Source organism: Cydia pomonella, chromosome 15 (assembly GCF_033807575.1).
Source record: "Cydia pomonella isolate Wapato2018A chromosome 15, ilCydPomo1, whole genome shotgun sequence".
In the NCBI taxonomy this organism is placed as follows: domain Eukaryota; kingdom Metazoa; phylum Arthropoda; class Insecta; order Lepidoptera; family Tortricidae; genus Cydia; species Cydia pomonella.
The window spans coordinates 6335856-6407944 of record NC_084717.1 but is presented as its reverse complement, the minus strand read 5'-3'; the positions used below and the strand labels follow the sequence as shown (position 1 = coordinate 6407944).

Below are 72089 nucleotides of genomic sequence, written 5' to 3'. Positions count from 1 at the left end.
GTTATGCAAACGAAGAAACAATTTTACTCAAAAGTCTCTGTAATAAGGCCCCACTCTCTATTTTATACTGTAAATAAGACACAAAGTTGATCAAATATTGCTCGAATTGCTTGAAATACATCAATTTCGACTACATTTCGAAAAACGTTCAATACAATGGTAAGAAATAAAGTATATAACAATCAATGTGTTTATAACAAAATGAACAAAACAACAAATATAAACATATTAATCATCCAAATGAGACCACATGAATATTTACACAAAATAGTCAAAAATATACAACTAAAAAAGATCACTCAATGTTATCACTAACTAAACCCAAATAGGTGGAGTCAGGATAATTGCCCAGGGTCACATGTCAGTACCATTATCATCAATCAGAAGATAAGCCACTCGTCTCGGTCTTGAGGGCCCTACCGTGAAACATGAAAAAAAAACATTAAGTATGTAAGTACTTTATCTGTTTTATAAATAAAAATAAATAATAATGTTCTTATGCATTAAGTGCTCCCCAGGGTGTTTTTTCGCTCCCGCTAAACCTGCGTGTAATACCACCCTTTATGAGCAAGTGTGATAAAATAGTATATTACGATACAAGTGCGAGAAATAGGAAACGAGTGGCGATATATTAAAACACGACCTTAGAGTGTTTTAAATCGACACGAGTTGCGAATTACCTATTCGCACATATATTGTACAACGTTTTACAGTACATATGGCCCTCTAAATGTTCGACACAGTAACGTAATATGCTAATTTTCGCACTAGTGCGGTAAAGTAGCACCATATGTACTGTAAATAACCATACACATTTCTCAAAAAAGTAAATGTAGAAATAAGTCTGACTCTGGGCGAATCTTCTAGACTCATAAAAGTAAAATAAACTAGTATAATTAAATGTTAAAAGTATACAAATGCTTTGGGAATGGTATTGTACGAAATGAATACCTAAACACTTAGATTGGCATTTCTACCTAATATCAGAGACACGTAAAACAAAGACTGTCAATCTCCATAGTATTTTTTTACCCATGGTTACAAATGGCACCGCCACATATAGCTTCGCCAGATTTGAGACTAACATATTTTATATAACTATTTATCCCCCTTGAACATCATGGAATAGCTTTAATGTTTATCAAAGTGCCTATGTGGAAATCAGCGAGTAACATCATCACAATACATGTGGTATGCAGATTGACAGTGCTTATTGTTTTCTGATCTCATCTAATATCAAAGGACCCTAAGTTGTGCTCAATATTTTATAAGACAACACACAGTTGGCGATTTGCTTCTACTGATAATTCATCATATTCTAGCTACATTATACAGCCGTAACTAAGTTTTCAAAAATATATTTCCAACAATACAATTAGGAAAATATGCACAAAAGATACCCATTTTATATTTTAACATACAATTTCATTACAATACTTGTACATGTGTAGGCAGAGGCATGATACACTGTGTAAATGGAGAGCTAAATTTTTTATATACTTTTTTTTATTATCGATCGACGGCATTGGTTTGGACTGTTGATAAAGATATCCCTGAAAGACTAAATACCGGAACAAATATCAAATTAACAATAGGAACTCTATACGACGTTCACAAACTACTGTCTCTTTGGAAGAAATAATGCGGTGCCCTATATTACTAATATTAATAAATGTGCACAAATTTTACGCCTACAGCAACTAAGATAATTAATTTGATATTTGTTCCAATAAACGAAGACTAATTTCATTTTAAAGCTGAGACAAGTAAATAAAAAATATAATCCAAGTCCATACAAAGTCGTGTACATTATATCCACTCACATACTTTTGGTAGCTATAGTTACCCTTATTTTATTTTAATAATAGAAGTCACTGAAAAATATCAAGCACACGAGTGTATATCTATTGTAGATGGCGCCACTTACAAGTTAGGAATTAAAACACATCACCATTTATTATAACTCTATCACAGTGTTAACTAGATAGCATTGCGTTGTCATTCTAGAATAACGGTCACTATGAACGGCATCTTACACAACAATGATTGGTGGGCACGCGACTTTGACAGTCTATATTTATTTACTCGTCTCTGCCGTGCAACAAATACATCGATACAAGATTACAGATAATTTTGTGTCTACATTTGTACGTCATACATTTTTTACGTCAAAATTTAGTTGCATATATATCACATAATTCAAGCACAATAATATAAATCTGACTTTGTGATTATATCCTAGGCTAAATTTAGTCAACGGCAGCCTTGATTTATTATAAAATATCGATATAGCATCGTGGCTAACATCCAAATATCCTAGTTTACGATAATCAGCAGCATCACTATAAGTCCGTACTTTAAGGTACCAATTTGGACTCTGACCACGCTAATGGCGATTTCACACGGAGGCAGAACAGTGAGGCAGAATAGTAAGGCAGAGCCATTAGGAAGACAGTGGACGTTCAAACTCAGGTCAGTCAACTAGTACAAACTAACAGCCCCGATGCAGACGACGACAGCTAGTTAAATATCTAAATGTATTAGTGAATATTCATAATAATTTTCTTAGCACAAAAACTACCTTATACGGCACGTGCATAAACTGTAGGGGACAGCACAGAAACCCCTGTTTATTAGCGCGAAGTGTAAATGTCAAGTTTAAGATTCCAATGTAACCCACAAGATGGCAGAACCTACAATGCGCAAGAAAACGTTTGTTAACTGTAGAGGGCAGCACTGATTTTAAATTGTTTCCCAAAGTTTTAAGCAATAACGTATTGTTTGTTCGCATTTCGTCAGGTGACAAGCAAAATTCACTAATTACTAAAAAATAATCATACATTAATCAACCTTATTCCAGTAGTAATACGTTTCATTATGGCTAAGAACTTGTGGTGGTAAATAGTGTGTATTGCTTGTCCCTGACGATTTGGTTTCTCTCAAAAACGCGTAACTTTTCAGGATTGCCAACCTACTAAAGGATAACCTTGCGAACATCCTGAAAAGTTAACGGTTTCAGAATGATGACTAATGGTAATCTGACAATCATTACATTATGACTTTCAATAATTATGTCCAAGGGATCCGGGCAGCACTTGCTTGGGCGTGAAGTGTCAATGTACAGTTTAAAAGATAAAAACCGCCGCACTGCACTACCCTCGCGAAACACGAGGCCAGCCGCAGGGCAGTCGATTAAAAATGTGGTGGGGGAAAGCAACTGTCCCGAAAAAATAGACGGGCTGGCTGTTAACTGTTCTGCCTTCATTGCTGTCCCGACAGTACTGTTCTGCCTCTGCCAGGGCCTTTATTATTTATTTACTGCCTCACTCTCCTGTTCCGTGTGAAACCAGCCCAAGTTTGCACTTGTTCAATAATACAATGGTATTTATGGTATTATATTATGTATTAGCCGAATTACCGAATATTTCTGCTGACTTATAAATGAGTTCTTCACTTTTGGTTCAAAATTTGAATTCAACTGAGTCCTCGGCGTCCAAATAAATTGAAATTCAGTATAGATACTTTGGTTTGCTCACACCGGAAGATAGAAACTTCTCAAAGAAAATACGTAACCACACCGAGTTTTTGCTTATGAAAAACGCCTCCAGGCCATTCAAATCGTATAATGGTAGTAATGGTACCTAAAAGTACATTCTATAGAGGAGTAACTGCCATTTGATATCAATCTGATCTGATACACAACCACTTCTAAATTAAATACACTATGAAATGAAAGCGTATTAATGAAAATCTAATTTTACGGCTTAATTGACGTATTTTTAGATAATCGCGCAACATGTTTCGGAGAGCCTAGGTCTACTTTTTCAAGCACTAACAGTGCGGAGACCAGTGTTGTCACATACAAATTTGCCGAAATGGTAGAACAGGGTGCAAAAATAGGTAGAAATGGGTGGTTTTAAATTGAAAAACAGGTAGATGTACCACTCAATAGCAAGTACGTTTTTATGATTAAAAATGTGTATAGAAATTTTCAAATTATTAATGAGTATTTAATATTGTGATGTTAGTACACGTATTTATTAAAGAAATCGAAACAAAAATGACGATTTCCATTGCTTGTAGGTAATGAATCTGCTTGTATAATCTGTTTCTTTGGCAAGTTTCCATTACATCGAATCTAAATTCGGTAGAAATTAACTAATGTTCTGTCACATGTATTGAGAATTACTTACAATTGTATCATTTTGAAAATACGGAACCCTAAATAGGTAGATTTCAGGCCGAGGGAAGTAGATAATTAGAACGCTGGCAAAATAGGTAGATCTACCCAAAAGTTGGTAGATTTGGTAGATGTGACAACACTGGTGGAGACCTACGCTCTCCGAAACATGTCGCGCGAGTGGCTAAAAACACTTGAGTTAAGCCGTAAAATTTGATGAATGTTAGTATGTCTTACGACAGTTTAAATTCGAAAATCAAAAACTATTTAGAACTTTTAGAATAAAGAAATTTTCTCACTTTGTTCTGCAATTTTATCATCTAATGCTGTATTTCCAATTCGTCATATGTGCACAAGTAAGTGCCATAACGAATGTATTTAATAGTAAGAACAGGCAAATCATTAACAAGCATGACAAAGACGGAGCTACTAAAACGAACTACGTCATATTACTATGTGCAGAGGTGATCCTCAGATCTACGCATCAATAGGAGCCCTAAATAAATGGCAAAGTACGCCACAGACAGAGAAACATAGTAAGTCTTATTTCATTTTAAGAGTCACACGTAACTTGCCGCCGCCATATGAATCATATGATCAAAGTTTTGCTCTCATTTTAAAACGATATTCAGAAAAACCACGACATTTGGAATGATTTGGGAATGATGTCTGGGACTAGTTTTCGTTGCTAGAAATTGTAATGCGAAGAAATAAGCGCGAAAAAAGTTTTATAATTTACATACTAAATTGCTGCTCGCTCTATTTTCTTTGTACATATAACAATTTTTAGAGAAGCGCTGGTGGCCTAGCGGTAAGAGCGTGCAACTTTAAATCCCGAGATCGCGGGTTCAAACCCCGGCTCGTACCAATGAGTTTTTCGGAACTTACCTATTTACGAAATATCATTTGATAGTTACCAGATGTTTTTCGGTGAAGGAAAACATCGTGAGGAACCCGGACTAATCCCAATAAGGCCTAATTTAGCATCTGGGTTGAAAAGTCAGATAGCAGTCGCTTTTGTAAAAACTAGTGCCTACGCCAATTCTTGGGACTAGTTGCCAAGCGGACCCCAGGCTCCCATGACCCGTGGCAAAAATGCCTAGAAAACGCGATGAAGATCAATGATCATATAAAAATTTTAGAAACGAAAACTAGTACCAGAGTCCAGAACTACCAGACAAAGATGATGTAGGTTACGTAAATGTTCATGCCAAGTGTGGCGTGTTCATGTGACTCTTAAGACCTAAAATCATCTTATCCATTTCCAGTCTCTAAAATTAAATAGACTTAGAGTTTCCCTTCACAAACGTTTAACAGATTCCGGATGGTATGACAAAATATGGAATGTCCATCCAGCACACAAGTTGAACATGGAATGTATCAAACTATCTACATCGGAATTATACATCAGTCTCGGTTTTGCTGCTGGTGCGTCGGCTACGGCCTGTAGTTTCGTTCGTCCAGTGTGGGCCACTCAGTAAAAACTTCTTCACATTATACTCCATTCGCGCTAATTCTTCAGCCGTTATCTCTTTGTCATTAGACTTCAAGGCATTTCGCAATTCCTTACCAACATCGAAATCGCTAGCGTTACGTCTGGCCTTAGAATTATCATTTGTTTCTGTGATTGTAGCATCGCCACTTTCTACTGGGAAACTTGTTTCTTTACCAATATTAGCCTTTGGAATACGTGCATGCTTTTTTTCAACATTATCATTATGAGCTATAGAGTTGCGAACCCAGTTGTTGAGGCCATCTCTAGTAAATGACTTCGAATATTTGCTGACGGGGTGTGGCATATTGAGTGCCAATTCGTTCAGCGTCTCCGAGAGTCTGCTCAGCTTGCTATCCCTTCTCATCACGTTGTTACTATACGCGACATCATCTTCTAAAGGATCGTTTAGATTATTTTGCTGCTCTAAGTTCTTTTCAACCCACTCTGCTACTCTAAGCAACTGCTGCTTTTGCAATAAAGCGGCACTATCGTCACTAGAAAGCGAGCTTGTGCTTTGTTCGTTTGTGAACACTTTCGTAGTTTCATTCACTTTCAAATGAGTCTGGGTTAAATTGGGATAGACGTTAACTACTGCTGGTAGTACTGATTTAGGTGGAATGTGTTCCGTTTTTTTCTCGTATTGTGGTACTTGGTGTTGATGATTATCCAACGGCCGGAAGTCTTTAGATATTCTCGTGCTTTCAATGGAATGAAGTTGCGACAAATCGATCTTTCTTAAAGGCCTGGTATGTAAATTAGACAGTTTATTCTGCTCGTAACGATCGAAGTTAAATATTTTGACGTCCTGGCTCTCTGTTGGCAACAGAACGTCTAGTTTATTGCCGTTATCATTTGTGTTTATACCGTCAATATTATTGTTTTGCATATTTTTCATATCTGCATTAAACTCATTTAGAATGTTATCTGTTTCTGAAACGTTTTGCTGACTATCAACACTTTGAGATTTATTGTTATTGTTTTCGGAACTGTTGGAGAAAGTATGAGTTTTCAATGGTTGTAGAGGCGATGAAGAAACATTCAATAACACAGGATTAATAGTAGGACTCTTCACACTCGTATTGCATTCTTTGGCATTGTTATCGACGTGAACGTCTATGAGCGTGCTTTCTACTACTATATTATCATTTTTAGCATCCTCTTTTTCATCTGGGGTTCTATCTATATCCATAAAATTCTCCATACCATCATTCAGATCTTTAAAGATAGAGTTTTCATTGCATTTACTTTGCCTTCGGTATAAAACGGGAGGAACGTCAGGCTGCGCATTATCTAAGAGAATATTCTTGGAGCCAGCTTGCATTCGCAAGTGGCAAAAACGAGGGCCCGGACCTACTTGAGTATTAGACTTATGAGTGCTGACTGTAGACTTAGCTACAGAAGAAGTTCTACTAACAGCTCCCATTGAACCCAAGGAGTTTTTTCTCACATTATAATTCTCGAGCGAACTATTCTCATTAATCGGTTTAATATCTTTAGTAATGTCTTTAGAATTTGATAATTCCTTCATAAGTTCCTCGTTGCCGACACTGTGAACACTACTTTTCTTGCTAGAAATGGAAGTTCTCGTGCGATCACAGAGCTTATGATGAACTGCTGGTTCCATGTTCATGGTATTCTTTCTCAATTGCTTTAGATCACTAGCATCAATAGGTGGGATATTTTTCTCATCATTTGGCAAGAGTTGGACTTTATCCACTGGTTTAGATGTTTCGTTATTAATATAGCTTGTGTTAGATGCTTCATTGATAATGGGGGTGACTTTCAGCTGTTCTCCAACAGGTTGAGGTACGATATAAGGGCCCGGCGCGCTTGGGCATACTAATTTTTCATTCACTAATTTAATAGCATGTGGTGAAGCACTTCTCAAGCTTAAATTGGAATGAACAGATTTGATTTCCGAATTGCAATTCAAGCACAGGGAATTTTTCATATCTCCACTCAGAAATGTTTGCGTTGCCACAGAATAGTAGCTCTCGTTGTAGCAGAAAGGTTTGCTCTGTGATTTCATGCATATACATGTATCACAGTGTTTTGTTACAGTATCCTGAATACTATCTTCAAGAATTTTAGACATCAGTGATGCAGAAATATTAAATTCGTACTCACTTGCATCAAAAGTGTCTAGTTCATTACCATTTCTTGACTGTGTCGAGCTGGATGGCTTAGATGTTTTTGACATGACATATTGTGACACCCGGGTTTGTGTATCTACAGGAAGCTGTTAACAAAACAAATTGATCAAGAGCCATAGCTGATAAGAAAAACAGTATGTATTTTTCAACATTTGATGTCGAGTCAATATTTTACTTACGTTGTCCAGTTTTTGGGATACAAAGTTATCAGGCTTGCACTGTAGTAGTTGGATTGCTAGGTTCATATCGTTTTTGTATCTTTCCTGAAATGATCAAAAACAAATAATTAGACCTTTAATTTACACAAGTTGATACACATAAGCCTACCATATTGACAGGGTCCAAGATCATATAGACGATTGTCGTGATCTCTAATAGTAGGTATACAACTTGTTGGCTTGACAACCATAATTGGATGTACTGAAAATCATTTGATATTTACATTGTTCATTTCGTGAATGGGTCTACTTTAATTACATACATATAGTAAAACATAAAATAACAAACAAGTAATAGTAACACAGTTTTTTTGCACCACGTCAGTGGCAAACAAGCATATGGCCTGCCTGATGGTAAGCAGTCACCGTAGCCTATGAACGCCATTAACTCCAGAGGTATTACATGAGCGTTGCCGACCCTTTAAAAAGTATGTGTTATAATTAAAGTATTATTTTTACTAAAAGACCATTTTAATGCTGTTTTTGCACAACCAATGTTCCAACGCCAATTAACCATATTTATATTATCATCCTGAGGCTCACAATATACCTGAGGCTGATAATAGTACTCAAAGTTCAAAGAAATTTAAATGCTTTGCAACTGGAATTAGAAAAGAGTTGCATTGGTTTAGTTTCATTCAATTCCCAAACAACACAAAATCAAACCTAATTCTTACCCTATAGGTTCAAGTTTCTGTGGCAAATTTTGGATTTGTTTCTTTTATGGCTAGGCCTTAGGAGGTTATGGTAGAACTCATCCTGCACATGTTGATAAAATGAGTGTGTAGACCTTTTAACTCACATTTTCCTTCTGCAGCATGCTGAAATTGTGCTTGGACTCGGCAAGCCGCACCGACAGAGTGGCTATGTCTTTGGTCAGCTGGCTCTTCTCACCCTTCATCTTATCAACCATTTGCAACAATTTGTCTTCTAAAACCTGATTTAGTTTCTGCACCCTTTTGTGTGAATCATTCAATCTGAAATGGACAAAAAAAGAAATTAACTTGGTACCTACTAGCAGCAACCATAGTATCTTTAGAGAATGTTAAAAAAAAACTGTTAATTAACATGTTCACTGAAGTAGGGGTTCAATAATCCGCATGCAAAGTATGGTTAATTACTAGTTTCACTAATTGCCGCAGCAAAGGTGTTAACCGTTTGGACCATCACTTTTAATTGTAAAATAATTTATAAGCTATATTTACTATTATTACTATGAGATCCCCATTGTTACAATTTTGCAAAATAAATTCGTTACAATTTTGCGGTGGCAATTAGTGTTAACTTGTAATTAAGATACTTTGCATGGGGTCTCTCCGCCCCACCCCGCAGTGAACATGTTAGTAAATATAAACAGCCAGCTAGACAGCCTTCATCTGAATAATAATTATAATTCAGCCTATATACGTCCCACTGCTGAGCACAGGCCTCCTCTCATGTGCGAGAGGGCTCGGGCTATAGTCCCCACGCTAGCCCAATGCGGATTGGGGACTTCACATACATTTGAATTTCTTCGCAGATCTATGCAGGTTTCCTCACGATGTTTTCCTTCACCGAAAAGCTAGTGGTAAATATCAAATGATATTTCGTACATAAGTTCCGAAAAACTCATTGGTACGAGCCAGGATTTGAACCCGCGACCTCCGGATTGAAAGTCGGACGTCATATAAAAATAAATATTCATCTGAATAAATAAATTTAATTTCTTATAGTAATTGCTGCTGTAGTAAACAACATATCGAATAATGAGCACATTTTGTATTTTTTACCAAGGAAATGAAGAAATAATTTCATACACAGCAGAAAGAACAAATAAAGCCCATAGCCACCTTTTAAAATAGATATATATCACTAAATTTATTACTTATATATTTAATTGCTACATTTATCATCATCATTACAAAGATTATGGGAAACCTGCTTATCAGCCATAACATCATACAGCAGAATTTAGACCGCAGTTTACAATGGACCAAAGATTGGCTTATAACCCTCAACGCAGACAAGTGCACTGTACTTCATATAGGTAAAAAAAACCCTAACCACATATATAATATTGGCTCCAAAAGTTTACAGAGTGTTGCTTCGCAGCGAGATCTTGGTATCATTATAAATGATAACTAAAATGGGAAGAACACATTTTGGGGTTGACCAAAAAAGCCAACTCTATATTATATATAATCAAGAAAGCTTTTCATTATATGGATAAGAATCTTTTCATTAGGCTCTATAAGACATATATGTATAAGACCCTTATTGGAATATGCCTTCCAAATTTGGAATCCATATTTCCGGAAGGACATTGATCTTATTGAAAAAGTCCAAAGAAGAGCAAAAAACCTGGTTCCATCTCTTCGCAACCTACCATATGACGATAGGTTAAAAGAATTGGGCTTGACAACCCTAGAGCAGCGAAGGCAATGCGGTCACTTAATAGAAACATACAAAATACTTACAGTACACTGCAACATACCCACATTGAGTGATATTTTCACTCGGAATAAGTGTGACAGACTGAGAAGACATTCTCTGAAGCTGACACGGATGCAGAGTAGTAGCAACCCAAGACGACACTTCCTGTCGAACCACGTAGTGAAAGTGTGGAACAGTTTGCCCGAATCCGTAATCAGTGCACCCTCAGTGAATTCTTTTAAAAACAGACTCGACAAACATTTTATAAATGGACAAAACACAAGTGCAGGACATTGATGTGCACGTATCAGCTATAAGCTGCCTGTGCATTCATAAATAATAATAATAATTTTCTTCAGGAAAAATTATTCACATTAAACCTTCTCAAGGAACTTCTTGCTAGAAGATGCTAATAATACCCAACTGGGTGTTATTACAAATTAACAGAGTCGGACCACTCTAAGTTTTCATGCCAAGTGCTACATCAAGTATGCTGCTATATCAAGTATAGGGGTATGTATGTATTCTTACTGCAAAGTAAGAGTGTATAAAGTTACTAAAGATTTAAATGTTATTTTACTAACCTTTCATATTTCTCTCTCCAAGTATGCAATTGCTCATCAAGATCTTTTACTCGGCTGGTAGTCTTTACAAACTCTGCCTCCAAGGCAACAATATGAGAGTCCCGCTCAGCTAAATGCTGCCGCAGGTGCTCCACTTCCGCTCCAAGCTGCCCATCATCCACAACATCACACTCCTACGAACCGTAGGGATTCATCAAAATAAAAAAAACACAAACTAACATTTAAATACAAAGGTATAAAAATTTAGGAACATTAAAAAGAAATTAAATGCAAATTAATAAGAAAAGCAGTGCATTTAGTTAGTACAAACTATACCTAAAACAGAATTTTGAAAACTAGCTTCTACATACTTAGTCAAGATTAATCATTTAATTCAAAACATACCTCCCCTTGAACATAATAATAAGTTCAACTTTGAAGAAACTAATCAGGACAGAGTAATAAATCATAAAGGCAATTTAATTGGTAAATAAATCCATATACCATAGCACTAGAAACATCGATTTTTTCTATGATATAAGGCGAATAATGCAAAGATATTGATAAAACTCTGGCAATCTATAAAGAGAGGCTTCTGCTACGATACAGCCGAAGAAGAAGGCAGCAGAGACGGCAGGTTTTTACCTTACAAGGGGAGCTCTTAATGCACTTATCCATCACTCATCTAGCGAATTCTACTTCTCATTATCGCATGTCCGAATCGTTGAGGAACCGAGCGACGTCACACGTTAAGTGATTTCATTAGCTATTTTATCAACAAGCCACTTTTATAAAACAAAATAAAATAAAAATCAATCGATCTCGCTTGACATATAACGTGAAATATTTACTAGCGCAAACTGCCGATAAGTGATTACAATAACTATGACTAGAAACCAACTATCTCGCAGAATTAGAGTATTAACTTTGATTAGAGATATTATTTGGGAAAAGATTATTAAGTTTTCCCAATAAACACTTCTGCTTCTGCGTAAAATTGACGTAGCCCGACATGACGCGGTTGACTTGACGCAAGTTCCGAACGAACTCGGGGATACAAAACTGTTTAAGCTTCAGTTAAAAACGCTGTTTCTATTTTAATTAAAATTGTTTTTTCCTTAATTTTAATTAATATTTATTTTTATAAACTAGCCAGTAGCTAGTAGGGGGAATACATAAAAAAATGAAAGCGAAATCTTCTATGCGGAAAAAGTTTAGTTTAGCCGACACTCGGAAATTCAGAATGAAAAAACCAGAGACATGTCAAACGCTTACTATCCTATTTCTAATGTCTATGTATTTCTATGGAAAAAACTGGCAAGGCAATCAGCCATGGCGGGAAAAACAAAAATCGTAAAGCCCAAGCTCGTTTATAATACACGAAGCAAGTAAAAAAAAAACTGGTGATAGCTCAAGAAAATATCGGCAATCAGGGGTAATAATTCGTGTAGTTTTATAAATTGATACAGTTATACCTTGTGATTGATGTCAAGATGATCATACAAAAAGTCCTCGAGCGCTGGGGTTGTGCTGAGGGTGTAGGGGGGGAGGTTTAGCCGTTTTTGAGTTTTTGCTAAAGTCTGAAGGTGACTAAGCTTGCTTATTTTACAGTAAAAATTTGGGTTATGATGAACAATTACGAAAAAACGACGTTTTCTTAAATCGTCTATTTTTTGTCTCTTTGCTAACTTAATTAAACACTCTAGCAACGTAAAGTGTTGACCGTAGAGTACAAAGAGCATATAATCACTACGTGTAGAGTAAAAACAAAAATCAAAAAAATAATTAAAATTCTATTCGTAAGGATATTCGGGATATGAGCAAAAATCTGAAAAAAATGTTCCTTCAAATTCTTTATCTTAGACTTCGACTTTTAGTATGTTTATCTGGAGACGAATTATTTCTCCTGATTTTATTAATTTTCTTGAGCTAAGAAAAATTATCTTGTTTTTTAATAATATTTTAGTTATGATCTGTTTCTAAAAACTTATTTGATTTCAAGTCAGAAGTCTAATCCACATCCCTTTCGTCTATACGTCATGCATCCTATGCAAACGAAAAAGAGTTTAGTGCGTAGGTACCTATAGATAGAGCATGGATCAAGAGTTCATGTTCAAGATTCAAGACCTTCTATCATCTGAGTGCTCGTATTTGGATTCAGAGGGGAACAATAAGAGCTAAGGATAAGTACAACCCTTGGATACAACTTTTTGCATTATTTTCTGTATTGATAATCCGTTAAAACCACTGTTGAAATATTAAGCCTACGATTTTTTTCTAGAATGTACCGTACAACAAGTTATACTGGTCTACAACTAGGCGACTTACAGACCTTACAGTCTTGTAGTACCCAAAGGGTCGTCCATTTATTCCATCACATAAAATTTAGATTTTTCCGACCACTCTTGTGTGCCACCCTTTAACTTTAGAACCTTTACCTTTATTTGTGCGCCCGGTGGTAAGTACCTACCACGAAAATTATTTTTCAAAAGCTTCTGATGTCCCTATTAATAATAATAAGACATAAGTGCCATGAAAATACGTTATTTTCATTGTTTGGCTTACTTGTAGTGTATGTGTACAGTACGGAACCCTCCATCATGTGTGACAGCACTTGGTCGGCTTTTATTGCACTTCCGTTTTCGTAACTTCGGTGACAATACTAAAAATACTATAATTAAGCTGATCTGATGATGGAATTGAAGGCCGAACGTAGAAATATGAACCCTAAGAAAATTCCAATCTCCTTGAGTTTGACTCGTTTAAATCGTCTTAATGCTGAATATCTAAAAAAAGTGTAGGTACTCGGCGATGACAGTTTGTATTTAAACGGCACCTAAACCTAACACAACTTACCATTGGACTCTAACAATTAGATCTTGCAGGACTCCAAGCAAAAACCAGAACATGGAAGTGCTTATCTACTTAAATAGGTTAGTAAGTAAGTCAACTACTAGGTCATTGCAGGCCAAGTGGGGATACTACCTGGTAGTACATCCACTAATGTTTAGCCCTCTGTTGGTGGGCTTTGTTAAAAAGCGATAGGAGAATGACTCGAGCTCGTCAAAAATTAAGGTACCTGACTTATGGTGTATTCATTACCTACATGTTTAAAAGTTAGCTGAAAAAAAATCGGATACGATTGCCTCTCTACGTCTATTCTTTTGCATTAATTGAAGGTAGTTTATAATTGGTTAAAGATTATAAACTATTTTGAGTAAGTACTAACATACCTAGATGTGAAAGTGTAGTATTTTGTAGGTCTTTCTTGCATCACACGTGTCTTGCACGCTCTAAATCTAACTATCTAGTCATCTTAAAAATATCACGATTAAAAATAAAATATCGACAGAAATTCGTCGAAGAGAATCGGAGGCGCAACGGAACATGCTATTGCGCTGTACGTCTGAAGCTGCCTATTTTCCCAAAACATTTGCTCCTTTTTGATTATCTATTATAATCTAACCTCTAGATCTCTGTCAACTTTGCGTAGCCAGATGCCGGATTTGCGCTGGGTTCGCTCGTGGCGATGTACTCCGCACGAATTGAAAATAGCAGACTAAGAGTTATTCCAGTTTCTTACCGAACACTGCTCAGACCCAGTATAAGAGCTCTTCGACTACACAAATCTCTAGGTAGTATTAGACTGGTTTTCCCAAAACCTGGACCAGCTCACGCGCACCGTACAAGAATACACAACCAGAGCTGACGGGCGATCTATTTCGGGCATCCACTGCCACACCGTACACTCGTTTTGATCCAATAGTCGACACTTCTTTGTCTCGTGAAAAACACATCGCACGTTACCTATATTACAGTCGTGCATCCTTGATTAGCACGCAACTTGTTTATAAAAGTGTCCCAAAATGGGAAACGCGTTCAGTCCTTACTCGGCAAGGGAAGGCGCCACAGACGTCATAAGTGAAAGTGAAACAATGAGCGACAGTAATACCCCGTTTGAAGACGCCCAGGAGTTCCATGACACCATCGACAATGACGAAGCGCGTGTCAAGGCCAAACAAGAAGAAATGGATGAGTTTAGAAAACAACTGAGCTTGAAACGGGAACAAAGAAAGTTAATCCTGGCACGGCATAGAGCAGAAAAGGAGCAGCTAGAAAAATCTTTAGAAGAAGCCAATAAGGCTAAACTAGTCGTACAAGAAAACAACAGAATGCTAAGAGATTTGTTGACTGCGAATAACATAGAAATTCCAGAAAACTTGAAGGCATCTGATGAAATATCAGAACTTAGTGGAGCAATAGCAAGTATGGCAGGAGAATTTGAAGCACTGAAGTCTAGCAATAACAAGCTGAGACGAGATCTTACAGACTCGAATATGTCTCTGCAGCACGCTTATTCAGAAATAGCTGATCTGAACGCTCAGAATACGGAGTCGATGACGCATATAAACGCACTGAAAGAAGTGATAACAGTCAGCAAAACTATGATCAATCTCCGAGAACAGCAGCTGAATGAGGTAAGTATCCTCTGCAAACCTTGTCACACTGACAATTAGTGAGAAATTCCTTACGATTCGATTAGTAACCTTACTTTGACATAGTTCTTTCACTATGTTTCATTTAGTTCTCGTAATGTTACGGAACCAAGCCTGGCCTTGTGTTAGGCAATAACTACATCGGGCGTTATGAGCTGCATAACATGCGTGCTTCATATCATGTTCGTACTTCAAATGCTACACGTAATTAAAATGATTACAAGGTACTGTCTAATATATCATATCAATGTCAGAGTAGACAGAACATTAGGAAGATTATTATTTGGCGACATCAAACGATAGCAAAGTACGATGTAATAAATCACATAGGAGACTGACTGTCAGGAAGCCAGTTTGACGACTATGTCGACTATGCAATGTTTGTTTACCAAATTATTCCCACTGATTCTCTGCTTAGTTGACTGACTACTGCCTGTACTAGCAATGATACCACAATTTTCTACACAAGGTTTGTCTAGAATTGCGCAATAAAAGTAGCTGGCCGGTAATATCGTGGGTTCGAACACCAGCTCGCAATACCAACGAGTTTTTTTTAGACTTTATGTATGAAACGTCTATTTATTACATTACACATTAACTTTTTTTTACGAGTATAACATATAACTCAGCCTGTATATTTCACACTGCTGGGCACAGGGCTCCTCTCATGTGCGAGAGGGTTTGGGATATAGCCCCCACGGTGGCCCAATGCGGGTTGGAGACTTCACATGTTACACCTTTGAATTTCTTCGCTACTTTACTTAACTTTTTACCCTTTTATTTTATTTTAAACTTTTTTTAATAACGTTTAGTGATATCTATTTATTGACTTTAATATATGCTATAATAGAATAGAATAGAATTTGTTTTATTCATAAACATACAAACAGTAATAGACATACATAAAAGAGAACATAGTGAGAGTAAAGTGTCACGAAATGGCCTCATCTCAGCATGTTGCTGGCGACTTCCAGCGCTGATCTTCCGATGAGACCATCGAGTGCGAAATAATCACGGAGGGTAATAGACAAAAGGAAAGAAACATAAAATAAACCGAAATAAATTACGCCAATTAATAAGCCAATCAAATTCGATTTTTTCAAAAAATTATTCCCAACAAGCTGGAAACCGTTTTGATACCATCATTTGGTCCTAAATGAATGCAATCCGAATTTATGCAATCCCAGGGGTGCAACAATTTCTTGCTCTTTTTCAGTTTTTTACTTGTACCTCGAAAACGGTATGTCTGACGGAAAATTTGCTCTAATCATGATGAAAATTTTTATTATCTGAAAATTCGAAAGATAGGTTTTAGTTTTTGAATTTCTTTATTGTTAGGTATGACTATGTTAAAATCTGAAAACGCCTTTTCACCAGTATCTGAGTAACCAAACCTTGCTGGTGGTGCCATTGAAATTGATGACGGGTTCCATCTACATCAAGTGGTTTGGCAATCCAAGGAATAATGTAGCTCCCAAGGCTCCCAAAATTTATACACACCTCCTGAGATTGCGCAAACTTGGATTACACGCATTTAGAACCAAATTAAGGTATTAAAACGATTTATAGCTTGCTGGGAATTAATTACTCAAAACGCTTTTTAGGGTTCCGTAGTCAACTAGGAACCCTTATAGTTTCGCCATGTCCGTCTGTCTGTCTGTCCGAGGCTTTGCTCCGTGGACGTTAGTCCTAGAAAGCTGAAATTTGGCATGGATATATAAATCAATAAATCCGACAAAATCGTACAATAAAATCTATAAAAAATTTTTTTTAGGGTACCTCCCCTACACGTAAAGTGGGGGTGATTTTTTTTTTGCGTCAACCATACAGTGTGGGGTATCGTTGGAAAGGTCTTTCAAAACTAATAGGGGTCTTCAACAAACATTTTACATAACAATCATAACGACAATGAATATATTCGGAGATAATCGCTCTGAAAGAAAAAAAAATGTGTCCCCCCCCCCTCTAACTTTTGAACCGTAGGTCCAAAAAATATGACAAAAATCGTGGAAGTAGAGCTTAAGAAAGACATTAAATTAAAACTTTAGCGGACATGATCAGTTTAGCTGTTTTTGAGTTATCGCATAATGTTTCCCCTTCATAGTAAAAAGACGTACATCCACAGTTCATCCCTTGGTTAACAATCTACTATACTTTAAGCTTCAGTTTAGCTTATTGTGACGGAAGAGTAGGTAACTACGGAACCCTACTCTGAGCATGGCCCGACATGCTCTTGGCCGGTTTATTTTATCTAATTTGGTTAGCCTTATACGGTAGGTAAGGAAAACAATGTGAGTAAACCGTCATATATCTGCGAAAATATATATATGTGAAATTCCTTAATTAGTGATTTTTAACATTTTATTTACAATAACAATATACATACATACTTAATAAGGTAGTGTCGGCTAATAAGAGATGTACAGGTCAATTTCTTGTATAACAAGAGAAGGCTTGTGCCCAACAGATCCGAAATAAATATTTTTGCTACCGTTTAAAAAATATTTAGAATGCATAATGTGGAATTAACCAAAACACACAAAAGATAATCAGCTATATAGGGCTCGAAGAAGACAACGACCTAAGGCAGTCATGGACCGGCGTCGCATCAACGTCGACGCAGTTCGCTGGCACGGGATCTTGTCAAGCCGCCAACTTAGCGGGCAATAAATAAAGTTTGATTCTCTAATCACACTTGTTAGATAGAACATTGAAATAGTAGCTAGACGACATAATCGAGTTAATTACGAGATTTGACACAAATGAAAGTTGACTAAAAATAACAGTAGGTTAATTAATTCCGGTTTTTTAAATTTCAGTTAAAAGATAAACTACGTGAAATAGAACAGAGTCTAGCAGACAGAGAAGCAAATATGTTGTCTGCAGATCTTAGACAGGAGTATGAGAGACAATTGCAGAATATTAGAACACTTCGTGGATTGTATGAAGAACGTGCTCGATTGGCTGAAGTCACTAGGCAAGGATTGGCACGTGAGCTTGAGGAACAAAAGCAACTCAAACAAGCCGAGAGTAATAAGTAAGTAAACCGAAACAAAGCTAAAGTTATACAATACGAGTCTTATAAGAGTATACTCTTGATCTGCATAGATGGTTATTGTAGCGTAATTTTAAGGTATTATATATTTGGGTCTGGAAACATACGCCTTTAACCTTTTCATCGCTTTTCCACACGTGTCAAGAAATGCCATTGACGCCAAAAAGTTAACTGGTGAAGAGCGAATATGAAGCTTAACTGACAGTAGGAAAGTCGCTTTGACAACGTCCGCCATAGCCTTTTTAATGGTCATTGGCGTCGCGGGCACGACAGACGATGACCGTTTTAGTGGTCTTTGGCGTTGAAAAGGTTAATATAAACCCTGATAAGAGCTACATATTCTGCCTCAGCAATCGTAACAATGACTTGAAGTTTGAAGTCCTTAGGTGGGCATATACGAGAATTGCAGTGTTGGCCGAACGTTAATTAGAATTGAAAATATTGAAAATTAACCATTAGATATTGAACCGTAAATCGTAACGGATGGTTACAGTTTACGGTTCAATTTGTACTGGTAAATTTTCAACATTTTCAATTCTATTGTCATTTGGAAATGGGGAGTAGGTGTATTCTGTTCGTAGTTTTTAGCACTCCATTCGGAGAGATATAAGAAATGTTTAGAAGGAACTAAATTAGGTACCTAGCTTGTTTTTTATACAACGTCGGTGGCAAACAAGTATACGGCTCGGCTGACGGTAAGCAGTCTCCGTAGCCTATCTACGCCTGCAACTCCAGAGGAGCTACATGCGCCTACCTATACTAACAAATTTACTGTATCTATTAGCGTAATCATATTAACATTTTTAAAGCTCAATATGATCATTTATAGAAACGCAGAACTTACAACTAAAGTAACCGAACTCGAAACAACAGTCACGAATCTTGAAGAGACCCTTGAAAATAAGATAGAACAAATATCTTCATATCAAGATGAGACACGACGATTGCAGGGGGAAATGTCTGCTGTTAACAAGGTAGACCTATTACTTATTGAATTTCAATTTAGCAATTGTTTATAAATATCAATGATGTAACTAATTTCATCTTTTCCAGCTTTTCTCCCAAGTCCTTCTTGGTTATAAAAGTAAGCAAGATTTAGACAAATTAGTAGTTCGTCTTGAAGAAAACCACGGTCTTTTGACGCATATGGCTGAAAGAGATAATGGGTCAGAAGCTTCTTCAGCTCTGCCCAAACTGTTATTGGAGATTGTAAGTCAAGTGGATGAAGGAGAGGAAGGACATAAATTTAAAGAGAGTACAAGTAGTGTCTCTAACGAAGAACCAAAGGAAGACGTCAAGACTGAAGAAACAGGTACTTATCATATACCAACCAATACATACATAATATAATCATTATGAATATCTGTTAAATATAGCACAAGCGTCGTTAAGCTTGACTATTAATATCATATACTGAATGTTTCAGAATCACAAAATCCTAATACATCAGCTGAAGAAATAGTTCAAAATTTGCCCAAAGTATGGAGAGTTCTCATGGAACTTCTAAGTCATCAAAGTGAAGCCGAATCTGGGACTTCCGAGAAAGTTGAGACATGCTACAAAACAGTTGAAACTAAAGCTGGCTCAGTGTTAGTGCCAAGTGTTAGTCAGACGTACATCCGATTAAAGGTAAGCGATAATTAGATCACTAGTACATTTTAAACATTAACTTCCCAGAACCATGAGTCAACTGCCTGTCACAAGCCAAGAATAAATAAAATCTCCGACCACTGAACTGCAAAACAAAAATACCCAGTTTTTCCACTACACATAAAAACACATCTACAATTGTTTGATATCAAGCCAAGTCAATGTTTTACTGCACATTAAATATTGAACACTGAAGAACTTTCACAATATTTTAATGTATAATAACAAACACATAGCTAAAAGTCATATCAATTTTTACAGGATTTAATCGTCGAAAAGTTGGCACTCATCAAAGAAGTAAACCGCATGAAACAACTTAATGTACATTTGGAGACTCGCTTAGAAGAACAAGAGCGTAGACTGTCTCTCGTCACAACCGAACTAAGCAAAACCTGGCACGTTGTTGGTAAGCTACGTAGACATCACCATCAACTACATACTCATGAAAAAATACTCAAATATGAATTGCAACAGAAAAGGAAACTACTTAATGAACTTAAAGATGAGTTAGAATATTGTAGAGAAAAATGGGAACAGGCGCGCGAAAAGAACACGCAGTCGGAACGGGACTGGAGAAAACTTAGAGCTGAATTCACTAGCAGGAAAACCAAATCTAACTCACCGTCATTCAACAATTCAGGTGAAAGTGGTTATAGTGATGAAAGACCATCCGATGATTCTTCAGAATCAAATGACGAAAGCGAATATGTAACGGAACCATTGTTGAGGTGTAAGAAGAAAAATAAGAAGGCAGTTGAAGCCATTTTAGACTCTAGTGCTGATTTTAATTTAGTGGCAGAAAGAGAGGATCCAGCTAGTGACATGCTAGATGTTGCCGAGTTGCCTCTAGATACGCAGGATGATACTTCGGGTCTAGACGCATCTATATCAATTTCTAATAATAGTGAAAATCGGCCGAATAATAAAGCCGCTGATGAAACTGAAGATGAAGTTGGAGAGATAACAAACGACTCGTGCAACGATGATTCTTCGGGAATTGAACATTATTGTAACAGTGATTATTGTTGTGTAGGTACAAGCAGCGAACAAGATGCACTTGGCAACGATAAACTGACTAAATCCTTAAAACCGGATGCTAAACCGACATCAACTACAAATATACCTTTAATAGATCCCGCTGCTATTCTTAAAAGTATTAAAGAACAAACAGAAAGACTGGCTAAGAAAGACGAAAGATTAAATAATTTAGAAAAAAATAGTTTGTCGTTATTAAAGAAAACACAGGCAACTGATAAGTTGTCTAAACAAATAGACGGTACATTAGACCATCTCTTAAATCGTCCTTCAACCAGCCAAAATACTGAATCTAAAGAATTCGACTTCATAAAAAAGGGAAAGCCTACTATTACTGAATTAGAAAATGAAGATTGTAACGAAGTACAAAATAACGATGATAATAAAATTGATAACAGTCAACAAACAAATTTAAGAAGCGAACCCACAAAAAGTGAAAATGATGAAAAAACGCCTCAATTAATTACTAATATTTTAGGAAATACATGTGAAAACACTGTAGCTCCATGTCTGGATGATACCAACATAAATCTTCCTTCTACTTCCTCTAATGTAACCAGCATCGATACTAATATACCAGAAATTAATGCTGAGAGTATACACGAAAGTATACGTCAACAAGACGAAAGACTAGCAAGAAGAGATGAAAGACTTCAGAAACTAGAAGAAGGCTGTTCAGAAGTGGTTAATAACATATCTGATACCCTTAAAACTGGTGAAGACATTAACACAAAATTAGATCAACTTCATGATATGCATCAAAAGAAAACAAACGAAGAAGCAGGAACATTCGAGGATAAAAGCGTTCCTGAACCATCTACGTCAGCAGAAATCGACCATGAAGCCAGATTTGCTGCACGCGATCTTCGACTTAAAAGACTTGAAGAGCAAACTAAGTCACTCGTGAATAAGGTAAATAAAACCACATCTAAAGGTGTAAAGATACATTACAAATTGGAAGAGTTGCACAATATCTATGGGTCCGAAAGTTCAAGAGCAGGAACACCATCTGACGATACTGAGGATAAACCAACGAATGATGAAGAAAACACAGAACAATAAAAGACTTACCTGTCTTGTTTTGGCCTGAAAATGAATACAAATCTAAAACACTTAAGATACTTATTAAAATTTGAACTGTCATAAAACAGTGCCAAGCGTCATCGTTATTCAATTCGTCACTATCGGCCAGTGATTGGTGTTTTTCACAACAATTAGTAAAAATTAGATTTATCGAAAAAAATTGTAAATGTAATAAAAATGTACTTAATAATATAAAGGAACAATATGTATAAACTGTCAATGTCATACAACTGAAAATATGTCAGAATTTATAGAAAAAAAATTTCAACTACAGATCTGATTCACAAAAACTGACACTAAAAGTTAATAAATAATAATCTTGCTAGTTCAGTTTAATTTAGTGTGAGCAGCTATCTATATATGAATGGATATGTAAAAATATTGGTAATAATAAAAATATATGTTGTGAAGTAAAGTGTTTATTTATCGCAAATTTCCTTATTCTTAGATCACCTGCAAATAACATCTAGCACGTCGAAGCGGAATAATTGCAGGTGACTGTACATTAAATCCGTACACATTCTAATCAGGTACATAGAACACAAAACGAACTTACAGATGAAGATTTTTTTACTAAATAGGCAAAATGGAATTATTTCGTGTACAAAAACATTCTATAACTGAAATTTTATAGGTATCTTGCGCAAATGCCGCGCCAAGGGACTCCACCAATAAGATAAGGTAGGTGTAATAGTTATTTTCATCACACTTGCTCGAAAAAGATCTTATTTCATGCAGGTGTACTGAAGGACAAAGACCTATTTCGTTCCCGCGGGAGTTATGGATTGTGAAAAAAAGCTATATCTCCCTAGGGAGTTATAGCTTTTATTTTTTTATATGTCACTTATTCATACAGACCAAGTAGCATAAATGAGTTTTACTTTTAAAATAATGACGTTTATGATTTAAATTTTTTGTTTATGTTTAAAATTATTTAATTTCATTAATTTAACAGCCCTTTAAAATATTTTTACTTAATTTTAAATCGTGGCTGAATGTTGAATAGGTCTGTGCCTTCGATGCTTGATATGTCACCGTATTTAAGAATTATTTCGCTTAAAATTTAGTTTTTTCGTAGCAAGTGTGATGAAAAACATTGTGTGTAACTCCGGGGGTAAGAATATTGCAAATCGGGGGCAATTACCGCCCTTCGTATCCAAAATTTCACTTTCGTTTCCTACACTTTACACAACTTATAAAAACCAACAGGCGGTAGGTCAGCCCTAGAACTGCACCAAGTACAGACAATATTATATATACATAATATACACCGTGGTAAAACCCGGCAGATTTTAACCACGCATTCCATTTTTCACAAGAATTGTCATTCTCTCTAAAACAAGACCTATTTCAGAAAACTTTGTATGACATTTTTGTCTCAAAATCTGTTGGGTTTACCCAGCCCACATTGCATATGTTGCTACTTAATTAACACTGTACTTAAGTATCTTTGTCACAAACAACAATTGAATACCTACCTTATTTACAAAATTATAAAATACACAGATTTTGTGATTTGAGATAAACACACGAATACGAAGTAAACTTACATTTGTGCATTTAAACTCTTTCTTTACACACTTACAAATAGTAATAAAAAAGCGGCCAAGTGCGAGTCGGACTCGCGCATGAAGGGTTCCGTACCATTTATGACGTATTAAAAAAAATCTACTTACTAGATCTCGTTCAACATTTTACCACTTAGGACACACATTTTACCACTTTGGAAGTGTCTCTCGCGCAAACTATTCAGTTTAGAAAAAAATGATATTAGAAACCTCAATATCATTTTTGAAGACCTATCCGTAGATACCCCACACGTATGGGTTTGATAAAAAAAAATATTTTTTTTTATTTTATGACTTATTAAAAAAACTACTTACTAGATCTCGTTCAAACCAATTTTCGGTGGAAGTTTGCATGGTAATGTATATGATATATTTTTTTTAGATTTTTCATTCTGTTATTTTAGAAGTTACGGGGGGGGGGGGGGGGACACACATTTTTTCACTTTGGAAAGTGTCTCTCGCGCAAACTATTCAGTTTAGAAAAAAATGATATTAGAAACCTAAATATCATTTTTGAAGACCTATCCCTAGATACCCCACACGTATGGGTTTGATGAAAAAAAATTTTTTTTTAAATTTTTATGACGTATTAAAAAAAAACTACTTACTAGATCTCGTTCGAACCAATTTTCGGTGGAAGTTTGCATGGCAATGTATATCATATATTTTTTTTAGATTTTTCATTCTGTTATTTTAGAAGTTACGGGGGGGGGGGGGGGACACACTTTTTACCACTTTGGAAGTGTCTCTCGCGCAAACTATTCAGTTTAGAAAAAAATTATATTAGAAACCTCAATATCATTTTTAAAGACCTATCCATAGATACCCCACACGTATGGGTTTGATGAAAAAAGATTTTTTGAGTTTCAGTTCTAAGTATGGGGAACCCCCAAAATTTATTGTTGTTTTTCTATTTTTGTGTAAACATCATAATGCGGCTCATAGGATACATCTACTTACCAAGTTTGAACAGTATAGCTTTTATAGTTTCGGAAAAAAGTGGCTGTGACAGAATCGGACAGACAGACGGACATGACGAATATATAAGGGTTCCGTTTTTTGCCATTTGGCTACGGAACCCTAAAAATGATACAAATATACAATATCAGAGTTGTAAAATTGCTCAGTCGTTCTACGATCAATAGAAACCATGTATTAACCAAAACCAAATATGTATGGCCATTAGAACTGACCTAAAAACTTAACTAACTCAGATCTATAGTTTCCGAATTAACTTAAAACTAGTGTACTTATCGAAATACTATTTTTAAGAATGGCTCACATTACTCAATAAATGTTAGTCGCATATTATTGTGCGACAAATTTGGATATTACCATTTACCAGTCAACGTCCAGAGGCCTTACCGCAAAAAATGAAATTTCGTTATCTGCCTAGCTCTTGCTTAGTTTAATTAGAAGCAAAATAAATATCTAATAAAGCCTGTATTTATTAAGGCCTTGATATGTTTGCAAAATTTATTCGTAATGATTTTTTCGTAAAGACAAACAGGACATACTTATTAGATTATGTATATTACAAAAACATAGAAAGTATGAAGTGCCACGAAACGGCCTCATCTCAGCATCTTGCTGGTGGCTTCCAGCGCTGATCTTTCGATGAGACCATCAAGTGACAAGAATCACGGAAGGTAACAGACACGAAGAAGAAAGACATAAAATGATATTTGTGGTGAATTTGGCAATTTCGGAAACTTCTCCTTGGTACAACGCTTTAGCATAATTATGATTTCCCGTCTGAAGGTAAGCGATTACCGTAGTCTACTGGCAACTGTATCTTCTTAGAACTACACTTACGGTACGTACAATTCGATAGTTTGTTCGGGCACATTATTGCGTAAAGTAAGTTATCCTTCATTAGAGGTATTTGTGCGACTTTTGATCTTTCAGTTAAGCCGCTCGCTCCCTTGATCAAGCCTAATCTCAAGAAGGTCTAGTTTTCCATTACAGGAAGGCCTATAATGCTCCCAGCGAATTCGTTCGATGCTGAAATTTCAGACAGTCCACGTTGGACAGTCAGCATCTGTAGTAGCGAATGAAACAACGCGCCAAAAGCATCTGCCACCCCGGAATACAACCTTATCCAGTATGACCATCATAATACATTTTTGACATTCGGGATCATGATCATAACCCCAAATTCACCCAGTATTATAGAGACATAACATACCACCCACCACCACCCAGGGCAATTGCAACAATGGGGCCAATGCAACTATTTACTCTAAAAATACAAGAAGTAATGAGCTAGCCTCTGTATTCATGATATACTTTCATCAGTAATTCTCATTATAATTCTCATTATAGTCACTTCTTAAGAGTGCATTTGCCCCATAGTTTCAACTGTCCCATAGTTGCAATTAACCCACAGTTACAATTGCCCTGGCTGACCTCATCGCATTTAGTAAAGCTGTTTATGTAGACAATGATAGATACTTTTGACGCGTAGTCTATTCCGCTACTATCCCTACGTAAAGCTAATCCACTTCGAGAGTTATTTCCAGGCCTTGAGAGTTGTAATGTCATTTTACAAAAACAAGCTTACTCGTTAGGATTAAGCTGTCAAGTAGACCTCTCCTTTGAATGTAACTGAAAAAATGTTAACATTAGATGTGGTCTATTCGGTGGTAATAATATTCTCCTTCTCTAAAATCTTGCCTGGCGGCACCTTGTAGAGTTTCCACGCCCAAATAGAGAGCAGCATCATTTCCAATATCGTGATTGTGTTGTGGATTACTGAAATAGGAACAATTAAGATAAATTAATATAGGTACAAGCATTATTCTTAATACCTTTTCAAATACTTGACTTAGTCCTAGGATTTAAAATATAGGGTTTCGAATACCTATGCATCGCATGTGTGCTGCCAAGCCTCTTTGGACATATCATATTTTTGTTTGGACATATCATTTGGTCGTTAAATGTGGCTCAATAACGGAAGAGGAAAAGTCCCGTGGGTTGAAGTGACATGTCACAACTTCCATAATCAGAGCCACAAGCAAGTGCATCCGTGGGACACGACATAGATTTAGATCTACAAAAAAATCCTAGGCTTTGACGACGGGGCAGCTCTACCGCAGCTCTAGCCCAGAGTCCCACCATTAACCAACATGTATTGCTGCCTCCCTTTTTGTTTTTCCTATTTTGGTTCATAAAGTTTAAATAAATTAAGTATAGTCGTGTTTCACATAGTAGAGAAGCCCGACATATGGTCACAATCTCAAGATTATATGACTATATGAGGGAACGACTAGGAAGAAAAACTCATTGTCCATTGATTGGGATCTTTTCCCATACTCCAGTCACCACACATGCACAATAATTACTTACAATCAGAGACCACAGCTGGGTTCAACGCCAGTAGGCAAGGCAGGTGTGCTGTCGTTGGGATGATCTTAGCGAGTCCGCACTGAACCTAAATAAATAAAACACAGTAAACAAACAAAAGGATAGTTGCAAATTCCAGAAAGATGCGATGCGTTATCTACGTGTGCTAAGTGTTGTTTAGGCTCGATATCAGACATGATTCACATGATTTCGATCCTTTTCATAGTAACAGAGGATTTACAATGGGCACATGTATAAATACATCGACATCTAATTAACGATTTCCAATCCCTATAGAACGTCCCCCAAGTTAGCATCTAAACAGGGGATAGCTCGCCAGCAACTAAACAGGAAATGTTCCGGAAGGACCTATTTCATCATTACATACCACGAAAGGAAAAGATAAACGAACTTAATTAAACATTGATAAACTCATTTGGTAATTTAGTTAATGTTAACGAAGATGCATGCCGAATAAGATAATTTACCTTCACAATGATAAGAACGAACTGTAGAGCCAAGAAGCGGGGCCTCGGCCTGCCGCCCGTAGCTTCAGCAGCTCGCAGACACATCATGATGCCCCAAATACCGGAGAGGATGGAGGCTGCCACCAGTGGTTGGAAGTACATGTAGTTTTTCAGGTAGATGCTCTGAAATGCAAAAAAAATACCTTTGAAAAAACATTATCCCATCCCAAGATCTGATCACGTCCTTTTAAATATAATTAATATATTTTTTTTATTGTTACTTAGAGAAAAGTGCAATTTAAAAAATGTACAAGTGTACGTGTTGTACGTAATTAATATAAGTAATAGTAAGCAAAGTGTGATATTGTAAACTAACCTTTTATTTTGCTACACCCTTTCCAGGGTCCATGTATGTAACATATGTATATTGGTATGCAAATAAAAATCTATCTCTAAAAAATTACCAAGCTCATACTGTGTATGTCCGACTCAGGATCCTACGAGGTAATAGGAATGGCGGACAATATAGAAATATTCAAAGACGCATAAATTTTTCTGTGAGAATACGCCAATATATATTATATATGTACAATAAAGAGTATTTGTATTGTATTGTATTGTCTTGCATGTATGTCTGAGTTAAACGTGCAGTATATTGTTAAAGGTCACGGGTGTTTAGAGCACAAACGAAACGGGAAACAATTAACTAAGTTAAAAAAGACAAATTACTAAAATGTTGAGTTATGATAAACTACCTACATATTTTGCGCTATATTACTCTTTAATCACGGTTTTTTAATAATTAATTTCCACTTTTCACTAATTGTTCGAAACAAATTCGGTACTTAAACGTTACGCGAGCGATGGAATCGCAATACCAACATTACAAAACCGCGTGGTTCGCTCGAGTGGAAAACTGGCATTGCCGTAACCACCGTAACCAACACTAGTAGGTAAGACATATATGTATAGAATAGACCAAGGTAACTCTGCAGCGATTTTGATAACCAGACTGCAAGTGTTACCTATTTTAAACATCATATTTTCATAGAAGTTTGACGTTTAACACATTCCAAGAACCCGCAAGCTGGGTTCATTTTGTATTGGAAATGGGGCGCTTGGCACTGAACGTGTTAAAATAACACTTGCAGAGTCTGCGCTATCAAACTCGCTGCAGAGTTAGGTTGGCCTGCCCCTAATTGTCCTTCACGGGGCCGATTCTGTATTGACAATTTGATATATGGTAATATGCTTTTCATCTTATTTTGATACTTGAGTCAGCGTGCGCTGCTGAACCAGTCAGCCTGAGTCGCTAAGCATGCCTTTCGACCAGAGATATGCTATCCTGTGCTAAGCTATGTTTTCATACATTTGAAACGTAGCTGCAGCTAGAGCATAGCACATCTCTGGTCGAAGTCGTTAGGCACCCTTAAGCTGATTGGCCCTCACGAAATTCAATTAGGAGTCGTCTCAATGGTGCGCACGATATGCCTGATAACATGTCTCAGGGTTATACCATAATGAGATCAAAACCTTAAAAATTATTTTTTGGACAGGAATCATTAAATACCTATTAAAACAAATAATATCACAACGGCGCTAATCGAAACATTGACTCTTTCGATAGTAATTTTTCATTGATTATATTGCCTAGGTTAGGTACTGCCTTTGCGGGTACCGTGGAACCAGAGCAGAGAGAGATTTGTACGTAAAGAAGAGACCATCCTCAAAAAAAAATACATTTAAATTACGAAGACTTCTTTTTGATAAAAAGTCCAACGCGTATTGACATATTTTTGTTGGATCGTTTTCTATAAATTATGTCAGTTTGCATTGCTACAGCTTATATAACAAAGTCCTCCACCGCGTCTGTCTGTATGTATGTTCGCGATAAACTCAAAAATACTGAACGGATTTTCATGCGGTTCTCATCTATAGAGTGATTCTTGAGGAAGGTTTAAGTGTAGGTATAATTTTCCAAAGGGTCAAACGGGACCCTATTACTGAGACTCCGCTGTCCGTCCGTCCGTCCGTCTGTCACCAGGCTGTATCTCATGAACCGTAATAGCTAGCCAGTTGAAATTTCTACCGATTATGTATTTCTGTTGCCGCTATAACAACAAATACTAAAAACAGAATAAAATAATTATTTCTTTCCAATCTCGAGGTTCTCATCCAATCACCGAAGTTAAGCAACGTCGGGCGGGGTCAGTACTTGGATGGGTGACCGTTTTTATAGATAATGGTACGGAACCCTTCCTGTGCGAGTCCGACTCGCACTTGTCCGGTTTTTTTTTAATAATATAGGAGGCAAAAGAGCAGACAAATCTCATGATGGTAAGCAATTACCTTGGCCCATGGATACCCGCAACACCAGAGGGTATATAAGTGCGTTGGCGGCCTTTATTGTCGTATCGGTCCGAAAATACCGCAAGCGACAATTAATTTCATTTCGACCAAGGACGGGCCTTACGAGCAATAAGAATGGTGCCAGTACAGCGGTGTCACGCACCGTGCCAGTTCAGGCAAATCGAGTAATCTAACGCCACAACGCGATTGGTTGAAGAGTTCGCATCACGCGCGCGATTTGTCGCAACTAATTGCGTTGACTGCACGATTGGGTCGAATTCGTGAGTGACACCACGGAACTCGCACCATTATTAGTGCCTGTAAGGCCCGTCCTTAGATATATGTCAAAAATTTCCATAGTTTAGCTGTGCGTCGAGGCAAGACGTTTCTGGAGAAACACACAGTTAATGAGATGAGGAAATTTTGGATAAAAGATGCTTACGAGGTCCTCAGATCTTAATATCAGTATGACGATGTAGATCAGGCCCTGTATGATCGGTACTTGCAGCAGCAGGTACTGCAGCCATTTGAAATGCTTCCTGAAACATAAATATTACTCTTTTAGAACTTTTCTTAATTACCATACAACTTCATAAAACCAACTATACACTAGTACTACAACTATGGTCCACACGTTCAATGCCTTTTTGATATTATTAAAGATTTTTCCTCCTTCAATGAAAATACATATTTTTCCTCATAACTGCAAAATTCCAATAAAATTTACGCCTGAACCAGGGGGGGCGAAACTGATCCTTTCGAGCATTCTCGGTTCTGGGGGCCTACCGCGAAAATCGAAATTCGCAAATTGCGGGGATCTTTCTCTTTTACTCTCACTAAAACGTAATTAGAGTGACAGAGAAAAATGCCCGCAATTGACGAATATCGATTTTCCCGGTAGCCGCCCTGTTCGGCTCAGCATTGCTACGAGCAATTATTAGGGTTGGCTCAACTTGACGTCCATGCATAACCACAGATAAGACAATTACAATTACAACCCTACATAGCCGAAAGGGATAGTGCCATACATTAAAAAGGTGCCATACAGCATGATTCTTCCCTGAGTCGCTGTCAAGCTTCGGTTTTGTAGGAAGTTTCTTTTCTGTACGGGACCTAGTACTATTACTTATTCTGTACCTGAACGAAGACATTCGATTTAGTCTTGGACCATTGTTGGGATCTTTTGGACTGAAGTGGTTTGGTTTTACGGTAGGTACAGTCAGCATCAAAAGTAACGGATCAAATAACGCTTCATAAGTATCTACCATTCTGTAACAACTTAACAAAAAGTGATGTCCTTAATATAGAACAACTAAGACTGTAAAAGATATATTTTAAACGCGAATTTTAGAAAATTATCTACATTTGGAAAAGTTATACGGAATATCAGATACTTTTGGCGCGTTGTTTCATCCGCTGCTTTTGATGCTGACTGTACCTGGAAAGGGTCCTATAATACTAACTACTAATAAAGACGGCATAATAGATCATCACAAAGATTGTTACAATTTTGATTTTATAACAAGATACTTGAGGATGGCAGAATTCTCATCTTCACTAAATATCTTATCTTATGGTACCCTCTTTGAAGTGGTCTCATGTGGTACCTACCTTAGAATATCCGTATTTCGTTAAAGCATGAAATAAACGGCAAGTTTTGACGGATCAAGCCGAAAGTCAAATTGTGAACCTAAGCTCAATTTGGCTTAAAATATTTATACGCATATCCGGAATCATGAGTATCGTGACTACCAGCACAAGCCATCTTTTAAAGGCGACTCGTTGCAAGGTCTATAGAGCCCTTTAACTGGCAAAGTTAATGACATTATGACGGCAATCGTTGCGCATTTCCCCAGTATACACACCAATTACAATGTTAAGGTAAAGGACGAACCGCACCCTTAATTACCTTTGACCCTGAGGGCTTGTTATAATTGACTACGAAAGTAATAAAGTGCTATCCATCTACCGACTTCCTGAACTCATCCGTTTACATAAACCATTTCTGGCCCAAATTTATTTTTCCCTTCGGAATTGGTCATATTTTAAAGTTATTGATTACGAGTACGCGTTATTACCTACTTGTATACTATACATTTCTACAGTCAAGTGTAAAAATATGGGTGTACACATCTTACTCAAAAATATGTCCCATAGCATCTATCATCACGTATTTTAGTAAATAAGCGAGGTCAGTACTGCATGCATAAGGCATCATGTTCAAATGGAGCCAAAATCTCAGATAAAAAGTTGACTTGATACTCGATTTAAAAGTTTAAGTGCCTTTTCTATAGTCTTTTGATAAAAAAGACTTTAGAGTAAGTACCACTCCAAAAGTGACCAAAGACAACATTTGTAATCTTCGAACTGGTACAAGTTACAATGAAACTTAAATCAAACAATAGGGATGTTGACTGTATTTAAAATAAAGATGGCGACCGAAGAGCTGGCGGCTTCCTCACACAACGTATCAGTATTGCGATACAACGAGGAAATGCCGCCAGCATCCTTGGTACAATGCCTCAAGGGCCTATTTTAGATATAAGCTAGTTATAGTATTCATCTGTATATATCCATTATGTATATTGTTATTATCAATAAATAGATTTGTGTTATTTTTAAATAAATTATTTCTCACCAAGCATGAAATAAAGCACCAGAACAATAATATAAAAAAATAGACAGAAGTTATTTTTTGACACAATTTCTATTTTATAAATTGTATAGAACTATAAAGAGTAGGTAAGTTGACCGTGACGTCATTTGCTAGTATTTCATGTAAATTCCATAGTGGCAAATCGTTTTGACAGTTTGAAAAAAGAAACTGATTTGACTAGTAGTCAAATACCCTATTTATTGAGATATTATTAACAAAAAGTATCTAATCAGTCACAAGCATTATTTGTTTACTTATATCACCATGTCATCAATTATGTTGTTTTTTTTTTGGTCGAAACCCATTATGATCATTAGTTCAGAATGTAGGTAAGTTCCTACCATAAAAGTGACAATTAATATGATGGCCAATTTGTCTCCCAGGCACTTCGCTTGTGAAAGTGATTGCTCAGGGAAAAGGAAGCAAAGTCCGTAATAAAGTTATTAGAACCACAAAGTAGATTGATGGCGAAGGCACGCCGTGTACATACGTGTCAAGATTACTAGTAGTGTCCACATATCGTGGTAGCGTGTGCGAAAATAATTATAGAAAGTTACGGCTCAAGGTCAGGCACGGTACATAAGACATCAAGAGGAAAGATGTCAGCGGATAATTTAAATATACATAAGTTTATAGTATAGGGTTGGACCGGGCACATAGCTCCTTTTGTGTGTCAAAAGTATTTTTTAACAAAACGATCTTCAAAAAGGTTGAGAAATTACATTCAACAGGTACTTTACTCTGTATCTTTAGGTATTTAAATAAAAGTACACAATTTTTTTTTACATTTCCATAGCATATACCTAATTTATTTAATTCCGCTACCTAAAGGTTGTCTGGAAGAGATCGCTTTTTAGCGATAAGACCACCTGTTGTTTACCTCTTCTTAATGTGTTGTATTATTTGTATTGTTTCTGTATTGAGGTGTGCAATAAAGAGTATTTGTATACCCATTGAGCGACCTGACTTATTTAACCTAGATTATTTGATCATGTAATAAAGGAGCCAGTTGAGGGTAGATTTTGTTTACTTTTATTTAAATACTAGTACCTAAAGATACAAATTATAGGTATTCTGTAACTATCAACTGATACGTACCTATGTTTTGAAGTCGGTGCCAAGCCTTTAGCCAAGCGTACCGTTCGTGCATTAATATTAACTACCCATGACCCATACAGCCCCCGGTTTTTGGTGATATAATAGTTATTTACAATTCGAAATTAGACTCCATTATCCTTAACCTTCGACAACGAAGAGAAAGATGTTGTTTTTATGTGCGCAGTGCGTGTCTCTCATAAAAATAGTAAAAATACACTTACGGTTGTAGTTTTGGCCGAGGGATGACGCAACAAGGCCAGAAGCAGCAAGGCAGCACCCGCGTCTCGAGCTGTGCGCCTTCGGATCGTCTGCCGACAATGACAACACACGTTACACTATTCTTTGTTCAACTAGCAAGAACTTTCTAATCATCAGTGGATGTAAATGTGGTTGACATTGTCCTATTATAGGTACAATCAGCAATAGTAGGGGATGAAACAACGCTCCAAAAGTCCAAAGTTCTTTTTCAAAGACAGTGGAACCTCGATAACACGAATCTCAAGGAAAAGGACAAAAAGTGCGTGTTAACCAGGTTCCGTCTTATAAAGGGCATCGGCTTAGGGAGGTTCTTATAGGTTTTTGTTCGTCTTTAAGAGTAAAATGTATGAAAAAGATGTAGTTTACAAACGCGTAAAGTACAGCCTTATTGTCTTTTTGAGTTACAAAGGTTTGGTAGAAAATAACTTCGCCACAATACGCCTATTATAATATATTATTTTCGTGTTATAGGGGTAAAAATTGTACTGGATAGACGATATTTCGAGTTATGGAGGTTTTGGACTTAGAAGAGAAGGGAATGACATTTTATTTCGTGTTAACGAGGGTTTCGCCCTATCGAGGTTCGAGTTATCGAGGTTCCACTGTAGATATATTTTTACCAGTCAACGTACGAACCGTGGTATTTGTCACGATCTAATTATTTTACATTTCTGGATTTATATCTTTTCGTTAAGCTATTAAAGAATAGTAGATAGGTACTTTTGACGCGTGGTCTGATCCATTACTTTTGATGCTAACTGCACCTATTTCATTTTTCTACCTTAATTCCTAGAAAGAGAACTAACACACAAGTCGTCGACTATTAGAATTAGCCAATCAAGTATAAGGAGCTTTTTATCTTACAAACCAAATAGCATCAATTAAGAGCAATTGTGATGATTGACAATTATATGCACTTTGTACAGGTTAATAAAGTGGTTAACAAGGTGATGGAATTGTTAAGGAAGAATAAGTCGCAGACGAGTGGGTATCTAGGATTGGAATCAGTCTAGTTACCTCAAAAGTAATTAGAGCATCATACTTTATATCCGACTTGTAACTGTAATCCGACACACATTAACTTCTTCAATTTCAATTCAACTTCAAATTTTTATTTGCTAATAATGCACGTACATAATTAAATAGATGTTGTTATCATACATAATAGATGTTGGTATCAGCGCATTCAACCAGCAGGTATGCAAATCAGAAAATATAAAACATATTTTCATAATCCAAACATATTTACAACATATGTATATCCGTCCAATGTAAATATTACCTTCATAATACTTTAATAGATATACAAAGATATACATTATCATTAAGGATGGTATTACCAGCGTTAAAAATGCTGACTAATGATGAATGCTACATATTTCAATTATCTATATGTTGACCTCATGAATCAGCAGTTTTAATCAACTGAGCTCTCAGCTAGACAGTGACGCATTATCGCCCCTAAAGGTAAAAGTTAAAGTCAACCAACATCACAACCTCTTAGCGCCTCTGACTGTACCTACATGCGAAGTACCACTACACAAACGCGCAATAATGCCACCTCGATACCACCTTTAAATTTAGGTTAAATTGGTGATCAACAGCTCCACTTTACCGCCTCTGCAAGTGAAAAATATAGAATACAAAGACCATATTAAAATGTCACCTGACGATCAGCTCTGGGCCGCCGCACTCGGCGACCACGAGGCAGTAGAAGTGGTACAGCCCCAGCATCACAGCTTCTTGTGACAGCGCCTCTGACAGTAGCTGTGCTCGTGGTACCACAAGCGCGAAGAATGCTGACAGCGATACCACCTGTAAGAGGTTAATAGTTTTAATATTGGATTTTGTTTTTACATGTGCAGACACCGCAGAGAGGCATACATTGTACGTAAAATTTGAGCTCTACCCTGCCTACGCCCATGTACATGCTGGTTTTGAAGAGCAGAGCAGAGCTTTCGTAAAGCAATTGTTAAACAATAGATCAGCATTATTGTTCTCTTTGTGCAGTTTCAAGTGGATTCCGCCATAGTATGGCCGTGGCCGAGCCGAAGCTGCGTAGCCATCAAGATGACTCGTTAACCGTAGTAAAAATGTATCGGTATCCATTAGTACAAGGCTTGTACTAATGGATACCGATACATTTTTACTTCGGTTAACGAGTCATCGGGCTCGCGGTCGTGTCCGTGATTCGTGAACCCGTAGCCGTGCGCCCGGTTTCGTGATTCACGGCAACGGTTTTCTGGTCCGTTCCGCACGTGACATTCGGCTACGTGAAATAAGGGGAAGGGGAAACCGTGTAGATCCGTGTAGGCGTGATCACGGCTTCACGTATCTTAAGAACACGCCGGTTCGGTCCGCCCGCGACGTTGAGTGAAGATACGATGCGGTCTCTAAGAGCTACGAATAATTCAATTCAATAATTTTAATTCAGAAAATAAATTCCATACATTAAAATACAATATAAATTAAGATAAAAATTAAAATTAAAATTAAAACTAAATATGTTAGTAACAATGGGTAAATCCTTAAGAAACTATGTTAGTAATAAATTGGCCTAAACAAAAAAAATATTATTTCCCCGCTGTGGTATGGAGCTGCATCCATCGCCTAAGTATCGGGGAGTCCCACCTCTCGGCCAGCGTTTGTAGGATGGTGTTCGTGGAGCCGCGCACACGTTTCATCATCGAGGCGGCCCGCTTCCTGATAACGGCATAAAAGCCATCAATTTGCCGCTCCGCAAACATCACGGAGGCGCTGCAGTGTCGCGGCAGCCCGAACAGCACCCTACACGCATCATTATACTGGACGCGCAAGGCACTGTATGTACGCTGCGTATGTCTGACCCATAGGCTACACGTGTAAAAGGATTGGCAGTACGCCCTGAAAAGGGTTACTTTGACTGCATCAGTACAACGCGCGAACCGCCGGGCCAGCATATTACAACGTACAGCCAGCGCCCTACGTTCCCTCTCTATATCAAGGTTGTCACTTAGGTCATCGGTGACCCAGTGCCCTAAATATTTAAATTGCTGTACCTGCTTTAACGGTGCTCCACACAACCTGACAGGTGGTACATCATGATATGTTTTAGTGCCGGCCTTGAAAACCATGAATTCGCTCTTTACTGTGTTATATTTAAGTCCATAGGTCTCCGCGTATGACTCACAGATGTGCAACATTTTCTGCAACGCACTAATCGAAGGGCTGATCAACACCATATCCTCGGCATAACTGATGTTATTTATGCAAACTCCATCCACTGAGCATCCTAGGTTGGTGTTGCTCAGCTCCTCGATGAGTCGGTTCATGTACAGGTTGAACAGTCGGGGCGAGCTTAACCCACCCTGCCGCACCCCGCACTCCAACCCATACACTTCCGAGTGCGCCCCTGCCCACTTAACATTGTTTTTCTGCCTGCTATACCAGTACCTAATAATGGAAATGACTTCACTAGGTATGTCAGTCTCTTCTTTCATCTTCTGCCATAGCCTATTGTAAGATACCAGGTCGAAAGCCCTTGACAGGTCCAGATAACAGGCAAATACAGGAGTCTTTCTAGCTGTGTAATACTGAACAGTCTGCTTGAGACTCAGGATGGCACTATCTGTGGATAGGCCAGGGCAGAACCCAAATTGAGCATCATGTAACTTTATGTGCCTATCCAAATGTCTGTCAAGCAGCCTGTCCAATATCTTAGCTATAACGTTTGCTAGCGAGATAGGCCTGTAGTTGGACATGTCAGAGGGATCGCCGGTCCTATCTTTTAGAATAGGTACAACAACTGTGTGTATCAGATCATCTGGCAGATATCAATGACTAAGAATGAATAAATATTTATCATGAATTTTTTATTCATAGCTCTAATTCCTTCATTACTTTTCAATTAAAATTTATTTTCAATAGTAAGGCCTTTTAAATATTAATGAGTAATAAATGAAAAGAACCAAACATTAATTACAATGAATAGCTACTTTAATTTTTTTTTATACTACGTCGGTGGCAAACAAGCATACGGCCCGCCTGATGGTAAGCAGTCTCCGTAGCCTATGTACGCCTGCAACTCCAGAGGAGTTACATGCGCGTTGCCGACCCTAAACCCGCCCCCCCCTCGTTGAGCTCTGGCAACCTTACTCACCGGCAGGAACACAAATGAGTTGCTAAAATAATACAACAACACTGTGTGTCAGGAGACCAACTATGATGTCAGGAGTAACTAATGACAATGAATGTGAGTTCAAAATTCTAAACTGCCCCCTTCAGATTAAATAAAAAATACCACGAATTTGTAAAACAAAACATCGCGGTCACTTCTTTCAACTTCACGAATAAAAGGTAAAGCCCACAGCTACTTATGTATATTGTTTGTTTCATTTTAATAAGTCGCTCGCAAATCTTATTATCTTTGTCTGCACGTGCAACTGCACTTCTTATCTCCAAAAAAAAACCCGGTATGTTGGCTTAGCTTGTTAGTCATACAATAAAACGCTCTAACAATAATATGTCATTATTACCTTCAATCTAGAAATAAACAGTACTCTTTAATGTGCCGAAAGTCCGAAACTGATAAGAACTGCAGCTGCGTACTTTTTTTTCCGTGGCCCCGTACATGTGTTTTTGTTGAATTTGTTTACCTGTATTACCTTTATCATACCTACCGAAGATTTGCAGACCCTTTTGTTTCTTTGGATTAGGATTGCCTTGTTTATATTTAGGCTACGTTATATTCTTTGATAGTAGCAAGCTTTTACAAGTATGTTTCATTCATTTCATTAATACTAAACAGAAAAAAATGTCTTCTCTTGATTTAATAATGACAACCAGTAGCACAGCGTTGCTTAAGTTCATAATTATAATGATACTTACTAGGGAGTTTTACACCTTATATTTATATTAGTGCTATGCAACGAGCAGGTCGCTAGTTTTGACTATTAATCATTAGCTGGTTATACAAAAAACAGGATAACCCCATAAATTATTTAGATATAACCATTATATTCAAATCGATGCAAAAAATACAATACTAAGTGGTAACTCAATTCAATAATACCTAGGCCTTATTTATTTTTCTCCCGGGCGTGTCGAACCTACGAGACGTGCGATAAGTACCTATCCAACGGAACCGAGCCCGAAGCTCCGCACACGAACGCAGGTACGGGCTACGTATCATGGCGTGTCACGGCGTGTCACGTGAATCCGGTCGCGAACGCAGGTACGAGGTACGTACCTTGGCGTGTTCGTGAAATTCGTGATCTTAGTACCGCCGGGCTTAAGAACCCGTAGCTACGGATCGGCGTGTATCACGGATATCAGGAGCCCTTACAAACGAACAAAACTGATTTGTGACCAACCGTAGAACGTTTTCACAGTAAGTGATATAATAAATATCCAATGTAAAGTAAACCCTAAATGACTCAACAATTAAAGTCCGCGACTGTACATTGCACATTATTAGTGTTTAAAAAAATTACACTTGAATTACATTTGATTATGCTAGCAGGAAATATTTAGGTTTATGATAAGCAGTTAACAAGTATGTAGTAGGTATGCAAGCAATGTGTACCTATGTAATTATATGAGTCCCTAATTGCATTTGGATACGTAAATATATGCAACTATGCATATACATAAATATGTGATACTTGCACACAGGATAGGTATGTAATTCAAATTACCCACGCAACCAATCAAGGAAATTACTCAATTGAATTTACCTATTTTATAAATGTATATAATTAATTATAGCCACAATATATAATGCTAATTAGCAGTTATTAAACATGAGTAATATTGTCGTCCGTGTTCAAACAATAGTGAATGTAGCAAATCCCACGGAGGTTTTGGTCAAGCACAATCGAGTCAAGGCTGACTACTTACGATTGTAGGTATTAAAAGGGTTTGTTTAAATGATTACTACTAAGCCTTTACTTTCACAAAATTCACAAAATTGTCGACAATTAATGATAAATTGCGCATGCAATATAAATATAACTATCGTATTCCAAAGGTAAATAATAAACTTATGGATAAAAGTGCCTACATTGCAGCAATAAAAGTTTTTAACAAGTTGCTTGTTGAAATAAAGTCTGTGGAGAGTAAATGGCTTCTCATTAGAGTTTTCTACAGCATGAAAGAGTTTGACGATTATGATAATAGTGCATGCATGTATTAATTTTGTTATTTAGTTATACATACATACATATAATCACGCCTATTTCCCGAAGGGGTAGGCAGAGACCACGGATTTCCACTTGCTACGATCCTGACATACCTCTTTCGCTTCCTTCACTTTCATGACATTCCTCATACACGCTCGTCGGTTTAGGGTGCTCTTGACCTGGCCTTTCTTCAGGATTTCCCCGATTTGATCAGAGAAAGTCCGCCGAGGTCTACCCCTTCCAGCTCCCTCTTCTACTTCTCCCTTATACACTCTCTTTGTTATTTAGTTATAGGTTAGTTATAATTATGTTGTACGTCCGTGATGGATAAACTGTTGATTCTTAATTGTATTATTGTCAAGATCTTTGTACACGGTTAAACAATAAATCTTATCTTATATTTAATCGGCTGTTGGCCCTTAGGTTTTAATTTTAAGAGCAAACAATAGAATACGCATATACTCTGTATCTTTAGGTATTCAAATAAAAGTAAACAAAGTCTACCCTCAAATGGCTCCTGAAGCCGGATGAGGGTTGATGAAAACATTACATGATCCAATAATGTTGGATAAAGTCGAATCAGGTCGTTCAGTGACAGATTGACTAAGTCCCACAGAAAGCTCAATAAGGCTTGTTTTGAGGGTACTTAGACAACGATATATATAATATATAAATATGTATAAATACTTAAATACATAGAAAACACCCATGACTCAGGAACAACTATCCATGCTCATCACACGAATAAATGCCCTTACCAGGATTTGAACCCGGGACCATCGGCTTCATAGCCAGGGTCACTACCCACTAGGCCAGACCGGTCGTCAAAATATATAGTATAGATGTTTCTCTTTACTTTGCGATGTCTACAGGAAAGACACGAACGACTTAAGCATACAATAAATGTATGTGTATGCCCCAATTACTACCTTAGTTGTCAACTGCGACGTGACCTCCTCAGAAATCTGATAATATGAATCTGTGGCTATTGACAGTCTTTATTTAGTGGTCTCTCATATTACGAAGCAATTTCCAACCGCAAACACAAAGATTACCTAAGAGATTCTCAGAATGTTGGCTTGGAAGCTGATTAACTCCGCAACGGATTGCGACAAGTGCTTTTAGCAATCCTAACCCCAATGATGTCGGAGTCAACTTCTTTCACAAACTCATATAGGATACTGTAAATTAACTATTCACACTGTTAACTGATTGTAAACCTTATTGCAAAGAGCATAAGGTATAACGATGATCAGTTATGGTGCTTTTATTGATAGAAATCATTTATTGATAGGATAGGTATACCTAGTAGAGAGGTAAAGTCTAAATAACTTTGGCAAAAATTTCATTTTTGATGCCTACAAGCTTTTGTCGCTGACTGTACTTTTGTTACCAAGGTCAACTGATACTCATGAAGACAGCTCTAAAAAACCCCTAACACAATTAAGCTGCGTCGTGTCATCACAGAGTTCCGATGACCATCTACTGTCTCCATCGTCAGATCAGCTCGATGGTACCATAATATGGCATTATTACCCGACTTATGTATGAAAATTTCCAGGATGAGGTTGAAAAATGGTTTAAAAGATTTGAAAAACAAAATGTCAATTTAAATAGAGTCTGTTCGGAAAAAGAAGAGTCGTGGAATGTATTGGGCCCCATACATTCCACGACTCTTCTCTTTCCGAACAGACTCTAAAAGCTTGTAATAAAAATAAACGTGCCTCTAGTTTGACAACCGAAACAGGGGGCCTACCGCGAAAACTGTAGGTAATTCGCAAATTGCGTGGATCTTTCCCTATTACTCTCACTACGTAGTAGACGTAATTAGAGTGACAGAGAAAAATGCCACCAATTGTCGAACTTCGATTTTCGCGGTTATAGCCCAGATGGCGCTGTCGCTATACTAAGCCAAGCCATATTCAGTTCAACAGTTTTTTATTTATTTTATAAAATGGCTTCTGTCGATTGGGTCAATTTAGCCAGTATCAAGGTTAATTTCAAATTACAAAAAAAATTATACATACCAAAGTTTTGTGATTAAACAGCATATAGAGGTCGCCGTCGCTATAAATTCAACATTTCTACCGTATAGAAATGTATGACAATAAATTTGCAATAAATCGAGCCATCAATAATTTAGCTCTCGAGATGTTTCTAATAGCTAATGTATGTTGCCTTTAATCTTTCGCAAGTATTTGTTGGAGAATGTTAACATACATTGAGTCAGTTTTCTGAATGATTAAATTTGTTTAAAAAAACAGAGTTTTGCGTAATGTTAGGAAAGGTTGTGTCGTGATTCACCGATACTTTTTAGAATTTTTGGCAAACTAGGTTCAATATCTGGCATCAACTCAATTGGCAACATCTACTAGAAGATAGAAGACCTAAGATTTCAAAAGATTTATTGATTCAGACAAGTGTAAAAAAGTGCATACAACTTACCTTTTGAGTAAGAAGTGAGCACCCATACATATTTTTACACTTGAATGTTCATGTTCATAGTTTAAAAAAATATTAACCTATACGTCTTCTAAAAACAAAGAAGATATTTAATAAACTAAGTAGGTACAGTCACCAACTTTAATTGTTAATTTTTGAGTCAATATCCACAATTAAAGTCTGCGACCATACCTACTTGTAAATTGTCTACTTAGCTTCAAATACCACCTATGGATGGAAAATACTTTCAGAATCAATAATAGATATAGATATCAAGTACACGCTAACATCATTGGTAGAAAACTATCTTCCATACTGACTTTACGTATACGCCATAACACTTATAAACGTTCTTGGCATTTAAAGGTCAACCCCTCGGCACTGTGTGCCACACGCTGTGTGGACACGCCATACAGGATATCCTTTGAGTATCTATGTGTGCTTGTCGTGTCTGTATTATACTCATCAAAGTGTGTGTAAACTCCTTAGGGTTCATTTAGATTTAGACGGTGCGAGAACTCATCTGCATTGGGGCGCAAACTCTTTAGGAGTATTCTAGTCTACCAAAACCGTCTTGTGTGATGCGGAAGGCTCCTGCATTTTCCCTAGGCTACCATATCCCGATACAGTCACTCTACTGCCCATGAACGGTAGAGCCCATCATTCTATTGTATTCTATTCTATTGTAATATATTATATTCTAGGTAGCTTTAACTTAGGTGACTTGATAAACGGGCGTGGAACAATATAAATGTTTGAATGTTATGTTAAGAACAGCTTTTGTTCCCGTGCGTGATTCTGTCACACTCATTTCGGCCTCCGAACTGAACGGACTAAATTATAATCAGTGCTTGATTTTTCGATAAATATATCTTCATAACTCATATAGTTTCCTTTTACGCCCAGAGCCTACAGGTTATGGGCCTAGCACGCTTCCACTACAATGTCTATCTAAACTCGCACACAAGTTCGCCATCTAAACGAGCCTTAAGGGTAGTCACTACTAATCAGTTGAAAATATTTTAGCGTAACAATGGCAATTAACACAGCACAAGTCTTTGAAGTCAAAAGACGGGATTCCACCAGCGTGCGGCACTGTGCGGCACAAGCATTTTTGTACTGAATCTGGGGGCCTACTGCGAAAACCGAAATTCGCAAATTGCGGGGATCTTTCTCTTTTACTCTCACTAAGACGTAATTAGAATGACAGAGAAAAATCCCCTCAATTGACGAACTTCGATTTTTGCGGTTATAGCCCTGCTTGTGCTGCATAGTACTGTAGTACCGCACACTGGTGAAACCACGCCTTTACACCCAATAAACCCGGTATTACATAAAATATAAACAGGATACGTAATAGAACATGCGAAACTCTCTCCGATTAATTGCAAAAGTGCTTGGTATTTACAGACCGGTTTTATATGTGTCTGTCTACCATGGTTAGATAATGATTAGGCGGTGTCATGCAAGCGGTTGATAGGGTTATGAGGAAAATGTTTTTATTCCTGTGTATGTTAATTAATATTCGCTCACCGACCGGCTCAGAATGTTCACTTTAGAATAAGCGTAGTTAGGTATGTTGAGATGGTTTGGACACGTGGAAAGAATGAGTGAAAGAAGGTTAACAAAGAGAGTGTATAAGGGACAAGTAGAAGAGGGAGCTGGAAGGGGTAGACCTCGGCGGACTTTCTCTGATCAAATTGGGGAAATCCTGAAGAAAGGCCAGGTCAAGAGCACCCTAAACCGACGAGCGTGTATGAGGAATGTCATGAAAGTGAAGGAAGCGAAAGAGGTATGTCAGGATCGTAGCAAGTGGAAATCCGTGGTCTCTGCCTACCCCTTCGGGAAATAGGCGTGATTATATGTATGTGTATGTGTAAACTACCTTTAGTGGACCTCTAATGAGCATATTTTTGTAGATATTGAATTTAAAATATCTTTTAACACACGTCACGTGACCCAAGTCGAAACGACATTGATGATTCTGATGACGTCGTAACTCACGGCTTGACACTGGCCATTTTTCTCTGTCATTCTAATTACGTCTTAGTAAGAGTAAAAGAGACAGATCCCCACAATATGCGATTTTCGGTTTTTGCGGTAGGCCCCCCGTTATCTGTTCTTAGTACAAAATGTAATATTCAAGCCGTAGCCATTTTGGTGATGGGCAATTAATTGAAGCTTCGATATCTGCACTAAAAATTAACATCATAGAAATGCTAATGGATAATTAATACTTTATGATAGAATGATAGAAACTCAATTATTACAGAAAACATATTTTATTAGTTGGTTGAAAACCCACACGTCCGAATACACAGCTTGCCCACCACCTAAATGGCTACGGCTTGAGTATCCAATTTTGTACTGAGAATAGACAACGGGGGGCCTTGGTGTTACGTGTGTATGTACCTATATACTTAATTTGCGGTATGTACATAGTTATGTGTCAAATCGCGAAAGCATGGGTCAAAAAATATTTTGTTAATTGAACATATTTAAAGCCGTTTTTAGGGTAAAAGTTAAATTTTAGGGAAACGTTTGGTTAATATAGAACGTATTACAAGCGTTTCAAAAAATTGGAAACAACCCTATTGAATACATTAATAACACAACAAGGTCTTCTTGACTGACAAGCTCTATTATGGGAACTGCAGGCCCACGTGCAACAGTTTCAGTGAAAATCGTATGGTACGATAAAACATAGCATTACAGCGTTCGGCGTTCTAATAAAAAAGAGAGGCAGGACTGGCAGGAGAAATATTTACTCAGACTGCTTAGACGATGTACAAGTATATGTCTATGAATCCAGTGAAGGAAAAGTGTAAAGTGAGATTGGATGAAGACAAGATAGATAACGCACTATCAGTACGACAACAGCATCCAACTCTACAGGTACCTACTTAACTGGAAGCTAAGCATATTATGAGCAAACTTATAAGATACATGGTTAACACCACGGCGGCAATGCAGAATGCGCACCGCCAGTGCCATAGCGCGGTGCGCAGGTTGAACGCGTGCAATGCGCACACACAGCACCCAGTCGTATAAAGTACTCATTCACACCACACACAGGAGAGCGGGTCTAGAGCGCCCAGTGGTATATTAGTTGATACTTACAGGATACACGGCTAGCACCACGGCGGCATGGCAGAACGCGCTCCGCCAGTGCCGTAGCGCGGAGCGCAGGTTGAACGCGTACAATGCGCACACACAGCACACACATAGCAGAGCAGACAACCGTAGCACCCAGTCGTATAAAGTACTCATGCACACCACACAGGAGAGCGGACCTACAGCGCCCAGCAGTATATTAGTTGATACTTACAGGATACACGGCTAGCACCACGGCGGCATGGCAGAACGCGCTTCGCCAGTGCCGTAGCGCGGAGCGCAGGTTGAACGCGTACAATGCACACACACAGCACACACATAGCAGAGCGGACGACCATAACACCCAGCCGTATACTTGCAGTGCTGGAAATAAATTTTACAGTTTAGATATAATTACCAATGCTCACAAACTCGACACGTGAAGTTTGTCTTTTCCGAGACCGAAAGTTAGAAACGTTACTGTAAACGCTCACAAATTTAATAAATAGTACCTACTCCTTAAAACTAAGGTTACATTACAGAAAAATTACATTGGAACCGGCATTGAACGATTTATACAACATTACAACCAGAAATTGCACTCCAACTATCATATACAGGAGGAGGTTCTTTTTTTTTATCACCTACAGTAATTTATGATGGGAATATAGGTCATACTGAGCAACTTTCTATCCCATATATCCCATAGAAAATGAGAACGTCAGACCAGCCAAAATGTATGAAACAGCCAAATTTCCGTGATATCGGGGTTGGTCTCAGAGTAAAAGTTGCTCAATATGACCTACATAATTACATCGTAAATTATTGTAGATGACCCAAAAACACCCTGTATTAGTATGTGTTTCTGTTCATGTATGATTTGGGTCATACGTGGACCCAAACGTGAAGTTATTTTCATGGAACTTAACAACTGATCAATGAGGTAGCAAGGTGTGCATAAAGCAAAGAGACTAAGCTAAGTTAGCAGCGATTTTGATAGCACAGACAGACTGCAAGTGTTAATTAAACGTCATAATTTCATAGAAGTTTGACGTTTAAAATAACCCTTGCACAGTCTGGGCTGCCAACTTAGCTTGGCCTAACTCTACCTTCCAAACAATTGGACTTAATTACTTAATTTCCATCCTAGTTTCTCTTAAACTATTTGAACTTGGCACTCCGATGTTCTAGGTTAATTAGGCACGCCAGTCACAGTTTTAAATGTAACTCGGTTCGAACGTTTATTGCGCAAGAGACGGTTTTAAGGTTAATCTTGATAGGGTTCATACTGAGCATTTTAAAAAGGAATATTTTTAAACCACTTCAAATATTTAAAAGGTTTTCAAATTTGAAAGTCTGTTGTCGTCAATTTTATTTATTAAGACGAAGGAAGACTCGCGTGTAAACGCCTGTTCATGTATAAACGTAGTTTTCAATTGCCTCTCTGAATATTAATATTATTGAAAATATTGTGACACCATTTGTTGTATGTATACAGGGCGTCACAATACTATGAGACATCAAGGGAAAGTACCTTAAATCTACTATATTTAAGGTACTGTCCCTTGATGTCCCCCCATAGTCTTGGGACGCCCTGTATATATCAATCACGCAGCTATGCCCTACGTTCGATTTTTACGAATTTTTAATTGTTATAAGAGTTAGTAGCATTCTAGCATTTAAAAATTTGTATGAAATCTGTTTTTCGCAGCAAATTTTTACAATAATAAAAAAAAACGAAAAGTCAATAGTAGAGGCATAGCTATGGTTAATATACCTACATCAAATTATGTAAAAACATTTTCCAAAATGTCAATATCCTGAGAGGAAAATGGGGACTACGTTTGTATGGAGAAGCGGCCGTCCCCTTTCCTCTTAAGTGTTTGTTGCCTCCGTTGCCTTAACTTTATGACTTCTGAACCGCAAGTGTGCCGCGGAGTGATAAAGATTGGGAACCTCTGATTTAAATTAAACGTTCTAGAGTTTGGCAGTCTAATTCCAATTGTTGTGAGGGTAGGTAGTGTCAACCATTAGGATTAGGACTTAGGACATTTATGTCAAATGACTTTAATAACATTTTAAACTGTTTTGAAGTAGTTTTCAAATGTTTATCATTCTGTTATTGTTACGCCACACAATTAACAACACGCCAATGGTACGCGGTACGCCCCAGAAGGGCACGACACCATGAAACCTAACTAGGTAGTTTAATTGGTGCATAAAGTATAATTTATGAGAAAGCACCGTCTTCAAAAACAGTCCAACATGCAATCATTTCATTTTATAAACTTCATCAGCAGTTCCATTTAACCAAATGGCGCTTTTCTTGAGCCAATAGTAATACACGAGTAACGACGTAGGTAAAAGTAGGAGATCCCTCCGCTTCTCTGCGATCCCGTCATCAAGTCCTGAGTCAGGATTAAAAAGGTATTTTTCACTAAGTTATTACAGGAACAAATTTTTACAAAAATTTACATTATCTCTAAAACAAGACCGATTTCAGAAACCTTTGTATGACATTTTAATCTCTAAATGCGGTCAAGAATACACCTTTAATATCTGTCGGGTTTTACCAGCCCACGGTGTAGAAAACATCACGTGATCACCGATCACCCGTCATAGAAAAAGAAGTGTCGGAAGACTCGGAAGCCTTCTGCCGGATCCCTTCTATGGTGAGTCATCGTTAAGTTGCGTATTCGGCCCGATATCGCCTATGACCTCTGTGTCTTATCTGTATCTATATATATGAGTAGACTTGTATGCCTGCGGCATGCTGGCAGAACCCTCCTCAAGAGACGAGCCCCTGCAAACTTGCAACGTGAGTATCGTCATTTAGCCTCGTTAACAACAATCGTTATTACAAAATTCGGCCGTCAATATAATTCAATAATTATTCCAATGTTAACTTAAAACTGGTCCAGACAGCCTCTAAAATAATAAAGGTGGTTAACCTTTACGGTACCTTGTTAATTAAAAATAAGTGCCTATAAAATAGACATCCTAGTACTTGACATACCTAGTAATGCCCAATAGATGACACCCTGATCTGTGATCGACTGGCATCAATTTTTTTGTCAAAAATGACCTTTTTCTGCACAAAATCTACACCTATCTACATTAATTTGAAATCGAGGGAAGGTCTTCTAAGACCCTTTTTTGCGTAGCAGCAGGGCACCTGGTAGCTGCCCTCACTGACCCAAAAAGAAAATCCACCCTGTATTTATTAATGGAAGAATAAACTCAGATAAAACAAAACCAAAGAGAAGATTGGTGCCTATTTATACTTAACTTCTCTAGTTTTTACGAAAGGACTGCCATCAGACCTTCCAACCCAGAGAGTAAACTAGGCCTTGTTGGGAATAGTCCGGTTTCCTCACGATGCTTTCCTTCACCGAAAAGCGACTGGTAAATATCAAATGATATTTCGTACATAAGTTCCGAAAAACTCATTGGTAGGTCACCAGCGCTTCAGGGCCTATTTATACTCAATTAATTATAAATAAATAAATAATGGGGAAAATCTTACACAGATCAACCCTGCCCGAAACTAAGCAGTATTCAACGTATGGACCATAGTTGCACCACTGGACATTCGCCATCAGATATACCAGAGCGGCCGAGGTGCTCAAAAATATCTGAACACGCACTCTAACGCCTTGACATTAGAGACGTGTTCAGATATTTGTGAGCACCTTGGCCGCTCCGACATATCTGATGGCTACCGAACAATTATCGAGTGGTTTTACAAAACCTATTTATATCATATTAAAAAATATCAATCAAAGTACATGCAATCAGCTATGAAGTCCAACAACTCGAAACCAATATGTTATGCTAGAATTTACTGTTAAAAACTTGTTTTTGTTGACTTTCGATTTCAAGTGAATGAAATAGGAATAGGTTTATATTCACATTTTTGAACGTAACCTTGTGACCCAGTGACATGATATTCTGTCCTACTACATATATACCTACTTATAAAGTTATACAAGCTTTATTATGTCACTAGCTGTGCCCGCGGCTCCGCCCGCGTGGTATTCGGTCTGTGTCAGTAACCGGCTCATTCACCGCTAATTTCTCTGCCTCTCCCCTGGAGGTGGAACTTGAAGTAAAGTTGACAGATGGATACGCTAGAGAACTGTAGTCTAGATAAAATATTTTACAATTAGGTACCACTTAATTACTATTACGCTGCACAAATTTCTTCAATGATGTATAATAACTAAGTAGTAGGCGTTATCATGAAGCCTTCGACCATGAATATTCAGAGTAAAAGCTAAAATTTCGGAACGCAACGGCCACGTTCCCGCGAACAGAACTGTCAACTTCATTGTGTTTATTCATGTAAGCCGACGACCATTAGGGCATAATAAAATAAAACGTTTTTAACTGAAAATAACAGTAAACATTTTATAAGAATGCGAAAAAATAAAGAAAATAGTGTTAACAGTGACGAATTGCAAAATTGGAGGGAAAAAAACCAGAAGATCGGAGAAGAAAATGCAACTTTCGCGATCAAGGTCAATTGCGGCGTCCTTTCGTCGATAGCATAGCTACACGGACATGATAAATATCAAGATAAAAATGTAGCAGACCATGGATGGACCTACATTAATAGTGCCAGCGAACGAATGTTTAATGCATACATAACTAAAATTCCGAAAAGGAACATAAACGTCGGGTAAGAAATACAGTGGAGTAATATCAAGTGCTAATTTGTTTGTTTTTTGACGTTTCTGCTATGCATTCTGGAGCACTATTCTAGGTGTCTCTGTGTGCTAACTGCATATGGTGGTTGTGCTGTGCATTCTGGAGCACTATTCTAGGTGTCTCTGTTTGCTAACTGCATATGGTGGTTGTGCTGTGCATTCTGGAGCACTATTCTAGGTGTCTCTGTTTGCTAACTGCATATGGTGGTTGTGCTGTGCATTCTGGAGCACTATTCTAGGTGTCTCTGTTTGCTAACTGCATATGGTGGTTGTGCTGTGCATTCTGGAGCACTATTCTAGGTGTCTCTGTTTGCTAACTGCATAAAATGGCTGAGCTAAGCAGTTTGGAGTGCTAACCTAGGTATCTCTGCTGCTATTTGCACTTGCCAATCTTTCGCATACTATACTAGGTGCGTTCACTGCCAGTAGCCTTGGGATATTGTGGTGTTATCAAATATCCCTTACCAACAGCACTAAGATATTGCTCATGTCCTACCCGCCAATGGGTAGTGGACCATAAGCCACCTACAAGTCTTACTAGATATAATACCTACTGAGTTTTGTGGCGTGTTAGACTAGACACAGCTCTTAACCTCAAGAATTAATCAATGTGGTATGCCAGACTAGGCTGTCTCTTGATATATACTTATCTTCAAGTAGGTGAATTTAAGTACTTACTCTAATTTCAGCAAGTGAAGAATGAAGCGAGTTAATTTTGACTTTGTTGGAAGGAGGCACCGCGCCAGAAGGTTGAATATGGGAATAATCCTTCTAGGACAATCTTGTTGTTTGCTTGCAGATATATAATTACGAACATTACAAAACAACAATGACCCGGACAAGATTAAAAAAAAAAAAAAAAAACTGCCTTGTTAAATTACTGGTGCTCTGAAGATGAACCCAGAGACTCAAGCTGTGGCTGGTGAGACGTTTGTCAGTTGGGAACAAGGCTAGGTATCGAAATGAAACAAAATAAAGTTTCCTGTGACCTGTTCCCTCACTGTGATGATTTAGCACTCAATAAATTGTCTGCTGTAACCAGCTATGAAAAGGTAATGTCACTCTTAAGTGACCACTGGTTTTTTTTTTTGTGTGATTATTATCACTGAGAATCTTACCTAAGGCAGCTGTTCAATTATTAAATCACAATCAATGGCATAAGAGGTTTTTAAATCATTTACTTAAACATGCTGTTGACAAGTGGTGTTTTAAGAAAGTTTAGCAGAAGTACTAATGACTTATAAATTATTGTAAGTCCTAAAGCCCGGTACTTTAAACTTCAAGGGCTCAACTAACAATATTTTTTTTCTAATGTATGTTTTGCTGTTGCTTTTCTTTGTTATCATATTATAAAGTATTTATTACTTATTTACTAACAACATACAAAAACCCTGGTCAAAAGCAGCAATAAGGAAACGGAGCAACACTTTCCCCTCTGTGTCACAATGTGGTCGCACTCAGCGACACCACAACAGCCTGTGTTCATTTAGAACAAATTCTTGAAAGTTGTGGTTAACTTAAATACACTTTTTTCAGTGCAATGACATCATATTTACAAGGAGTCAAGGATTTTGTCCTGGTTAATCATACAAAATTCCCTTGTGATCTGTGCCAATACCTACAGTTATTCTGAAAAATGATTACTATTGAGCAATCGACAGTCAATACTAGGAAGTTATGTGACTGTGATATATACTGTGTGTACAAAATATATGCCTATGATGTTCTTACACAAGAATATACACTTTACACAGCTTAATATTTAACTAAAACATTTTATGTACAAAACCCTAAGGGAAGTAAATACAGTTATATTTTTAATATAAGTAAATTGATTGCAACTAAGCAGTTTAAGTTAACAAAGCATTGGAATTGCCATGAAACTAATTGTTGCATGAACACTTTTTACTTGATTTTATGAGTGTAGAAAATATCTCTGATTCATGTGGAAAGCTGAGATTACAGTTTTAAGTCCTGTCATTAGACTATTTGACTATATGTCTCTCTAGCTATGTGTCAGACCTTTCATGAAGTGTCCAAGATCTAGAGGTCACACAATGAGCAACTGTTAGATGTTATATCTATTGTCCTTATGATAAATGTTTTTTAGACTATGTAGGTACCTATACAAGATGCACTCTATTATTCTTGATACCATATGGAGCTAGGTATAATCAAATTAAACTAGCTCCTTAGTACCTTAGAAAGCTGTCTAATATCTGGATTTATTTCTTTACCCAATAAGAAATAATGTCAATATATCACCTAGTGTGACTTATTTTGGTGGCTAATTGAAAGTAAAGGGTTATAAATATACTTTTTGAAGATATTTATTTACTATACAGTAATAGTTTATCGACCTGCTGGGGCAACCGTGTGGAAATGAGTTATCTGTGGGATTATGGAAGGAGCCTATTAATAGAATACATTACATTAATTTTATTCACCTTAATGGTGGTCTTTATATTTAAAGACGTTTCTTTCCGATTTACCAGACTGACATATTTCTGAGAAAATACAACACAGCTATCTCAATTATAAACCGCTTTGGTGAACTGAAATACTACTGTACAGTATTTTTACCTCAAAACAATGTTGAGGAACAATTGGCATTGGTGTGAAACGAGACATTACAATATTAGTCTTGTAGTGAGGGTTACGCTCCGCAGACGAAAACAACGTAAATATCTGAGTCGGTTTAATAACAAGAACTACTAATATAACTGTATGGACTTAAGACTAACGAAACTATCGTGACGTCAGCAGGCGTTTCGACCGAGACACCGTGCTGCTATCGAAATAGTTCGCAAGATTAATGTTGGAAGGTGTTCAATAGCTTGAATGCAGCCAACCAAGCACTAATCCGCTCCTAGCTTTTGACATCGATCGGTAATTTGCATCTCGGAGGTCATGTTTCTACGTCGACACATCGTTAGCGCGTTCTATCTCGGAGGTGGCGCCATCTCTTGACAAATTGGTGCACTACATTCCCCCCTATTTGGTTCCGAGATGCCCCAACGAGGGTAACTCACTGTTTCTTCGGTCGGCCACGACCCCGGGTGGGACGATCTGGCTGGGGTGCCTTACGTGGTCGACCTCGTTTCCTCAAAGGTTGGGCGGGAGTAGGTAACTCATTGGTTGGGCCAGTGTACGGTGTCAGCGCTGAAGCATGGTAGATTCCGAGGCACACACCAGGGTTTGATGGGTCTGCGACTGCATATGAAGAGGGTCCGTGCTGTTTGGTGATTTTATACGGGCCGTCTCTCTTCGGGGCAAATTTGGCGCTGATGCCTTTGTTGGCGGAACTCAGTGGGTGTAACGACACCATAACCATGTTACCTTCAACATAGTCTGGTCTAATCTGACGGGATTGGTCCGCCAGTTGTTTTCTCTTTTCTTCTTCTATCTCTTGCACTTCTCTAGTTTTCTCTATTGTGTCTACTAGTTGCAACAACTTCGGCGTTATCTCTGGTATGAAGTTTTCCGAGAGTACTATTTGCCGAAAGTCATTGTAGTTGTCATCAATCGTTCTCAGTTGTCGCCCGAAAGTTATGTAGGCTGGAGTGAGAGACGTCGATTTGCAGACTGCGGTGTTCATGGCGAACCTGATGCTTGGGAGGTGTTCTGGCCACTCCCTATGGTTTTGTCCAATAATGATTGCTAATTGCGTCTTTAGATCCCGATTCTTTCTTTCTACGGGGTTTGCCTCGGGGTGATATACTGGCGTATAGGCATGCTTGATCTTTAAGCAGAAGGAAACTTGTTGCATTATGGCACTGACGAACTGCGGCCCGTTGTCGCTGATCATCCTTCTAGGGAACCCGTACCGCAGGAAGACTTCGTTTATTAGAATCATCGCACATCTTTCCGCTGTGGCATCTTCCAAGGCGAAGAGTTCTACCCAACGAGAGTTTATGTCTTCGATGATGAAGATCCAGGTTTTATTGTCAGACGATGGAGGTAATGGCCCAAAGAGGTCAAACGAGATCACTTCGAATCGCTGACTTAGCGCATGAGTCTGTAGAAGTCCAGCCGGTTTATGGTTAGAAGGCTTGTATCGTTGGCATTTGATGCAGAGTTTAACGTAACTCTCAATGTACTTCCGCATGCCAATCCAATAGTATCTACGTGATATGGCCTGAAACGTCTTATCAGCACCATAATGTCCCGCTTTAGGATCATCATGATAGATGGCCAATACATTGGCCCATTCGTGTTCTGGTACAGCTAGTTGTGCCTCATCCGAATTGGAATCTAATTTGTGACGATACAGAAGGCCGTCGTTCATCAAGTAGCCCTTGCTACTCCAATATATGGCGTTTTCATTGCCTTGGGTGTCCTCCAATGCTTGAATTATTTTTGCCAGTCTCTCATCCTTCAATTGTTCAGACCTTATTTCAGCAGGGCTGCGTGGTCGCAAGTCGACCGTGACCATACACACGCCGCATTCAGTTTGGGTGTCCTCCGTGCATGGTGGCCTCGATAAGGTGTCTGCTACAACATTGATTCGTCCTGGGATGTATTTAACGAGGATATCTTGAGCCTGCAGCTGTAGAGCCCATCGAGCGAGTCTACCAGTCGGAGATTTCAACTTCATCAGCCACTGTAAGGCCTGATGATCGGTGACAATTGTAACAGGGGCACCCTCAATATAACCCGCGAACTTCTTGATGGCCCACACGACTGCGAGCGCTTCTTTCTCTGTTGTCGAGTAGTTTCGTTCTGCCGATGTTAGAAGTCTACTCGCGTATTCAATTGGGTGTTCTTCTTCCTTTTCACCTTGTACAAGTACCGCACCCAGTGCATAATTACTCGCATCCGTCTTGATAGTATAACCTTTGGTAAAGTCTGCTTGCCCAAGTATTGGGGTTGAAGTAAGATGGTTTTTCAACTCTTTGTACGCTTTCTCTTGTTCAGGACCCCACGTCCACAGAGCGTTCTTTTTGGTGAGTTTCGTGAGTGGCTCGGCGATGTTGGAGAAGTTTCTTATGAACCGCCGATACCAGGAACAGGTCTGCAGGAAAGACATCAGATGTTTCACGTTGGTCGGGGGAGGTCGATTTAAAATAGCCGACACTTTCTCAGGATCAACTTGCAGACCTGCGGGGGTAATCAGGTGACCCAAGTATTTTACGCTGGTGCAAACAAAGCGGCACTTGTCTTTGTTGACAACGAAGTTGTACTCCCTCATCTTGGCGAAAACATCTCTTAGATCAGACAGATGCTGTTCAAATGTCGTGGAGAAGATGATCAAGTCGTCTAAGTATGCAAGTAGCTTGATATGGCCTAGACTAACACGGAATCTGTCTATTAACCTCTGAAAAGTCGACGGAGCATTCCGAAGTCCGAAAGGCATTCTTAGGAACTTGTAAATTCCGAAAGGCGTTATAAAAGCAGTCTTTGCTTGGTCACAATCTCGTACGCGTATTTGCCAATACCCAGCCTTTAAATCTAAAGCTGACATGTAAGCCGTGGACTTTGCTTCAGTCGTCGATACGAGGGATTGGATATGTGTCCGGCACTGTAATGGAATTTAACCTTCGGTAATCTACGCAGACTCGTACTTCCCCATTTGGCTTCGGGACCATTACAACTGGCGCGGCCCACGGAGATTTACAAGGTACGATCACTTTGTCCGCTAACATCTTGTCGATTTCAGTTTTCAAAATTTGTTTCCTTTGTTCGGACAGTCTATAGGGAGGGACAGATATGGGTAGATGATTCTGTGTATCTATTATGTGTTCCACGTCATTCACTGGATTGCCATTCGATTCGAATATGTCTTTGAACTTCTGCAGCAAACCGTCGAGTTGTGCTGCTTGTACTTCGTCCATAGTGGTGGATACATCTATGGCGCATAGGCCGACATCACCAAAGAGCGTGGCCGCGTGCGGAGATAAGTTGTACTCAGCTTCCTCAATATTCTGGATGGCATCTCGCATCATGTATTCCATTCTTGGTGAATATCCGTCGAAAAGAAGTTTGTCTTGAGAGCAGTTAATTTTCGAAGGCAATGCGGCTCCTTCAGCCTTTGTAGACTCTGCTTCACCAGCAGCAATTGCTTGCCTTAACGGTCTCTTCCCTCGTTCCATATCAATAGGAGCAACTACGATTTTAGGAGCAACTGCGGTTTTGGGAGCAACGACTATTTTAGGAGCAACTGGGACTTTAGAAGCGGTCGCGTCTGGTTGTGTAAACATGATGAACCTCTCTTGGTACAGCTCAAACTCCTGTTGTGGTTGGTCTATGTAGCTCCACGTGAATTGTGCGATATTCAAAATGATGCCAGCCTTTTGCATAAGGTCGATTCCTAGCAACGTCCGGTTGTCATGGGACTGTTGTAGTACGATGAAAGGGGCGTGTAAGCGACGCCCACCAAGGACAACATTAGCCTCGAAAACTAGTACTCTTTGCAGTCTTGGGTGCCCATCTGCCAAGGTCACTGTCGCCATTTCTTCGTAGAAAATCTGTCCACGTGCCTTTAACAACTCGTATAGTTCCAATGATGCAACGCTAATCTTAGCTCCAGTGTCCACATAGGCTTTACCTTTAACGCCATTGACCTCGAGAAACACCATTGGTCGAGACCGCATCTCTAATTGTATATTTATAGCACAAAATCCTAATGTGCCTTTCTTCTCAAGCGTATCACTGGGCTTGTTAGAGCATATCTTGCAGTTACTGCGATAAACCCCTGGTGCACCACATCCATAACAGGAGAACTTCACATCACTTGATGTTGGCAGGACCGTATCCGTTTGTCCATTGCCAGCTTCCATTGTCTTTTTACGCTTTCTACACTCTTCTATGACGTGACCTAGCTTTTTGCAGAAATTACATCGAGACGCTTTCTTCGCACGCGTTGGGACCGAAGTGTCTGATTTGGACGCCTCTGCAGTTTTATCGCTGCTTTCTTTCCTCCCTTCCCCCAGAGCTTTCTCTTTTAGTAAGGCTTCAGCGCTGCGTGCCTGCTTTAGAAGGTCATCAAAATCCTTAACTTTCTCTATAGGGACTTTCTCCCTAATTTTAAGATTTAACAGCCCATAAGTAATGTTAAGCTGCTGCTTTTGATTAAGAACTTCATCGCTGGGAAGTTCGGAGAACAGCATTCTCTTCTTTGTAACAAAATCGTCCGTAGAGACTTCTGGACCTTGCTTGGTTCCGCAAGCTTCCAAATAAATTTCATATACGGGTTTCTTTGGAGCGAACGTGTTTCTTAGTGCATCTTCAAATGTAGCCCATGTGGTGATAATGTTTTTGGTTCCTTGCCACCACACTGCAGCCTCGTCTCGCAGGATTAAAGGTAGACCAGCTAGTGCGTCGCTATCGTTAATGTTCTCAAGCTTCTTGAAAACTTGCACCGCCGTGAGAAAAGCTTCCACTGTCTCTCTATCCTTTCGACCGTTATAAGTAGCTTTGCATGACGTCATACTGCCTTTCCGACTACTTCCTATGCTGGCCAAGAGTTGCTGGAACTGCTCCTGAGTTAGATTGACAGACATCTTGTTTTCACTTTTCCTCTGGAGAGCTTTCACAGGATATGTTGTTTTCCTTCCGAGTCGTGTAACCACGTATTTGGGTTCGTTCGAGCCCGAGTTGGACGCCACTGTAGTGAGGGTTACGCTCCGCAGACGAAAACAACGTAAATATCTGAGTCGGTTTAATAACAAGAACTACTAATATAACTGTATGGACTTAAGACTAACGAAACTATCGTGACGTCAGCAGGCGTTTCGACCGAGACACCGTGCTGCTATCGAAATAGTTCGCAAGATTAATGTTGGAAGGTGTTCAATAGCTTGAATGCAGCCAACCAAGCACTAATCCGCTCCTAGCTTTTGACATCGATCGGTAATTTGCATCTCGGAGGTCATGTTTCTACGTCGACACATCGTTAGCGCGTTCTATCTCGGAGGTGGCGCCATCTCTTGACAAATTGGTGCACTACAGTCTTAAATATTATAGATGAACTGTGTCATAGCTGATTGAGAGATAACTATATAAGATTTCGGAGATTAAACGTAAATTAAACAACGAATATTTAGAAATTTCCTGCATCATTTTGGAACTCATATACCGAGTTATTGGAGTCGCGCAGATGAAATATGTGAACGCTATATATATCCTGGTGTAGTAACCCAGATATTTTTTCTACATAGATGCTTGCACATTTTCTTTGATGAATTATTTTATCTATGCTTTCCTTCCATTCGAAATGAAATTTAAGGTACCTATTAAAGTTTTAGGAAAAGCAGAAGACATGGCAATAACCATATTGTACACAGTTTTTACAAATACTTACATGTTACATACAATTGTATAGATTTGAGCCCCAGCTCACATTTATAAAAACTTATTCCATTAACCGGCAGTTTCAGTAGTGTCCTTGCCTGGTTACCCCGGTGTTATCCGGGAAGTTCCATCACTGAAGCAGCGGAAAAGAGGAGAAGGAGAAAGGAGGAACTTTCCATTGGTGCGGCCAACAGCATGGTGGGGTGGAGTCTTTTATGCCCAACACTGTCAAGCAGTATCGTAAACACTTGAAACACTGGTGTATGTTTTGTGGAAATAATTACATTAATTATCTTATCGCATCTGTTCTAGCAATGTTTGCCATTCTGCTAGCATTATGTGATGAGGGATCTAGGTATGGAAGTGTCCATTTTTTCTAAATCTGCTCATGTGCTTTTATTGGGATATAGACGACTCCTCAAATGATAGAGTGAAACGCTTTATGAAGAACGTTTTGTTTCGATTACACCCACCTCAACCTTAAAGTGTGACCTGGGACCCTTAATCAGTCTCAAATTATTTATCAACAATGCCACCAATGAAAATCTTTCATTACAGAATTAAGAGAAAGTTATGAAATTGCTTAGGCACTTACCTTATTTGCTATTGTTACTGCGCGCAGCGTGCAAACCCTGTCCTTGATAAAATATGTAATTTTTACTATTATTCTGATTTTCTGACCAAGTCCTTACAAAAATTTCAGCTACCTTTGCTATCCGTAGCATTTTTCAAGGAAAAACTAATTTGAAATGGTATGAGGCTTGCTCAGGGCGAATATATTTTAGCTATATATAAAAATAACGAATGGTATTCATTCGTGATGGCAGTTGTTAGTTATTATTTATTGCCCTCAAAAACCTCATATGACCATCACTTCCCAAACGATTTGTTCTTGATTAAGTCAACTTTTAAAGATAGTGGTATTGATATTTTTGTTATCACCACCCATTCAACCTATTATGCGTTGGTTTCAGCCAAAATCATTTAGGAGTAATATTGATGGAAAGAAAAACATCAAGTCCGAGTCTAATGATTTTGCTCATTTCATAATAAGGCCATAGTGCCATCCAATGATTGTGCTTGATCCTTAGTTAAGGAGAAAATAAGTGTTACTAAAGGTTGTAAGTAGCAACACACCGTTCTGTTAAATGGTATTAATGAAATACCTATTAATAAGGAACAATTCATTTTTTGTTTCAACTATTGTTGAGGATGCCTAAGCAGGTCTTCAAGGAAGACTTCTTATTAAAACTTTTGTACTTGTATTTATTTATATAATAAATAAATAAGGATCAAATTACAGTACAACTTGTCGCTCGTGTCTTTCAGAGGATTTGTATATGATGATATATTCTTTTTGGTGATCTCACTAGATCTCTAAATAATGTTGTAAGAACTAAATATCTATATTGGAAATACAGTTAATGATAGCTAAAAAAGTTCCTTTTCTAAATGAAATCTTAGATTTTATTATTGAAATACAAAGCCAAAATAAAAACTTTGAAAACCTATCTCTAAACATCTACTTAGTTATTATACATCATTGAAGAAATTTGTGCAGCGTAATAGTAATTAGAAATTAAACGAACTTACCTGTAAGTGAAGTTCAATTCTAATTATATTAGCTGCACAAATTTCGAAATGATGATCCCTCCCGCCCAGTACCCGGGTTGTCTTGAGACAACCAGGGATTCTAATAGTCTAATCCCTGTCAAAGTTTTAAAGCAATATTGGCTTTGCAGATTTGTGGGCCAAGCTGTTCCATCTGTTGCCATATTCACTGCCAGCATGAGCTACGAGCATAGCGGATACCAAGTGTTTTTTCCGCTTTGTAGCGACAAGTGCCTGAGAATAGAGAACCCTAGCAGGTTACTGGCAGTGAAAGTGTTGTGTCTTGGCTTGTTACTCTAAACTAAATGAAGTTGACAGTTCTGTTCGCGGGAACGTGGCCGTTGCGTTCCGAAATTTTAGCTTTTACTCTGAATATTCATGGTCGAAGGCTTCATGATAACGCCTACTACTTAGTTATTATACATCATTTCGAAATTTGTGCAGCTAATATAATTAGAATTGAACTTCACTTACAGGTAAGTTCGTTTAATTTCTAATAAAACTACACTCCAAAATCAATTGGTATTTTTTTCAAATTCGTCCTTATTCAAATTTTTGTATTTTTTTTACGTCCTTGACTGTACCTATCCAAATCATGTCCATGGAAAATATCATCCAAATCGGTGCTCCAGACCAATCAGTCTAAGCATGAAAAGGTAAGAAATATACCCATAGAAATCCATACCTCCGAACACTATCGAATTTAGGTGTAATACCTATTAGTTAGAAGTAGGATTAGAGGAAAGGAGAATACTCGTAGATATCAAAAACTTGAGGCCGAGTATTTACATTTTGTTTACAGTTATATCCACCTCAATTGTTGTTTACTCTGAGAGTACGTCTGAATGTCCCAAAATGAAATGTATACATATAATTATATCTACAGTTACATACTAATAATTAGGTAATACTAATAATAGGTATGTAATAGTAGGTTACGTTGCATAACTTCGGAGGCGACAAATTCCGAAGAAGCATGATTGGAACTCCAACTTTCAGGGTTAATGTGTGTGCTGGGAGTCCTGAAGCACTCAATGAGCTAAGGAACTAAGAAACTCTACCACCCGGTAGAGTTCCTTAGTTATGTTGTGACATTGCCTTCATCCAAGACAGTGTTAATGGAATTATATACTGCATGTTCACCTTCGATTTCCGCCTGCTCATTTTTCTGCGTGAGCATGGACCGTTCCTCTATGGGCGTGAGGATGGATCTCACAAACCCAAGAATGGCTCAGGTCTCCGTACACGCTACGAATGAAGTTTTCAATGGATGGAACGATCCTGCATAACGTCTGTGGTAGTTGTGGCTACGCCTAAGATCACGATCGTCGCTATAGTTTCGTAACGTCAATGCGTTGTGAGACTTTCGTGAAAGGTTCGCTTTTTTTCGGGAAGGCATTTTCAGTTTTTAGTTCTTATGGCATTTTAACGCGTATGAAATGCGAGTCCCAAATCGTTTGACATTTACACCGCAAACATCAGAGATTTTTTTTTTCATAGTACACACCTTCGTAGCCATTATTAAGTGCTAAAAGAGGCGATACGTATGAATATGGATACGATAAAATGACGATTAGGTATAATTCATGACGGAGAAAATATTTTTTTAAATAATTATGCAGTTATACGCGTGTTGATATGTGTGTTGATTTTGCCACTACTTAACTATGTAAGTAAACTAATTTTTAACCGACTTCAAGATTTCAAAAGGAGGAGAATCGAGGGAACTCTTCAAATATGAAAGTCATACATATAATGATTTTTGTATTTTCTTTAACAAATCTAGCATTTACATTTAAAAAAGTGACATTTGATGAAGTGGAACTGCTGATGATGATCAGAATGGAACTCTTCAACGATACACAGTACACGTTTGGCGATTTGTCCTCTTCGCTGTGTTTGTTAAGTAAATTAGATTTTCAAGACAAATTTTTGTCAGGTTCGAGTTCTGACGATGGGGTCCATGAGGAATCGAGGGAACTCTTCAAATGTGAAAGGCATACATATAGTGATTTTTGTATTTTTATCAACAAATCAAGTATTTACATTTGTAGAAGTGACATTTGATGAAGTGGAACTGTTCATGATGAACAGAATGGAATTCTTCAACGATGCATAGTTCACGTTTGGCAATTTGTTCTCTGTGCATGTTTGTCAAGTAGTTAGGTTTTCAAGACACATTTTTATATTTCTATCCTATTTAGTTTTTTTAATAATTATCTGGTGCTTTATTTCATGCATGGTGTGAAATAATTTATCTTAAACTCGACATCGACTACAGTCAAATACCCTATTGCGGGTATCTTACCAGTCAACCATAGGGCAAATCTGAAATGTGTCTAGGTGGGTGCAGTGACAAAAAAAAACATGTTACCTCCTTTTCTACATAATTAGGCGTAGGACCTGTTTTTTTAATTTAATTGTATGAAATCAAAAATCAACAATAATCGTTCTTTCACCGGTCTACCTCATTGAAGTCGGTTTTTTTTTCTTAAAAATTATTAGTTTACTTGATTACTAAATTTTTACTCAGTTTCCCAAAAGATGGCACTCTGCAATGTATGGCAATTAATTTACTGTCGTTTAATTTCGTTGTATTATTACATCAACACAATTGAAATTGAATTGATATCCGTACCCCCCTCTTCTAACTTTAGAGTTATTTTGGCAAAATCCTTCCTCGGTCGCTTAATTTCAGCACCATATCTGTTAGTTTAGCAGGGTACTCGATACTCGTAGCACAAAAGTTTGCACCTCCTTCCTAAGTAGCGCCATAAGATTCAGGTGCAAACTTAACTCAATCGAGTGTAGTGGCTACCCCCCATTCTAGAGGTTGAATTTTTATAGCCTATAACTTGGCCGGGCATTTTCTCGAAAGATTAGTAAAGTTTGCATCAAAATCCTTTCAGCCGTTTTCTCGTGATGCGAGGTCAAATAAACAGACAAACAGAAAAACAGACAAACAGACAAAAATTCTAAAAACTGTTGGAACGTGTTCTGTTAACGATTCTTAGTATCCCCAGCCTACTTTTTTTCGAATATCTTCCATGTACAGACTTTCGACCCCCTTCAGCTTTATTATATGTATAGATAAATCCGGTCAAGGACAACTATAAGGGGTAATTGAATAATGCTTAACTGTTAGAAAATAGAAAATAATAATAATTAATTGCTAATTTCATTGTTGTTCGTATAGTCAGAAATTAGTCCTAGGGAAAGGAATGAATAATCCTCTCTACAAAAGTTTTCTCTGCAGTTAAGGTTACCATACGACAGGATTTCCCCTGTAATGTCAGGATTTCCCCTGAAATGTCAGGATTTCCCCTTAAATGTCAGGATTTCCCCTGAAATGTCAGGATTTCCCCTGAAGTGTCAGGATCTTGGTCCTTTGTTAGAGTTCTTTTGGAACTGCAAGTAACCACTTGAACCTAGTTTAAAGTTTGTAGGTGGGCAAACGAAAGTGTTATGACTTATGTCGCTACAGCATACGATGGCTGGTTAAGGAGTTAATCTTCCACGAAAGATTTCAGAATATGAGATGCACCATCCGCGATAGGATTTTCGGAGGAATTAATCCTAAGGTTTTTTTGCCCTGCAGATTTTTAAATGAAAAATACAGAAAAAAAAACTTACGTTTCATGAATCTAGTATTTTAACTGGACCAGGCATGAGTGGTGGGGGGAAATGACCGAGCAGGATAGTCTTATGCAAGTGTTATGTATCTTTCAGTAGGGGTAGCAGAGAAATCGGTATATTGTTTGTCCTTGTCGTAATCTCACTTGTCCTTCCCGCCTACATCTAAAAAATCCTAAGTGACGTAGACGTTTTTTGTTGCCCTCCATTTTCTTTATGGTGGGTAACAATTAACCCGAACAAATTACGTAGGTTATTTTGGTATGTTGTCAGGAATGTTAAAACGTGTTTTTAATTTTGTCGCATTACGTATGTTCTGTCCCTTACGGGCGCACGCGGTATAGCACATCTATACGATCTTACCATGATATGTTATATTATAACTTCCATAATTCTTTTTGCTTCTATCCAATATCTGATATCGGATTGGACAATGTGAAAACGCTCTAATATCTCATAAATAAGGTTTACTGACAGTTAGCAGTGTGAACGATGGTACTGGGGGCCTACCGCGAATACCGAAGTTGTTAAATTGCGGGCATCTTTCTCTTTTAGACTTAGAACACACTGTGATTAATTGCTTGCGATTTCAGTGTAATTTCTTGCGGCTTCAGTGTTGCAAGTCCGTGCGTTTAGACCATGTCGTATGCTACACTTTTTGCGGTTCTTTAGCCACAAAAAATTAATCGCAGTGCGTTCTAAGCCTAAGGCGTAATTAGAGTGACAGGGAAAGATGCCCGCAATTTGCGAATTTCGGTTTTCGCGGTTATAGATGATTACATCTGTTTGAAATACATTAGAACAAGTGCGTTCATGTAACAATGGAAGCATTATTTTAAGATGTGATTATGTCATTGCCAACGTGTCCGGTGCCAATTTTTAATACCTATGAGGTATTAAAGTATACACATACGTCACATAATCTACATGAGAAATTTGGGTCTAGCCGCCAAAAACTGTATTGTACCACGAACAGTAAATAATTAAATTAAGGTCCCTAGTATGTACTAACCATCTTAAAAACAGTGACTGGTACTTTAGTTAGGGCCAAGACCAATAACATAACAGATTTTGAGTAAAAGGCCTTTTGGCCCGACTAAATATTAGGGAGAAAAAACCGGCCAAGATATCGAGTAGGGTTCCTTAGCTGTCCGTTCGTCACGATATACTCAATAAGCAAAAGGCACTTACGTTGAAAAAAAACTAACGAATGGCCGCTCAACCGATCATGGTTAAAATAATTTTCGTAGAATGCATTTATTAAGCTATTTTATTCGAAACTATAAGTTCCTTTTGTCATTTTGGCTACGGAAACCTAAAACGGACCTGTTTTAGCGAATACATTTTTTTATTATCTTGGTGTCTTGTTATTAATATATTTAGGTATCTCGTCTTTCATGGTTCTGTATAAAGATATTTTTTCGCAATTAGCGAGCAATTGTCAACTCCCCATGAAATAGAAAAATCTCATATTCATTCCATTTAATAACTTTAATTGGCGCCAATGACGCCATATTACGAGTACACGCATTCGGAACTATTTATCAATACTATAATCAATCACCTTATATGGAAGTGTATAGTGTTAGCCAGACAGAAACAAGTTTCCTCTTTTACGCTACTTAGTTAGTTCATAACTTCTGTCACAAAGGTTTTGGCTGATAAAATGTAATACTGGTGTTTCTTATATACATCAAGCTGCAAAATTACATGGCCACCTTATGAATTAATTCATTATATGGTTACGTACTGCGGCTGGGTGCACTATGCACCACCGTACCAGCCCGGTCTTATAATTACGGCGCGACCCGTTCTTAAGTCGTTGACATCAGACGCTGGAGGTAGTCTCCCACTTGGCATTTTTATAGCCTTTTAGTTCGTGTCATCCACGATGATGAGCAGATTTTTCAAATCTAATCATTAATAACATGACAATTACGACTCAAGGCACGCGTCTTCATGAATGACACGATCTATATTTTTACTTCACACACAAAGATCTAAAGATAGTGTCGTTGCCTATCCTACACGGTAGCGAATATAAACAAAAACGATGTAAACCAGAAATATATGATCATTGTCAAGAGGGCGCTGTTATTTTCATGTATAAAGTGACAGTATGAAATTTTTAATTCCAGTGAAGTTTCGCAATATGGCGCGTGATCATATATTACTGGTCAGGCTTTATATAGTAGGTATTTTGTACATTGGTTAATAAAACCTTACACATGAGAGGTAGATATCATTATATTCTACATTTTAGGCACGAAATGGGCTAATTAGAGCACATATGGCCACCTAATGGCCTAGATATACATAGAGTACCTACATAGAAGAAGGTGACATGTGTCGGTTTCTAAAAATAAAGACAAAGTTGTGTTTGAACATGTGTTAAGCACCTAATAATAATCTGGCGCAATCCTAATTAATAGTAGGATACCCTGCCATTACTCGTACAGCCCGTTTTTTAAATACCTAAGAGAAATTATAGAATATCGTATTTGAATATTTATAAGTAGGAATCTAGGGTTATCGAGGTTGTAGGAATTATAAATAAATTCAGTGTAATTACCTACACTAATTACGATTGGTAACCTAGCTAGAAAAGGTAGAAAAGACGGTTGTACTAGATTTCTAAGAAATCGACCAAGAACCAGCAATAGGGTACCTTAGAGTATAGACGGGGTAGAGATCCAAAACACGAGGTTTCTTGAAGGTACTGTTTGTGACTTTTGGATTTAAAAAGTGTCGGTCAATTTGTCCCTGGATACTTCCACAACAAAGTCGTAGATTATGGTTCTTACGACAATTTAAGGGTTGTCTGCAGGGTCGGACGCATGGGAATCTCACCTGGGGGTCTTTTACAAAAACAACCTGTCCAATCACAAACCTGGGTTTGTGAATCCTGGGAAGTCCCCTTTCAACTCCATTTATAAAGCTAGAAAGAGACTTCTGCTGGTTAAAAAAACCCCCTGCAGTTGCAAGTTAAGCTGTGAGCCTTGTCTAATGCCCCGAGTTTTTTTTTTTCGAAATTTGCGACACACTAAAAAAATTCATACACTTCACACTCCTGTATGTCTAACTTTCTGTAGGTCCAACTTTCCTTTCTTACTATAGATATAACTTACTTTTTTTTTAGTTTATTTATTCACTATTAATTTTTGAAACAAGGTTTAACACAATAAGCCTTTTGATAGCCCATACGGTGAAAGTGTTATTTTAAACGTCAAACTTCTATGAAATTATGATGTTTCAATAACACTTGCACCGTCTGGGCTATCAGAATCGCTGCCAACTTAGCATGGCCTAACTTTAACTCTGCGTGACATTTGCAATGACAACGTGTGGTGAATGTCATCATTAATATTAATTTTCTATGAAAATATGGCGTTTATAATCGTCGACATATTGTTCTGTACCCCTAGTGTAAATATTTTCGACAGCGAAACGTTACGTACGCGTTTGCGTTAAGTGTCATTTTGTATGAGATTTTTGACTTTCCAAAATGTCCCGCTTGGCGCGCTGTTCAAAAACCCATACAAAATGAGACTTAACGCAAACGCGTACGTCACGGTTCGCTATCGACTAAATTTACACTAGGGGCACAGTTCAAATCGGTTCAAAGTTAGCTTAGAAGTCCTATGTAATACGAAAACGAGCCTTCTGCTCCAGGATATCTCAAAAGTAAATTTAATTTTGATGCCTACCGTCCTGGATGTGAAATAACTGTATCCTCCCGCTCACTTAAATTTTGGATCCTTCCTCACCGTACCGGTTTTAGGTCTGATTCTTTCGCCGCTCAGGTGCCAATTACATCCACATTTTATCAGGCCTGATATGATGATATCGGGGCTATAACCGCGAAAATCGAAGTTCGTCAATTGCGGGCATTTTTCTTTGTAACTCTAATTACGTTTTCGTAAGAGTAAAAGAGAAAGATCCCCGCAATTTGCGAATTTCGGTTTTCGCGGTAGGCCCCCAGACCCGATTTCGGACCCGGATAAGGGTATTTTTCCGTTTCACCAAATATCAGCACATCGTTTATAATATTTAAAATGTAAAAAAAATGGTTCATATGCACAAATATAATGTATTTGTCAATTGTCTCTAATGGATTGTTAGTTTTTCCTTGCACATTTAGTGTTTCTGTTTGACCCTATGGCTGACTGGTAGAGAATGCCTTTTGGCAGTAAGTCCACCATTTATACTTCATTGTATAACTTGTGCAATAAAGTTTAAATAAAAAACAAACTAGAACATAAACTTGGTATAAACATACAACAATTTTAAAGTTGACCTACAAACTTTCAAATAAAATATCGTGTCAATGCCGTTATGTAAACTTCTCGCATTTTGTTTATTGGTAAACAAACTAATTATGTATTTAGAACAACACAATTTAGGTTTAGCTTTATTTTTTTACGATCGCTTTTTATAGTTTTTATTTGCTGCGCCAAGAAGGCCCGGTACTTAAACTTATAAGTTATAATAAGTGTTCAAATTTTGAGTCCAAGTTCTTGTTCGCTAGTACCATAGACAAAACTGCAAGTTCATATTAAACCTAACCCGAAAACCGAAATTTGCAAATTGCGAGGATCTTTCTCTTTTACTCTCACTAACCCGTAATTTGAGTGACAGAGAAAAATGCCCGCAATTGACGAACTTCGATTTTCGCGGTTATAGCCCAGCTTTGGTGCAGGCCTACTTTTAGGCCCCGTAGTTCGTGTTCTTTTCTCACTCTCACTGTGAGTAAGCGTGAGCGAGATGGATGTGCGTGCTCGGGACCACTGAATATCATGTTTTAAATGTTAATTTTTGTGTTAAGTTGAAAAACCAGTAGTTTCGGAGCAAATAGACTGTGACAGACGAACAGACGGACAGACAGACGCACGAGTGATCCTATAAGTTCGGTTTTTTTACTTTTGAGGTACGGAACCCTAAAAAGTAATCAAGTAATCACTGATTTCCGTTAAAAATAAAATTGCGCATTTATAGAAACAGTTTTCATATTTTTAGCTTTTATGCATAAATTGTTAGTGCGTTTTAGACGTATGTTCGCGATTTTTTCTATCGAACGCAAGTCAAAAAATTAGGATCCGAATTGCTGAAATCCTAAGGGAAAATCCCTAAATTTGCTATTTAAATTTTTGGCAACCGTATTGTAATCAAAAAGCGGTACGATTTTTCAAAAACTCCGTTCCCTGATTCTACGGCCTCTTAAATAAACAAACTGACACCGTTTTTACCTGGTTTTCACCGTCTCATCTTCGCGTGTCCCCGGTTACATCCTAGGGGAGCCCTTGGCTCGCAAAGCTATTTATAGATCTAAGAATTTTCTTAGGCAATAGTTTTTAAATTATATGTAGGTAGTAGAATTAGAATTAGACTAAGCGGTTGGAATTTTATGGGTCCAAAGAAACTCCTTAAGGACTTTCAGTGAGTAGGTACACTTAGGTAAAGGATAATTAATTTCAAATATTGCAATTGCAACATATTTAAAGCAATTCGTCTACCTATATACATAATAATTACGTAGCGATTGCCAAGATATAATAAGTAGGTAGCCAGCCGAATTTAAATCTTAACACCTTTGATTGTGACACAAAAGTGTGGACTTATCTTAATGGAGTCGAGAAAGTCACTTGAACAACCCTATTTAGGCAAGTCTTCGACCGCCCTTGAACTCTCATCCCGGAATCAACCGAAGGCAGAGTTGTCGAAATAAAGCATCGATAATCGCTTCCTTCATTGCATTACCTTCCACATACGTTCTGAAATCAGGTTGAAGAGTGTAGCTATGGCACAAGAACGTCGTATTCACTGCATTGTTCGAAGCAAGTGCTTTCTCAGCACTCACATGTCTAGGAATTAAAATTCTCGTTTCCTGACTCGCCTCACTTTGTAAATCCATATTTATAATTTGTTATTTATAGTCTGTGTCACTTAAAAAAAACAAAACACTTTTTCAAATTCGGCGTTCGAATTTTAAAAGTCGCGCGTTTTTGGCTGTCATGGAACGAGTGTCGAGGCGATGGCGTCCGACTAGACTGCCATGCCGGGCGTACTGACGCTGTTTGCGTTCACTTTCTTTCGTCATTTTGGTTGCTTTGCGCAACACCAGTTTACGTAGAGACGATACGGTCAAGCTATGTAGCTCAATGTACTTAAGCGCCCCTGTTTCTTTATTAAAGGATATTTTCCAGAAAGTAAAAATTGCGTAACAAGACGTCTATTCAAAATCTAAATAAGTAGGTGTGTAACTCCATGACAATACTCGGACCAGAAGTAAATAGGAGCCCATGGAGCCATTTTCTTGCAACAATTACTTTCTGAAGTAGATATGATCCCAGCATTAAAAGAAGAATTAGTAGTAAGTCGTAATCACTAATCACTTTATTGTACACAACAGAGGTTTACATACTATTTACAAAAATCGAACTAAAGAACAACAAACACGAACGAACGAACGAACGTTGGAATGACAATTTTGAATCAACAAAAATCGAATTTGACTGACCAAACCAGCTACCCCGGTCGCCTTGAAGTTATGCAATGGGGCTTTCATAAGTAGATACTATATCATATATATCTGTTATAAATTAACAAATGTAATTTTATTGTTTCTATTGTAGGCATTGGCAAGGTGCGAAGTTGGTGGGGGGAGAAATGGCGCTGATCTGATTGTCACAAACTCATGTAATTTTATGGAATGTATGCTAGCAGCAGCCGTATGAACTTATTAACTCCATAAAATCAAAGAGAATTTGAAATAGAGGTGGATTGTCAAAGAAAACTTGGTAGCCACAGTAAATTATTGCCATCTTTCGACACATAATTAAAACTTTTAGAACGTCATTTGACTTTGATCCTTATTATTTTACTGGTATACAATAAATTTGTTAAATATCAAAAAATCTAATAGATCAAAGGCCAAAGGTACGGCGGCATTGTTTCGAGCGATGGCGCCAAAACCTTTAGCCGATGCCCGGTGAGATGGCGCCACTTTTTGAAATTTTACAAATGTAACCCATATCACTGCAAGATTAAGGATCAAAGTCAAATGGCCTTCTATAGGTTTTAATCATGTGTCGAATGATGGCAGTAAAATTTCTGTGGCTACAAAGTTTTCTTTGACAATGAACCTCTATTTCAAATTCTCTTTGATAAGATTTAATGTAGAAAGCTCACAAAACGATGGCAGCAGTGGCGAAGCCAATCGAGCACCTATCGAATATGTGTTTGTTTGTTGATTTAAATATAATGAAATATGTTATGGGGCGCAGGTTTTTCTTCTAAATTAAAGATGTTTTTATACACGACACTTGTTTTATTAATAATAATCTTATTTAATTGTACAAAGCGCATTTGCGTTAATCAAGTCATGGTGGAAGAGGGAAGAAAATCGTACAGATAAAAATGTCATTATGACATCTGTCATCGAGGGATGTTTGAGTTGCCTTTTTAACACTCTTCCTCAACGCAATCATTCCTCGATATGAGACCAAGTTTGTCTACAAGTTTTACAAAAATAGTTTTACCTAAAGGTTTGGTGAAAACATCTGCTATCTGATCTTTAGTACTAATGTATTCTATTTTGAAAATATTTTGTTCAACCTTTTGCTTAATATAGTTATACTTCACATCAATATGCTTTAATCTTTTCTGGTCTGTATTTTTAATAGCTTTAATTGTGCTTTGATTGTCCTCATAAATTGTTACATTACTAATTTTTATATTTAAATCAGCTAATAGTTTCAACATAAAAGAAGCTTCCATAATCGCTTCACACAGAGCTACAAATTCAGCCTCTGTTGTACTTAGTGTAACTGTAGTCTGCTTCCTTGATCTCCAGACTACACTATTATTAAATACTTTAAAAAAATATCCAGATGTTGATTTCCTGTCATCAGTTCTAGCAAAATCAGCATCTGCATATCCTACCAAAGGTACACTTGATTCATCTTTAGTATATAGTAAAGAAAAATTTACAGTTTTTCTAACATATCTCAGTAATCGTTTCAAAGCACGCCATAACCCTGCATTGGGCTTAGATTGAAATCTACTTAGATA

The 72089-nt window shown here is 37.8% G+C and overlaps 3 protein-coding genes and 1 long non-coding RNA gene across 10 annotated transcripts in view; 2 read left to right on the top strand and 2 right to left on the bottom strand.

Annotated features, from left to right (window-relative positions):
* Positions 1 to 12035, bottom strand: part of LOC133525642 (uncharacterized protein MAL13P1.304) — a 12564-nt gene extending 529 nt beyond the window's left edge. Inside the window, exons 1-5 of one of the 2 annotated variants that reach the window (XM_061861968.1) lie at positions 11873 to 12035; positions 11043 to 11215; positions 8849 to 9023; positions 8008 to 8091; positions 1 to 7914 (exon numbers count right to left, since the gene is read on the bottom strand). The exon at positions 1 to 7914 is cut by the window's left edge and continues 529 nt beyond it. In XM_061861968.1, coding sequence (XP_061717952.1) covers positions 5581 to 7914; positions 8008 to 8091; positions 8849 to 8959 — 2529 coding nt within the window. In that variant the 5' untranslated portion in view covers positions 8960 to 9023; positions 11043 to 11215; positions 11873 to 12035 and the 3' untranslated portion in view covers positions 1 to 5580. Of the gene's footprint in view, positions 7915 to 8007; positions 8092 to 8848; positions 9024 to 11042; positions 11216 to 11666 lie in introns of both variants that reach the window. The other variant, XM_061861967.1, reaches the window with a different exon arrangement.
* Positions 12036 to 14659: 2624 nt separating this feature from the next.
* On the top strand, positions 14660 to 23317 carry LOC133525640 (putative leucine-rich repeat-containing protein DDB_G0290503). Its single transcript, XM_061861963.1, has 6 exons — positions 14660 to 15499; positions 18337 to 18554; positions 19402 to 19546; positions 19626 to 19884; positions 19999 to 20201; positions 20484 to 23317. Exons 1-6 carry the CDS (start codon positions 14888 to 14890, stop codon positions 22317 to 22319), a joined length of 3273 nt encoding a protein of 1090 aa, XP_061717947.1. The 5' UTR covers positions 14660 to 14887; the 3' UTR covers positions 22320 to 23317.
* Positions 23318 to 24327: 1010 nt separating this feature from the next.
* Positions 24328 to 70928, bottom strand: LOC133525647 (organic solute transporter alpha-like protein 2). 2 transcript variants are annotated; one of them, XM_061861974.1, is made up of 8 exons: positions 69777 to 70928; positions 46010 to 46158; positions 35748 to 35896; positions 34045 to 34131; positions 30512 to 30608; positions 27742 to 27903; positions 27257 to 27341; positions 24328 to 26662 (listed from the first exon to the last, which is right to left on the bottom strand). In XM_061861974.1, exons 1-8 carry the CDS (start codon positions 69928 to 69930, stop codon positions 26544 to 26546), a joined length of 1002 nt encoding a protein of 333 aa, XP_061717958.1. In that variant the 5' UTR covers positions 69931 to 70928; the 3' UTR covers positions 24328 to 26543. The 2 variants fall into 2 exon arrangements, with proteins under 2 accessions (XP_061717958.1, XP_061717957.1); XM_061861973.1 differs by lacking the exon at positions 69777 to 70928 and having other exon boundaries at positions 45802 to 46476.
* LOC133525649 (uncharacterized) lies at positions 49957 to 60083 on the top strand. 5 transcript variants are annotated; one of them, XR_009800603.1, is made up of 3 exons: positions 50014 to 50455; positions 51173 to 51535; positions 58865 to 60083. It is a non-coding gene; the product is annotated as an uncharacterized LOC133525649 (long non-coding RNA). The 5 variants fall into 5 exon arrangements; XR_009800604.1 differs by lacking the exon at positions 58865 to 60083 and adding an exon at positions 52020 to 52857; XR_009800602.1 differs by having other exon boundaries at positions 50015 to 50455; positions 58862 to 60083.
* Positions 70929 to 72089: the final 1161 nt, after the last annotated feature.

Coding starts and splice junctions, on each gene's coding strand:
- LOC133525647 (XM_061861974.1), bottom strand. CDS start 69,930: ATGGATTTACAAAGTGAGGCGAGTCAGGAAACGAGAATTTTAATTCCT. Junction 35,897..46,009: donor TGGTGCTAGCCGTGTATCCT/GTAAGTATCAAC, acceptor AACCTCTTACAG/GTGGTATCGCTGTCAGCATT. Junction 26,663..27,256: donor CCCAGCTGTGGTCTCTGATT/GTAAGTAATTAT, acceptor TTCCTATTTCAG/TAATCCACAACACAATCACG.
- LOC133525640 (XM_061861963.1), top strand. CDS start 14,888: ATGGGAAACGCGTTCAGTCCTTACTCGGCAAGGGAAGGCGCCACAGAC. Junction 18,555..19,401: donor AAACAAGCCGAGAGTAATAA/GTAAGTAAACCG, acceptor GATCATTTATAG/AAACGCAGAACTTACAACTA. Junction 20,202..20,483: donor AGACGTACATCCGATTAAAG/GTAAGCGATAAT, acceptor CAATTTTTACAG/GATTTAATCGTCGAAAAGTT.